The 72089-nt window shown below is 34.9% G+C and overlaps 3 protein-coding genes, 1 non-coding gene and 1 pseudogene across 4 annotated transcripts; 4 read left to right on the forward strand and 1 right to left on the reverse strand.

Moving 5' to 3' along the window:
* Nucleotides 1-12939: 12939 nt before the first annotated feature.
* Nucleotides 12940-17523, forward strand: LOC136234127 (ruBisCO large subunit-binding protein subunit beta, chloroplastic). Its single transcript, XM_066023899.1, has 15 exons — nucleotides 12940-13233; nucleotides 13349-13474; nucleotides 13566-13703; nucleotides 13849-13944; nucleotides 14037-14279; nucleotides 14363-14597; nucleotides 14850-15019; nucleotides 15244-15321; nucleotides 15419-15490; nucleotides 15572-15676; nucleotides 16049-16141; nucleotides 16250-16342; nucleotides 16608-16743; nucleotides 16840-16985; nucleotides 17068-17523. Exons 1-14 carry the CDS (start codon nucleotides 13063-13065, stop codon nucleotides 16902-16904), a joined length of 1821 nt encoding a protein of 606 aa, XP_065879971.1. The 5' UTR covers nucleotides 12940-13062; the 3' UTR covers nucleotides 16905-16985; nucleotides 17068-17523.
* A 682-nt stretch (nucleotides 17524-18205) lies between these two features.
* Nucleotides 18206-19378, forward strand: LOC136218220 (uncharacterized). The gene is given in 3 exon segments (XM_066004992.1): nucleotides 18206-18783; nucleotides 19182-19273; nucleotides 19364-19378. Coding segments are annotated over 3 exon segments (273 nt in total). The 5' UTR covers nucleotides 18206-18617.
* Nucleotides 19379-23710: 4332 nt separating this feature from the next.
* On the reverse strand, nucleotides 23711-24491 carry LOC136204701 (GCN5-related N-acetyltransferase 1, chloroplastic). The gene has a single exon (XM_065995542.1). It carries the CDS (start codon nucleotides 24420-24422, stop codon nucleotides 23874-23876), a length of 549 nt encoding a protein of 182 aa, XP_065851614.1. The 5' UTR covers nucleotides 24423-24491; the 3' UTR covers nucleotides 23711-23873.
* A 17147-nt stretch (nucleotides 24492-41638) lies between these two features.
* LOC136215968 (small nucleolar RNA R71) lies at nucleotides 41639-41745 on the forward strand. Its single transcript, XR_010682969.1, has one exon. It is a non-coding gene; the product is annotated as a small nucleolar RNA R71 (small nucleolar RNA).
* A 13337-nt stretch (nucleotides 41746-55082) lies between these two features.
* Nucleotides 55083-64709, forward strand: LOC136234133 (6-phosphogluconate dehydrogenase, decarboxylating 1-like; annotated as a pseudogene).
* The last annotated feature ends 7380 nt before the right edge of the window (nucleotides 64710-72089 follow it).

Consider the following 72089-nt stretch of genomic DNA (forward strand, 5'->3'; position numbering starts at 1 on the left):
ACCTCGAGTTCTGTAGAAATACATCTTGTTTATCCTTGATCTGATCAAGTGCGAGAATCTTTTCGAGGTTCCCAATCTTTGTAACTAAGCCGTACACGTCTAACATAAGGTGGTAAATTTAAAAATGTTAAAACCCAAAATTAACAACTTGTGAGACCATACTTACCAACCTGGAGCAAGAGGCGCGACATGTTAATGTATACAAACTCACCAATGACATAGTCAATCAACCCACTGCGTTCATTTACTTCATCAAAAGTAAGGAATTTGATCGTGTCATATGGAATTTCGGTAGCTACATCTTCATGTTTTTTAATATATATATATTGTAAGGAAATCGAAGACGAAAAGAGTGAGTTGAAACACGATAAGTAGGTTGCGTTGACGCTATTGTAAACCTAGATATATGATAGACACAACCTTCAACTAACTACTTCCTGAACTTATCAGCAATCTCATTTAGAATGGTTGCTTGAATTGTAGTGCCCTAAAAGACAGAGCATTGTCAAACACATATAATTTAAAATGCTAAAGTTAAGAACCTTACGTTTTTATCAATTAGGAGCAACTCAAAGCTGAATATTTGTCCAACTTTCCTTGGATTGATGAGATCTCAGCTTTTTGTTGTGCAAACTTGGATACAGATGTTCAAACTATCCCTATCGATGTCTTTCAATGGGGTAAACGTCATTGCCTTTGCTGGAAATAGAAAAGATAAAGTGAAACTATGAAATATATTATATATAGTAACCACTAGCCCAAGAACCAATTCAAGAAATGATTCAATTTGGAAGCAATTTATACAATAAACAAATAATAACAATCTGATCAATATCATTGTTAATGTTTCGCCTAATAAAGAACAGTAAAAAAACTACATATTCACTTAATAAAGGACAGTGAAAAGGGCTACCATTTACTTGGTTAGTTAGGGTAAGTGTACAATAAAGTTTATGATTAAAACAAAGATCTAAATATTTCATTGTATACTACATTTTTTTTGTTAAACATGATACATTTACATTGTCAATGTCTGGAGTACGTTCAATAGTTTGATACGACACATGATGAACAACCACTTTAACATTTTCACTATTGGTTACCCGAGATAGAGCAACATATAATTTCTCATTAGTGAATACGGGTTCATTTAAAAACAAACCTATACATTTTAAAGTTTGCCCTTGACTTTTATTAATTGTCATGCTATAACAAAGTTTTATTGGGAATTGTCTGTGTTGTAAAACAAAAGGGAATTTTTTTCCAGAGTGATTTAGTGTTATGCGCGGTATGTAAACTTTATTCCCAACAAAAGATCTTATCAAGATACTTGCCTCTATGACTCGATCACCTAGTTGTACAATAAATAATCTAGTTCCATTACAAAGACCAATTGTTGGATTGAGATTCCGCATTAGCATTATCGAAGTGTTTATTTTTAAAGAAAGTTAATGATTTGGGAAACCGTGAGGGTTGATTGAATTTAAAAATTCAATAGGGTATAAAGTCTCAAGTTCTTCTAAGGGTTCCTCTGGAGGTTCTGGATCAGCCAGTTGTGGTGTGGGTAGAGCATTAGCTTGCCAAGATTTATATTGGCATAACTCATGGTAGTTCATATCTACAATCGTCAAATTATTAACAGCAATAAGATGACGGATCAGATCCAATACAGCTAAGAGTTTTGCTGTTGCAGTGTTAGTTGAACCCATAGCAATGAACCTTCATACATCGCCATTCCCATTTGAGTCAAATGTAGTCAACGTTAGTGTGAGTGTGTAAATAAACTCATTTGCTACAGGATCAGAAGTTTCAGTGCACCGTGGAGGCGACAAGCCAAGCGGGAACAGAAACTTTGGAAGCAAGTCAGCAAAAGGTAGGGTAATCGTAAACATTTTCTTGCAAGACAAAAAAATCAGAAATTTTAATTTAAAACACCACCATGTATAATATAGGAAAAAAAGGTAACAAAAAAATCAAACATTAGTGAAACAAATTCATAAATAAAAAAGGACAACATCACAAAAAGAAAAGAAAATAAGTTTAAAAACCAATTGTTTGCCACAAAGATGCATAAACAAAATATTTTAAAATTTTCAGCATTTTGAAGAACATTGGTTATTAACTTAGAAAAAAAGAAAGCATTAAAAAATGTTTAAAAGATGACAGCCTTCAAGGAAAACAAGAACAATAAACTGGAAAAAAAGATAAAGAGTCTGACTAAAAGTAGAAGAAAGTGAAAAAAGACAGAACCATTTTGACAAATAAACTGAAAAAAAAGTGCAATCTAACCTTTTGGGGAGAACAAAGTGTAAAGTACCTTGTAAGTTATTGGAGTACAGTCTTTAAATGTAGCAGAGAAAAATAGGTTGTGAAAGGTAATTTGTATTTCTTTACAGGAAGAGTGGTGCAAAAGTAAAACCAATTAACATTTATAGGCAGTAAAAGGTGGCTAATAAAGTGACAGCATTAAATTCCTAGCAGACATTAAAGAGGGTATGTAAGTAAATGTTTACTGTTTCAGATAAGAGAGTTAAAAATTGGCTAAAAAAAGGCTTAGAAAGCCAAGTACTATGCAAATTTCATTAAAAGTGGAAGTTACATTTATTAAGGTAATGATAAAGACAGATTGGCTGATAAATAATTACTTCATGTGGCGGCTGTATAGACCTACAAAGAATAATGTGTCAGTACAGTAAATCTATTGTGTAGTCTCCAACTATATCAAAATACAATCTAACAAATGAATATCATTTATTCTATTAATGATGTAAATCCAAAAGAGATATTCTAATATTAAAATTTTCAAAACCTCCAAATCATTTGCTAACTCAAATTAAAATTGAGAATCTGGAAAAATAAACAAAAATTGGAAACCTCAAACCCTAAAAACTCCTAGCAGACATTAAAGAGGGTATGTAAGTAAATGTTTACTGTTTCAGATAAGAGAGTTAAAAATTGGCTAAAAAAAGGCTTAGAAAGCCAAGTACTATGCAAATTTCATTAAAAGTGGAAGTTGCATTTATTAAGGTAATGATAAAGACAGATTGGCTGATAAATAATTACTTCATGTGGCGGCTGTATAGACCTACAAAGAATAATGTGTCAGTACAGTAAATCTATTGTGTAGTCTCCAACTATATCAAAATACAATCTAACAAATGAATATCATTTATTCTATTAATGATGTAAATCCAAAAGAGATATTCTAATATTAAAATTTTCAAAACCTCCAAATCATTTGCTAACTCAAATTAAAATTGAGAATCTGGAAAAATAAACAAAAATTGGAAACCTCAAACCCTAAAAACTCATAAAAACCTAAAATGCATTAAAAAATCATTTGTTAACTCACATTAAAATTGAAAATCTGGAAAAATGAATAAAAGTTTAAAACCACAAACCATGGAAAACCATAAAAACCTGAAATGCATTAGAAAATGTAAATAAAACCTCTTAAATCCGCAATAAAGCTGATTTATTCAAACCATATGATACTTATGTCAAAAATAAAACCAATAGAGAATTTATTCACAAATTTGTTGAGCAAAAATACGAAAAAACAAATCTAAAACTACTTTAACAAAGAACCCATAAAAAATTTTAAAGTTAGAATAAAAACTTGCTAGGCTAAAAAAAACTTAAGACCATACAATAAGAAATTTGTTAATCCACACCTGATTAGTAGATATGCGTAGAACGACCTTCCATAGTAACTACCAGACATAGCAGCTACTAAACATGTTTCAAACTTTCTACCTTTCTCTCATATCCCACTATTTTCACACAGTGTGTTTTTTCAAGTACTTGTGCTACGCTTTCTTCTGATATCGTCTTGCCTATTAAAATCGCACGTTTCTGCATCAAACAATAATCAATTAGAAAAAAGTTACAAAGAACAAATTACTAAGAAAATAAATCTTAAATTAAGATATAAACACTTCTAATTCTTTCCAGAATTTTTAATATCAATGCTTGTGAATGCAAGTGCAACCATTAACAGTAAATATACAGATCAAAATGAGTATACCAATTTTCATAATTTAATATACGGACTTCAATAAACTCATTGGTCATCCAACCAACAGGAAATCTAAAAAAAATATGATAAAAAAGTTTTAGTTCTATGTTCATACCCTTTTGACATTAATGTTTAGGGTAAATAATTTATTAGTCCCATACTTTTTATTTAACACACTGTTTAGTCCCCCTATTTTGAAAAACATATTATAAGGTCCCTATCTTTTGCTAATATTAATCCTTTAGTCTTGTTGTCTGTTTTTTTAGACTTTTAATCGTTATATTTAGCATAAAAAGACAGATATAACATAATAGAGTAACATTTTCATTTTGTATTATACAATGGTTGTACTAAAAGTTAAGATATATTCACTTAAAAATCTAAAAAAATAAATAGACAAAAGGACCAAATGATTAATATTGGCAAAAGATAGAGACCTTATAATGTGTTTTTCAAAATAGGGGGACTAAACAGTGTGTTAGGTAAAAAGTAGAGGACTAATAAATTATTTACCCTAATGTTTATGTCAAAATGTTTATCTCCTACTCGAAAAACTTACAACAATCTTATATTTTAATACATTAAAAGTCTAAAGAAGCATAATGAAAAGATAAGGCTCATCCTATTTAGCAATCGTCTTATGGTTTTGATTATTTCATACAAAAAGACCATACAATACCAAACACAAACAAATGAGCAAGTACAAAAGGCATAGCTAATTAATTTGCAGCGATTTTGCCAACAAAAGAAATGAGCCTATTCATGTAAAAGTCAAATTAAGAAGCAATATGAAAAGATATATAAACACATTGAGTAAATTTGGAAGCCTCGATTTTATTCGGGTTGCTAATAACAAATTGGTCAATTAATGCAATCCATGGTATTTCAAATATTTTTGGAGGTCCCTGACTCCCTAGTTCACTTGAACAACAACTACATTTTTTGACTTTGTAGCTGCCTTATCGATTATTTTACTACTAACACCAGCCATTTTAGTACCTAAGATATATCAACACCTACATACAACTGGAAAAACATATAAAGAATGTAAAACTAATGAATTTTGAAGAGAATTATTTAAATCAAGAAAACCAAAATAAGAAAGTAAATATATCAACACCGTACATATAATTTTGGATAGTTCATTGCAAGGTTTTGAAAACTATTTAAATTAAGAAAAAATTAGAATACTATAAAACAATATTTTGTAACATATATGAACTGTTTTTTATAATAAAAGGCTCTTATAATAACTCCTGGCAATCAAATTACACGATATAGTGAAATTGATGTTTAATACAAAAGATTCACATACAATACATTTTATCCATCAACAAACATAAACAAAAACTGAAGAAGAAAAACTCTCCGGTCCGATACGAAAACAGAACTGACCTTGTTAATCGTTTGAAACTGGAGAGTCTACAGTGAATGAAAAATCAGTGACAGGCAAATCTAAGAGAAAATGAAGGTTCAAATTGAAAATTAATCAAAACTGAAGTACGAAAAAAGCTCCAACCTCTACCACAAAGAAGAAAACAGTATGGAAAAAAACTTACTGTGAAGAAGTTTGAAACCGGGGAGGTTATCGTGAATGAAAAATCAGTGACAAAGGCACATCTAAGAGAAAAGGAAAGGGTCAAATTGAAAACTAATCAGAACTGAATAAGAAAAAAGCTTCAACCTCTACTACAAAGAAGAAAATTGTATGAAGGAAAAAAAAACTTACTGTGAAGAAGTTTGAAACTCTAACGTTTTATTTTTCTTCATTTTTTTTCTTTTCATCTCTTGCTTTCTTTATTTTACTGGTCTTTGGGGTGGTTTATTTTCAGATGTGGTCATTTTCTTTCTGACCTTCATTTTGTGCAGTTCCACGAAGTACTTGGTAGGCGGATCCATAAAAAATAGCTGCAAATCTTCATATAAACATAGAAAACTTGTCAAATCCTACGAAATTAAAAAAAATTAAAAGCATTGTAAAACAAACAATATCATTGAAAGAGCAATGAAAGGAAATGAACCAAATTCTGTGTATTTTAAAATCAGAACCTCAGAAATGGAAAAGATAAAAGCATTAGAAAGAAAAAACAGTGAAACAGAAAAAGGAAACATGAGAACAAAAATCATGGAAATGGAAATGGAACCCATGTCATGGAACCGATTGATTTAATAGCTCGAGCTCATAGTTAAGGTCCAATCATATATCTTATATTAATCTGTGACAAACAGGAGAACAAAAATCATGGAAACCCAAGCCATCTGGGTGGAACTATTTTGTTCCATGCCAGAATAAGTCAAAACAAATAAATGAAAGACCTAAAGAAAGAAGAGGCTGGAAGTTGGTTAGAGAGAAACTAAAAATCTAAATTACGGAACAAAATCAAAACCCAGTAGAATGAAACAGCAAGAACACCACCAGTGGAAAATAAGAAGAAGGTTACACACACAAAAAATGATGCAAAATAAGAAAAAAAAAACAAATGAAATTTATAAAAGAATAGTGCATAAAAACTAAAAAATGAAGCGAAAGGGAAAAAAATAGATCGGAATCATACCACTTCTTATAGATATAGGAAGAACAGATCCATAAAAAAGAGTTGTCAATCTTCATATAAACATAGAAAAATTGCCAAATCCTACAAAATTAAAAAATAAATTAAAAGCATTATAAAACAAACAGTATCATTGAAAGAGCAATGAAAGGAAATGAAACAAATTCTGTGTATTTTAAAATCGGAACCTCAGAAATGGAAATGATAAAAGCATTAGAAAGAAAAAAATAGCGAAACAGAAAAAGAAAACAGGAGAACAAAAATCATGGAAATGGAACCCATGTCAACACTACACATGAGAACAAAAATCATGGAAACCCAAACCATCTGAATGGAACTATTTTATTCTATGCCAGAATAAATCAAAACAAACAAATGAAAGAAAGAAGAGGTTGGAAGTTGGTTAGGGGGAAACTAAAAATCTCAATTACGGAAGAGAATCAAAACCCAGTAAAATGAAACAACAAGAACACCACCAGGGGAAAATAAGAAGAAGGTTACACAAAAAGAATAATGCAAAATAAGAAAAAAAACCAAATTAAATTTATAAAAGAACAGTGCAAAGCTAAAAGGAAAAAAATAGATCGGAATCATACCATTTCTTATAGACATAGGAAGAGCGGATCCATAAAAAAGAGTTGACAATCTTCATATAAACATAAAAAACTTGTCAAATCCTACAAAATTAAAAACAAAACAAAAAAATTAAAAGCAGTATAAAATAAACAGTAACATTGAAAGAGCAATGAAAAGAAATGAACCAAATTTTGTGTATTTAAAAATCAGAACCTCAGAAATGGAAATGATAAAAGCATTAGAAAAACACAAAAAAGCACATAAAGGACCTATGAGAAACTGAATCTGGTACAATCAAGGTGTCACCACTGGCATAAAACAAGTCATCAAAAATGAAATACTGGAAAAACTTCAACCTCAACTACAAAGGAAAAACCCAAAAGAAGGTAAATAACTTACTACAAAGAAGTAATAGACCAATGCTAATCTGAAACTCAAACATTCAAGGTCTCACAATCGCCGGTTTTGCCGATCTTTTCTAGAAATTATCTCATAATTGGAGAGGTTTGACGACCCAAAGAGTGACAAATATATTCGAATCTGAAAGCTAAACCTTGAAGGTCGCACCATTGCCATCTGAAATGAAGAACATAACTCGTGTTCTGATCCTTTGCAGGTGTATGTTCCTAAACAAAGAGATTTATCGGGCAGAAAAAATTAATAAAAAATGAAATATAAAAAATTAGTGTACCTTTACTACAAAGAAGAAGAAGAAGATCGAACAAAAGAAAGAAGCTTACTGTGAAAAATTAAAATTAAGAATTGAATTGATACAGATCAAAAGAAAAAACGAAAATCATTATACAAATAGCTCTCCTTACCAATCAAATTCTATCTAAAAAGCAGGTTAAAAACTATGATATAAAGAATACAAAGTAAAAAAAATTCAAAAATCTGAATTATACAGTTACTCGAAGAAATGCGAAGAGTGGATCCTGTAAAAAAACGAACAAAGAAACTCACAAATATATGTTTTTCAACCATTAAAATGATTCGAGTTTTAAGGTAGATGAGGAAAACCTGCGAAATAGCATAAATAAAAAAGTTAAATTGTTGAACTACGCTTCGAACGATCAATCAAACCGTGAGTTTTAAGGTCAGATAAACTGACTGACTTAGGAATAGCTTCTTTCTTCCTCTGTCTCGAGAAATTTGCATCCCTAAAATTTTCCGTGCTGACCCGAGATCCTTCATCTCAAACCGTGTGTTTAGTTGTGCCTTTAACTGATTTATGGCTGCTTTGTTTTGACAAGCTATAAGCATGTCATCAACATATAACAAGAGATAAATCTTAGAGCCATCACTAAGGTCTCTACTATACACACACCAGTCATAACTAGACCTATGAAAGTCCTGACTTATCATAAACTCATCGAACTTCATGTACCACTGTCTAGGGGACTGTTTCAGACCATATAGAGACTTCTTAAGCAAACATACCCGCTGGTCTTTATCTCCTATTTCAAAACCCTCTGGTTGTTGCATATATATGACCTCATCCAGGTTTCCATGAAGAAAAGCTATTTTGACATCTAACCGTTCTAATTCTAGATCAAAACGAGCTACAAGAGAGAGAATAATCCTGATAGACCTATGTTTAACAACCGGTGAATAGATTTCATTAAAGTCTATACCTTCCTGCTGAGTAAACCCTTTGGCCACCAACCTAGCTTTAAACCTAGGTTCCTCTACACCAGGTATCCCTTCCTTTCTTTTAAACACCCACCTTGAACCGACCAACTTCTTATCAAAAGGTTTATCTACCAAAATCCAAGTTTCATTTTTATCAAGGGATTTTATCTAATCCTTCATAGCGTTAAGCCACTGTTCCTTGTCAACCGAATTCACAGCTTCCCTATAGGTTACAGGTTCAGACTCTTGTACTTCCTTAGCAACACTAAATGCATAAGCTACAAGGTCCTCAAAACCATATCTAACCGGGGCCCTAGGGACTCTTCTTTCACTGTCTCTAACAAGTCTATAGCTTTGACTGGACTCAGTATCATTACCATCACTGACTTCTTGCTCGGTTTTACGGGTGTTTTCACTATTTTCTTCAAGCTCCACCTCATTCTTAACACTCTCAAGGTTTTGAATGGACTTAGGACTACTCGGTTCTAACTGAGTTTTTTCTTGGTTTTTCCGATAAGGAAAATCCATCTCATTGAACACAACATTTCTGCTGACTATGGATTTCTTATAACCAGATTCTAGGCACCACAACTTATAGCCCTTGACTCCTATAGGGTAGCCTATAAAAACACATCTTAGAGCCCGAGGTTCTAATTTTCCCTGTCTAACGTGTGCAAAAGCTGAACAACCAAACACTCTAAGTTTTTCATAATCCTCTGGGTAATCAGACCACATTTGCATAGGTGTTTTAAAACCTATAGCAGATGATGGGCACCTATTGATTAGGTAACACGCAGTTTGCACTGCTTCAGCCCAGAAAGACTTAGGGAGACTGGATTGGATTAACATGCACCTAACTCTTTCTAGGATAGTCCTATTATACCTCTCTGCTAGGCCATTCTGCTGTGGAGTTCCAGGAACGGTATGATGTTTAGTTATACCTGACTTCTTGCACAAAGTGATAAAATCTTTGTCAAGAAACTCCAAACCATTGTCGGTTCTCAACCTTTTGATTTTCTTTCCTGTTTGGGTTTCCACTAACACTTTCCAATCCTTGAACGTTTGCAAAGCCTCATTCTTATGAGCTAGAATATAAACCCATACTCTTCTAGAGTAACCATCAATAAGAGTCATAAAATAGGTCCTCCCACCATGAGACTTAGTTCTTGTTGGCCCCCATAGGCCAGAGTGAATGTACTCAAGAATGTCCTGGGTTCTATGTATTGCTGACTTAGGAAACTTGACTTTACTAGACTTCCCTAAGACACAGTTCTCACAGAAATCTATCTTTCCTATGTGATCTTTACCAAGACAACCCTGCTTCCTAAGTTCATGCAAACCAACTTCACTCACGTGACCTAGTCTAAGGTGCCAAATATTGGTTCTATCAGTTTTATACTCGGTGAGATTTGCGGTAGAGACTAACACAGTACTACCTAGGAGTGTGTATAGGCCATTACTCATGGTACCTTTCATAACAACTAAAGGTCCTCTAGATATCCTTATGATACCCCCTTCGGCTCTATAATTGTATCCTTGTTTATCAAGCGTATCCAAAGAAATTAAATTTCTTTTCAGTTCTGGCACATACCTCACACCGGTCATAATCCTTTCTTGACCATCGAACATCTTCAGCCTAATGGAGCCTTGACCCAGTACCTTGCACAACTTGTTGTTGCCTAGAAGAACCCTCCCACCTTCCTCTTGAAAGTCTTCGAACCATGTCCTGTTGGGAGTCATATGGAACGTACATCCGCTGTCCAAGATCCAGTCAATGTTTGGATCTTTATCAGTGACAGCAAGGACCTCAGCGCTCTCATAACCTTCTTCTACCACAGCGGCTTCGCCTTGATCTTTAGGCTGACCTAGACTCTTGTTCCTCTCAGGACAGTTTTTCCTGAAATGTCCTTCCTTATGGCAGTGAAAACACTTGTAGACCTTGCCTTCTTTATTGCTTGAGGATGTAGTTTTGGACTTTTTCCCGTTCTTGTTCTTTGGCTTGTGAGAGTCCTTTTTCTCAGACCTTCCACGAACAAACAATCCTTCTGCAGCTTCAGTGTTGGTGTTGGCCTCAATCTGTTTTGACTTTAGCGCCATCAGAACTTCTTCCAGACTTAGTGTTTCTCTAGCGTACTTCATGGTTTCAACAAAATGACTGAAAGACTGGGGTAAAGAATTCAAGATCATTATGGCCTGATCTTCATCTTCAATCTTTACCTCTATGTTCTCTAGGTCAATTATGATCTTTGAGAAATCATCAAGATAGTCTTCAACTGGCTTGTCCTCGTTCATCTTGAAGCCGAAAAGCTTTCCCTTAAGATAAACCCGATTGGTAAGTGTCTTCGTCATGTACAACTGTTCAAGCTTGAGCCAAACCCCAGCAGCTGAGGTTTCCTTCGAAACTTCTCTTAGCACTTTATCGCCAAGATACAGGACGATCGTACTGTAATCCAATTCAAGAAGATCTTCTTTCTCCTCCTTCGTCATTGTCGTCGGAAATTCCTTATCGCCCTTCAGAGCCTTCGCAACCTTCATTTGAACCAAGATTGCCTTCATCCTCTGTCTCCATAGAGCAAAATCTCCCTTACCATTGAAACGCTCGATCTCGATCTTTGTAAAACCCATTGCTCTGTTCTTGATTAGCTCTGATACCAATTGTTGAACTACGCTTCGAACGATCAATCAACCACACAGAGAAACAAAGTACACAAAGATCACAGATTGGATCTTGAAACAACAATCAAAAGAATACACACAGAATTTACCCTGGTTCGGCTTAACTGCCTACATCCAGCAACTTCACTAATCAATGGAGATTACAACAAGATTGAAACAGTTTCTCCTTTTCCAGAAACTCTCGTGTTTTCCCAATCCCCAATTCAGATTATCACAGTGTACACTTATGACTTAGTCTAAGAATCTCTCTCGTGTAAAACTACTTCCCAACCCAGACCTTTTATAGCCTTTACAAGATTGTGAAAATACCCAAAATATCCTTACTCAAAATGTACTAACTCAGCAAGACCTACTGACCAGTGGTAACACAGCAAGACCATGTTGACCTGTATTATCACCTCAGTACCATGCTGACCACAGCCATGCTGACTTGATAACTCAGCATTCCGACTTCTTGATTTTACTCTTGCTGACGAGTTGACTTACAATTACGCTGACTTGTTGACTCAGCATCATCATCAGCAAGTGATAGAAAACAACGACTTACATAAATAAACAAATTTGAAAAAAAGAGCTAAAAGCAACGAAAAAACGAAATCTGCAGAAAATATATTTGAACCGTAGATTTGCGTTCTTTTGATAACATCCCACACTTTTATAGAGAACAAAACAACACGAAAGGGCTACAAATGTCAACAAAAAAGGTGAGAAGAAAGATGACTATTGAGATGTTGCGATGTTCTGATCGGAAGATGAAGCAATGACAACAGGTTACTAATCTGAGAATGGAGGATGAAAAACGGAGAAGAAGAGGATAATCTTGAGAGAAATGAATTCTTTTGGAGTGGGCGGCTGGGTAAGCGGGTGATTTTTTGATAGAAACCCTAATGTGGAAGGGAAAAGGCGGGAAGTTAACGGGAAAGGAAAAATCTAAATTGTCCAACTAATGCGGCGCCGCTTTGGTGCCAACTATAAGCAACCACAATGAATTTGAAGGAAATGACAGAAATAAAAAATGCCCTCAAAGATATAGTAAAAAGACATGATAGGACAATTGAATTTGAAAGAAATGAGAGAAGAGAGGGTTTTGATTGGAAATTTTTGGTAAAAATAGCAGATTTTACTGTTTGGACTCTTCAGTTTTAAAATGTTTAAATAGATTGTTATTATTTATAATTATATTTTAATTTATTTTTAAATATAAATATATTAGTTGAACGGATTGAACTGAACTTAAAAATTAGTTTTCTTAACCAAACCCAACCTAACCCGATATAAATATAATGCGGACTCGACTGGATTTTGACAAGATAATTTGATATCTAACCTAATTAGGCCGGCCCAGCCAATTAACATGTCTCTACTAAAATCTACTAAAATCTTATACCAGTAACACCCATAGTTTCACCTGGGTGCAATTCCCCACTTGTCCAAATCTAGGATACAATACAGTTAAGCACAGTTGTGGAGCAGCGCCAAAACCATCTCCTACTCTATCTAGAGATATTTTTTTGCAATGTGGGTATCTTTATCCTTATCCTCCAAATCACCCATTCCCTCTAAATTTAAACTATCTTCTTTTATCTATCTTTAACGCACTCATGAACAATGCTTTTTGCTTCTACAATGCCATGCTCATCACCAACTCCAATTGCTGCACTTTCTTTCCCTGGCCCAGCACTTCCCAAAAGAGTCTCCTCTCCTTCATTCTCTAGTCCTAAAGCCATGGCCAAAGATCTTTATTTTAACCATGACGGTTCAGCTACAAAGAAACTTCTGGTACTCTCCAATGCTCTCAATTTCTCTTCAAACAAAAGTTCATTAATTTGGGTTAGACTTTTCTTGAATTGTCCAATTTCACCTTTAGCTTTAGATATAATTTGGTGTTGTGCAGGCTGGGGTGGATATAGTGGCACAGCTAGTAGGAGTGACCTTAGGTCCTAAGGGTAGAAATGTGGTTCTTGGAAACAAGTATGGACCTCCTAAGATTGTTAACGATGGAGAAACTGTTCTCAAGCAGGTATTTTATCGGACCCTCTTATATTGTAGTTCCATTCACGTTTTCTGATTGAGAACTTTTTTCTAATGAATGTGATTTTGTTGATAATTAGATTGAGTTGGAAGATCCTCTAGAGAATGTTGGAGTGAAATTGGTTAGACAAGCTGGTGCAAAAACAAATGACCTTGCAGGTGATGGCTCTACTACATCTATAGTTCTAGCTCACGGATTAATTACTGAAGGTCTCAAGGTTAGAAAACTCTTGAATTTTTTCTTTTAACAAAGTAATGTATGGCATTGATTCAAGTTTCTATCTCATTTAATTTAAGGGCATATCTACTTCAAAATTCTCACTATCTATTAACTTTTTATATTAAAGATGATACAATTTCTAGGTGACTGCCGCTGGCACTAATCCTATTCAAGTCGCCCGTGGGATCGATAAAACATCAGTAGCTCTTGTTTCTGAACTCAAATTGATGTCTAGAGAGGTTTAAATGAGTTCATTTTTCTCCTTCTCCTTGCTTAACAAAAATTCAGATCCAGGAAAAGCAGAAAGCATTCAAGTAAGATATTTCTTCAGGTTGAGGATGATGAGCTTGTAGATGTTGCTGCTGTCAGTGCGGGGAATGATTATACAGTGGGAAACATGATATCTGAAGCCCTGCGAGAAGTAGGAAAGAAGGGTGTAGTCACAATTGAAAAAGGAAAAGGCATGGAGAACAATCTACAAATTGTAAAAGGGATGCAATTTGATCGTGGATATTTGTCTCCTTACTTCGTCACTGATCGACGGAAGATGACAGTGGAGTTTCTTGACTGCAAGGTATGAACCATAAGCCTTAACATCTCCTGCTGTGTTTTTTTTTTCTATGAAATGAATGGAGAATGATAATAGTTTGGTTGCAGTTACTTTTGGTTGACAAAAAGATCACAAATCCGAAGGAGCTGATCCGAATACTGGACAATGCAGTAAAAGAGAAGTACCCAATAGTGATAGTTGCAGAGGGCATTGAGCGGGAAGCCCTAGCTCCAGTTATTAGGAACAAACTCAGGGGTGTTCTGAAGGTAGCTGCTATTAAAGCTCCTGCCTTTGGCGAACGCAAGAGCCACTATTTAGATGATATTGCTATCTTGACTGGAGGTAAGGGATTATTTACTCAATAATGTCAAATGTTTTTTTGAGGATTGAATGGACTCGATGGATTGAAAGAAAGATGGACCCTTTGGTAAAAGAAAATTCAATTAATCGGGAAGTCCGTGAGATAGTACAATCTGTAGTCGCAGAACATTGCTTTGATTTTTGGGGGTTAGAAAGTCACAAGTCCAGCATTGATTTTAATTTCTTCAGTTTCTTTTCCTCACCTTATTATTCTTCCTTTTCACATGGATGTAGGCACCGTAATCAGAGATGAGATGGGGTTCACCCTAGAAAAGGCTAGCAAGGAGGTTTTAGGCTCTGCTACAAAAGTTACTATAACAAAAGATTCTACACTTATAGTAACTGATGGAAGCACACAAGCAGCTGTGCAGAAGAGGGTTTCTCAGCTTCGTAATCTTGTCGAGGTGGATCTGCCTATTATAAACCATTATAGTTTGATATCCCAAGTTTCATGTTGCAAGATTAAAATGACAATTTTATGTATCAACACAAACTATCCAGTACTTCAAGTTGGATGGTTTTGACCTTATAAATGGAATGATATGTATCTATTGAAAAAGTTTATCCACACCAACTTATAATTAGTTTGTTCTTCCTGAGAAGACCAATACTCTCTCTCATTTTGCAGAATAGTGAAGAAAATTTCCAAAAGAAAATAATAAATGAAAGAATAGCAAGGTTATCAGGAGGAATTGCCATCCTCCAGGTATCAAGTGCTTCTGGTAATCAATAGTTTGTCCTAAATGTGAAGATGCCAAGACTCTGACTTTGTTATGAATTCTTTATTTATCATTAAATCGTAGGTTGGAGCACAAACACAAGTTGAGTTGAAGGATAAACAACTGAGAGTAGAAGACGCTTTAAATGCGACCAAGGTAGCTGGTTGTTCTTCTTGATATTCCATTTCTTTTGTTTATAAATCATAAATAATAAGCTTCTGGCTTAGTGTATCGCAGGCAGCAATTGAGGAAGGTGTAGTAGTTGGTGGAGGATGTAGCCTTCTTAGGCTGTCTACTAAGGTGGATGGTATTAAAGAGATTTTGGATAATGAAGAACAGAAGGTACCTTATTTGCTCCATCTTCTGTTTTTATTTTACTTTTTCACACTTAAATGTATTGATAGCATGACAAGAGTTGAAAATTTCTGATTGATTAATCTGAAGCGAATCGTCTGTAAATATCACTTATCAACAATTCTAGACTTCCCTTTTTCATTTTTGCTTAGCATGGTCCACAACCAGAGCACCCAGGGGATCTTTAGCTTGTTAGAACAATGCAACTTAAACTGATAATTTTAGTCTGAAGGAGAAAAGGCACACTTCACTATTTATTGCTTCCTACTTTGAACGACAAAACATTCTATTATTGATATTGACTTGCCAACCAGTTCAGTTTATACTGTTGTGATCTTAATATACAAATGGTTCATGCAGATTGGAGCTGAGATCTTCAAAAAAGCTTTGAGTTATCCTACAAGATTAATAGCCAAGAATGCTGGCGTGAATAGCAGTGTCGTCATAAACCAGGTTTTTCTTTTCTTTTGAACTTATTTCTTTATCATATGCATCATTACTGAATTTGTTTCTACAATTTGAACAGAAAGTTGATACAAAAACTTGTTGAATGATATGTAGATTCTGTCAAAGGACGGTCCAAGGTATGGATACAATGCTGCAAGAGACAGATACGAGGATTTGATGGCTGCAGGAATCATAGACCCAACAAAGGTATGATCATTTGTAGTCATTCAGAAGACGAGCTCGAGTTTAGGTATTAGAGACATTTAGGATTATGATCATAGATAACTACATTGCAATATTGCATAGCTCCATATCAATTTGGCAATGTATATAAATAAATTAATTCAGCTAATCCATTCATCTTGAAGAAACAAAAGTTCAACATTTGCAAGAAAAACCGTTTTGAACTTCTCAATTAATGTAAATATGAACGTATAAAATGCTCATGATGCTCAATGAATCTACGAAGCAGGTAGTTCGATGTTGTATAGAGAATGCTGCATCGGTAGCCAAAATATTTTTGACTTCTGATGCTGTTGTAGTGGATTCTAAGGAACCACGGCCTCTACCAATGAGAAGACCAATGCCTGAAATGCCGAAAATACCAGGTAAGTCTATCTACACTATGTACCTGAGTACCTAGGATAAGCAAATGCATCTGCATTTTCCAGATTTTATATTTATCTGCCTACCAAACAATTCAGGTATTGCACCTCCTATGAGCCCTATGAGCCCTATGAGCCTACAGTTGGGGAGGCAGAGGAGATAATACTGCTTCACTTAAGCTGTGTTAACTCTGGTCCATCTATTTACTCGAAACGGTGCGAGGGATTTGAAGGCAATGAACAATGTAAGTAAACAGACCACTCCAGCATAAGTACTATTTTTCCTGGTTGAGTCGTGCTGATGATTAATCAAGTACTTGCTGATAGGTATACATGATTTGCTCATGTCATATTAAGGGGGTTAATTTCCTTTAAGAAAATGAAGAATTTATCATGAAATTTGCATCCCGAAACGAAGAGTAATTGAGCAAGATAATTTGGTGGAACGATTTGACGGACTTACAGAGGAATTTGATGTCAGAACAACTTGCTCTTGATAGAGTAAATGTTACATATCAAGATACAACTAATACTGTTTTGAAATGTGTAAGCATTATAAACAGGCTATATCTGCTCCTGTTGTAAATAGCCTTATTTATGGTTTATGTGCTATTCAGACTAAGATAAGTATTAAGTAACGTTGTCTTCACTTTGGTAGGTCTGAAAATTGATTCATAATCAGCAAATGAGTTTTATAAAAGGAAAAGAGTGATATTTTACAAGTCAATTCTGCTGGTTGTAATAACATATTTCCCTATGCATAGAGTTCAAATTTTGAGTTCACATAGAAACATATACTCAACTATTTTATGTATATCTATATAACGGGAAATGATACTTCTACTGTTCTACAACAGCAAGCAAATCAATAAGCATGAGGAGAGGATTTTTAATTTTTTTTTCTCAAGAGAAAAAAAAATAAGTTAAAGCTCGACTAAACATTTGGACGACTCGTTCTTTCTTTTCTAGAAAAAAACAAACAGATTAAAGTGCTATTCACTTTCTTCAAATTTGTTGGTTTTTATCTCTAATTATTATTTGGTAATATTTTTTTCTTTGAACTATCCAAAATGTTATGCAAAATGTTATTTTTAATTGTAGATTTATTATTTTGTAATATTTACCTCATGATCTATTAAAATTTGTAAAATCTAATAAATTACTGTCCATATTAATTAAGCTTTCACTAATTTTAATAATTTCAGAGTAAATATTATCGAAATAATAGATGGAGAAAGGATAAGTATTTTTTAATAGATAACTGAGGAAAATGGCACTAGAGAAAAAAAAAACTAAAGGTTTTGGGAAGACAGAAAATTTCTAAAGAAGACTAGAAGAGTAACATTTTTTTGCCAATGAGAGTTGGTCTGAGTGGTAAGACGTTGAACCTCTGCTTGATAGATTTGAGGTTCGATTCTCCACTCGGTGATCTGTAAATTCCATTGGAAACCCTCATCGAGGTCTCAGTTTCTCCCAGAAGGGTAACATTTTTTATGAAAAGAGTGGGGAAAGAAAGGATAATGTCCATCACCGGATAAACCTCTGTAGGATTTTTATTGGTTTGATCGCCTTGCCTCCATATGATATCTAGTATTCAATAATGGCACTAGGCCCAATTACATCGATATCAGCCCACAAGGACCGATCGAACTTGCCTTTTATCTATATCTTTCTACAATTTTGTCATCTATCGTACCAAAAGTCTCAAACAGGTAAACCCCATAAGTGTTCTTCAACTCAACTCTTCTTCATTTGCTATGCCTTTAAAATAATAGTGAGAATGAGTAGAGATCTCGATTTCCTTGTATCAAGCAGAAATTAGAAAGAAGCCGTTTCCAAATTAGAGTTTCTGTAAAAGAGGGAAAAGGAGAAGAAAGATGGTATTGTCGATGGGATTGAGTGTGCAGTGCTTATTGGATTTGATAGTGGCTGGGTTTTCGTTGATGATCGGTTTAGGCATCTTTGCTTTCATTGCTTCTATTCTTTGCTCCGCTGCTTTTTTTTACAACGCCAAGGCTGTCTCCTGAATTTCTCTATCCCAAGGTAATATTTCCCTATCCTTTCTCTGCGTTTGTTCATCTGTAGAAAAGATTAGTTCAACTTGAAATTAACAGGGAATTTCTTGATCTAATAATTCAATTTTTGAACTAAAACATCTTGTTTAGCATATGAGTCACTTTATAGTTTTAATTTATAAGTTGGCTGGTAGTTGTTTGATGATCCTTTTGTTCCTATTGAAAGGTTTTTACTTCATTTTCCTGTTTGAAAAAGTTGCAATTTTAGCAATTATTAGGTTAAGGATTCAGTGTTTATGTCTTGGACAAAAATAAGGATGTGAAGAATTGCTTTAATCTCTCATAAAATGCACAATTGTTTAAGGTGAGATGAGGATAATGATGGATAAGTATTGAGTTGTTGGAAATTATTTAGTGTTGTTTCAGGTGAAAAGTTGAAGAATAGTTTAGTGAATAGAATTACAAGCTGGTTGTTTGGAAAAGCAGCGGGGTACTTGACTGTTCTGAAGAGAAATGATGTAACCTCCTTTTGATAATGAAATGGCTTCTTTTTTTAATTGTCATCATGTCTTGTTGTTGATGTATTAATTTGCTTTTTCTCTTTGCAGCCTTTGATGTATTAAACGGTATAAGGATATTCATTTGTTATAGAATTGTCATCATGTCCTTGTATTTCAAGATTGAAAAATACCTTGGAACTTTGAAATCATTGTTAGCATGTTCAGACCCAAACTAGAAATGCCTTGGCACCAGCTCTTTTGTTTTGGCTCCTGCTCTGACTGCAGGGTTTTTCTTTTGGTTGAAACTGACCTGATATTTTAAACACATTGGTTACACGACTTCAAAGTTCAATTTTATTTTATTGCTGTTACTTTAAAGAAGACACTTTTATGAACTAGAACAAGAAGTTGGGTAAAAATGCCAAACGCATGAGAAGGAGCAAATAGGTCGCCACGGAAACTGGAAACAAAGCAATTAATTTAGCTAACAAATGATTTGCTTTATTAGCCGATCTTTGAATTAAACTTACTACAATGAAGCAAGTAAAATCTTTTTAAAGTACCGAGAAATCCTAAGAATTATCATTGATAGAGTTAGAAACAAGCTGGCAATTTGAAAGAATGTTTAAGTGCTGAAAGTTTGGGAAACGAGTTTATTGAAGAAAGAATGTCCCAGTGTTGAAAGTTTTGGAAACTAGTCCATTGAAGAGCATGGCGAATCACAAGAGCTTCTACAATACTTGGATAGAAGCAATGAACAAAACCAAAGGAATCATTGTGACCCTCCACAATGAAACTAGCATCAACATAATAGCAATGGCAAGCGAGTTCAATAGAGTTCTGAGGAAAACATCCAAGTCTCGACGGTTTCTGGGCAACCTGCTACTGATACATAAGAGAGCTAGAGCATTGAATAACTTATACATGAATAATAGAAAGCTGAAACAAAAGAAGTTGATTTCCGGTTACCGTATACCCTAAAGCAAGGAGGCTGCAATAATACAATGAGAATCAAAAGTCAAACACAAAAAAAAGTTAGACCATCAATCTCAAAAGAAATTGCAGAAGTCCAATTGAATCTAATAGGCGAGCTAGACCATATATAGACTTTGCAAAAACACAATGAAGTGATGAAACACTAAAAGAGTCCGTTTGGTACGTTGTAATGCAATGTAATGTAATCAACGTTGTAATGTAATCAAATGTGTAATGTAATGTAATGGAATCATGATTATATTACCATGTTTGGTTGACAAATTTTAATAAAATCCATAAAATACAATTATCATTACAATACGTATATTTATATTAGTTAAATACAATTTTCATGTTTTTTTTTTTTTCAGATTTTCATGTTTTCTTCAATTTCTTTTTTCATTTTTCGTTGTTTTTCTCATTTTTGTTTTTTTCCGTTTTTTCATTTCACATTTTTTCGTGCTTTTTCTCGTTTTCATGTTTTTCGTTTTTTGCATTTTTTCTCGTTTTCGGTTTTTTCACATTTTCGCATTTTTTGGTTTTTATGTTTTCATGTTTTTTTTCGTATTTCACCGTTAGTAATAAAAATACAAGGCTAATTGTAATGATGATTCATGACTATTTTGTTTGTAATGCTCATTATATAAATTTGTGAAGAAAAATTGAATGATGTAATTGTGATTCCATTACGATAAAAATTATATTACTAACAAACATGGTAATGAACCTCCATTGTAATGGTCATTCCATTACGACGTCCATTACAGTGTACCAAACAGGGTCTAAGGACTTGATTGGATGGAGGGTTTAGAGGGGTTAATAAGAGAATGGTTAGTAAGGGTTGATAGAAACCCTTGTTTGGGAGGGGGAAGGGTTAGTAAAGGTTTCTACAAACCCATGTTTGGAACACAAAAAAAATTAGAAGGGTAAGGGTTTGGAGGGGTTTTGAAGGGTTTCTTTTTAAGAAATTCTATCCAATTTTCAACCCTCCAATTTGGTGGGTTTGGAAGGGTTATAAATTACCATTCCTTCCCCTTCCCTTTCCTTACCTTTCCCTACCATTCTCTACCATTCCTTTATTAACTCTTCCCTACCCTTCATCCAGAAGGGCAGAAAGCTGGAATATTAACCTTCCTATTGATACTGGGCAAAATAAGGAAGAAGAAGAGAACTGAAAGGAAGAAGCAGAGTAGAGAAAACTAGAGGAGAGAAGAGATTAATTTCATATTTTCATTGATAAGATCTGCAGTACGCTACTAGAGGTTACATATAGCCGTTTCATGAGTTTGCACGCAACGCGTGTCAATACGTGTCAATCCTTTCCTCTCTCTTTAACTAACTTAACAACTGCAAATATAAACAGACAAAAGTTGCAAAACGCAGCCTATAAGGAAATAAACGCAAATAACAGAATAAAAATCAAATTGCAGAATTCAACGCATATCACCTATTTAGCAAATTAAACACCGTTGGCATTGAATCGCTTCAAAAACTGAATATAGAATGCTTGAATTTTGGAGGAACGGCATAGATCTGATAGAATTTCATACGATGTCGGCATGAGCTATATAGGACTAGAGGACTCAAAATTGACTTGAGAATTCCAATTTGACAACATTGATTAAAAACATAATATTCATTTGTATTTCCAAACTAAGGTTCGAAAGTCAATTAAAATCTTAAACTATAAAAAATCAGATTTAGTTAAATCAGATTTAGTTAAATCAGATTTCTAAACTAAGTGAACTGAGTCTTCATCCTAAGCAAAATAGACTCATCCTAAGCAAAATCATTAATTGAGATCTCATTGAATCTGATTGATGATTTTGATATTTTAAAATCCTAATTAACTTTGAATTTTTAGTTTGAGGAGTAAATAAATGTATGTCTTGATTAAATAAGTTTAATATGTAAAAAGAAAATTACAAGTTATTTTATTAATTATACCGATATCCACTCTAGTTATTAGATAATAAATATTATTTCTAAGGATTAAGATTATAACAGTTTAATTATATATTTTTTCTATGCAACTACCATTTTAGATTAACATTTTCATCATTTTTTCTCTTCTAATAAAAAAATATCAAGTGTCATCAAAATCTAATAGTTAAGCAATTAAAGTTGTATATAGACATCAAGTGCCCCCTTGAACTTGGTTTAAAAAATTGATTGGCTCGTGAACTTACAATGTCTTATTAGCCTCTCAAAATAATTAATTTGTCACTTTAATTGTATAGTGACTTATTAACCATCTAAACTTGAATCAAGTGAAACTCTTTAAACCAAATTTTTTTGGTATAGTACTCAAAGCACTAGAGTGATCCAGTAGCCGGAAAGGGGTCTAGAAGTGCCTACTACTATACCAACCCACTACACTTGGCTCTATCCATTTACAGAACAAATACAGGAAAAAATCATATTGAAAACGTTACTAACTCAACCCCTTCTTTCGTAGAGTTGTGTATTGTATGTGATCCGAACCTGTTCGGAGCGAGCCTCCTATAGAGGCAAGTGAAGTTGGTGAGCCGTATGATGGGCAACTATCTCTTGCGGTTCGGAGAGGACTCGGCTCTTAGGTAGTACTCCCTCGGTTTCGGGGTGGACTCTTTCACTCTATTTTATTATATACGTTTAGTGAAAAGAATGTTTTTTGATACACCTAGGACATGGATTCTATATGAACTAATGGATCGTAACAAGTCCTTGCTACTAGCAATGACTTCCTCTTTCATTACTTCATCCTTTCTATATCCCTCTCCCTTGTTCTCAGTTATTCAGCAAATGACACTGACTTTCTATCTTTAAGTTCGATCATTGACAAGGTTCAAAAAAGGGTGGGTATTCACAAATTTTATCAGCTAATGACCCTTCACGATTACATAAAAGAAAAAAAAAGAAAATGAGACGGGTCTTTCTTGAACTATATCATAAAACACAGATCTTCCCCTCCACACCAATCACAAGTTTTTCTTCATTCCTCTCGTATATGGTCGTAACTCCCTTGATGCTAGCTTTTGAAAAAGACTTTTCATATCATTCCCATTTAAGTCTGATTCGGATCTCTCCGTTGTTTCCTTTTTCTGCCGCACCTTTTCCTTGAAATGAAAAAAAGATGGTACGCTCGAATTGTATTATTTAAGTGCTTATTACTTGCCAAAGATCCTACTTTTACAATTAGTAGGTTACCGGATTATTCAAATAAGTTGTGTTTTCCGTGGTTTTTCCATGTTACAACTTCCTTCCGTGCCAATTCGGTCGATCCGGAATGGATTGGTTAAACATTCCATTAAGAATTATTGTATTCAGAACAATGTAAACCCAATTAAAGTTTAAATATCCCATCTCCTTCTTGTGCAGATTTTTTTTATCTAGAATTCCTTATTTTCGACGGAGCAAAATTGCGACGGTGTTACAAAATTTTGGCGCCTTTTACAACCCTAATCAAACTGTAATGGAAACGTAGAGAAGTTCTGAACGTAACAGAATCAAAACCATATTGCAGTAGCGTAATTATCAATTTCCGAAATAGAGTTCCCATGGGAATGCTATTATCTCATAATCATCTACAATTTTTTCCAATTTTTCCGTAAAATATCAATTTAAGAACAAAAAGATAAATAAATAAATAGCGATGTAGTAATTATTTCTTGTTTTTCTGTTTTCTAGAGTACAGCATACCTCGGATTCCATCCGGATCCGCCACAAAACCCAAAGGCCGATAAAAGCCGAGAACTCGGGGCTCCGAATACAAAGCAATATTTACAATCCCTTTCTCTAACAGCTCCTCTACCAGTCTCTCCATCACCACTTTCCCTAACCCGAGTCCTTGATAGGAAGGATCCACCACCACATCCCATATTATGGCATTGAATACATTATCTCCGGTGGCTCTAGCAAATGCAACCGGCTTCTGTGTCTTCTTGTGTTCAATCCATAAAAGTGAGCTTGTGTTCTCTAAGGCCACTTTGATCTTCTCCGGGTCTCGCTTTGGAAATCCAACCGCTACGAAAACCGAATTGAGTTGGTCCAGATTGAGGTCGGAGAATGTACGGCGGAGAAGGAACCCTCGGGAGTTGAGAGAGTCATCGGAGATGGAGTATTTGTTAGTGACTGATAGGGCGGAGTAATGGTGATTGGATTTGAGGTGGAAAGAAGGGAGAGGATTGGAGATTATGCCACGTACAACCATTGTCTTGTAGCTAAGGCTATGGTGATCTCTTCTTCTTCTGCTTATAGGGTTTGAGTGATTTTGGTTGGGAAGGTGGAACTTGTGGCTCTTGTTTTACCGTTATCTACTCACTTGTGCGGGATATTGTGGGCCCTACGGGTGTTGAAAAACCGCACCGGATCGAAATAACCGACCGAACTAATGAATTTTGATTTTTCAGTTCGGTTTTTCGGTCTATTAGGTTCGATTTCGGTTTTACTTTTTTTAATATTTCGATAATTTTGGTTGGTTTAGTTTTTGAATCAAAATTACCGAACCGAAATAAATTAATTTTAGTTAAAAAAAAGTACATATCATTACATACAATACAAAATTGGTTTTCAGCAAAAAAAAAAAGAGGAATTAAGAAATGTAAACAATTAAAATTCAATAAATGGAAATAGTACTGTCCCATTTCATGCAATACAACGAACGAAGATTTTTTTTTTTTTTTTTGGTAGTATAGAGAAGGCTAAAGTTCGGGGAAAACAGAAAAAGAAACTACACTCGAATTAGACGACTCAGACTCGAGCCACAACTATCCTCAAATAAGATGTCTTGGAGTCCTGCAGGAGGCACATCACACTCATGATGACCCAGTGAAACCGAACCTGCGAAATTCATCATCCAGTCAGCATCGCGATTGTCTTCCCTATAAAAGAGTGTTTGGTTAAAAGACACTATGGAATGGAAATGGGAAAGAGATAATCTCATTCCTAATGTTTGCTTTACTAATTTTAATCATGGAATGGGAATATGATTCCAATAAATCATGGAATGGTCATTCCCCCTCTTACCCATAGGTATCAAATTGATTCCTCCATATTTTCCTCTCTTACCCACTTTCTACGACTCCACGTTTTCCACTATGTTTGTTGATAGTTTTTTTTTTATGCTTTTTAACCAATTTTTTATATATAAAATATAATATAACCAATTTTATTATACTACTCTTCTTATTCGTTTACTTTGTTTTTATTTTTTGAATTTCCTATATGTTAATGTAAGTTAATATTAGCAATTTTTTTTTTATTTGCAGAAATTAGTAATATATTTTTATACACTGGTTCTACATATATAATATATTGGTTTTATTTCAAAAAAATAAATAAAATACATTGGTTATTATAGTATATTTATTTATATTTTAATTTAATTTATGAATATTTTTATAATTAATTTTGCGATTAGGTTATGAGTAATGGTTTTTATATTTTATTTATCTATTAAATTTTTGATTTCGTGAAAATTATGATTCCAATTCCGGAATTTGAACCAAACACTCTTAAAAGTGATCAGATTCCGATTTCGGATTAAACCAAACAAAATAAATAAATAGTCATTCCGATTCTGATTCCGTAACATTCTGATTCCGAAGTTTGAACCAAACGCCCCCTAAGTATGATGAAAGATGAGTTCCCAAGACTTATCGTGATAGGCCCTACACCCATTAATGAGCCAAGCTGAAGGGTGCGCGGGACTCGCATTATCCTTCATGAAGTTAAGAGTAGTCATCGAGTCCATTTCCACCATCACTTTACGATAACCCTTCTCCCAAGCTAACCGGAGACCAAAGAACAGACCCTATAATTCTGTCATAAGAGCATAACAAATACCAATATTAGCAAGGAAACCACCACACCACACTCCATTGGCATCCCTGAGAATGCCACTCGCATTAGATAACCCAAAATTACCTTTAGAAGCACCATCTGTATTAATCTTCACCTAGTCATCATCAGGCGGCTTCCAAGAGACCCAAATTGCACAATAACTCTGCCCCTGTTCAGGTAGAGGGCGATGAGCATTCAAGTTATCCCGAGCTTGAGAGATGACAAAGGAAACTTTATTATTGTTATAGGACTTGTCATTGAAAACCAAGTCGTTCCTCCATCTCCAGATCCACCAAATGCAAACAGAAAATAAAACCGGCCAACAGATATTATCAAACATATAATCCACTTGTACATTAGGGATGATCCAATCTCTAAGGGAAAGAGAGAAGAAAACAGCTCTGTGCGGGGCATGGACCATCCAATTCCACAGAGCGGTAGCCGCGAGACAGTTGCGGAGAACATGGAGGACAGTTTCCTCCTTGCTGCAGACGTTACATAAACCAGAAGTTGCAAGGTGACGACGAAGCCTAACCGCGTTACACATGATTCCCTCATGAGCCACTAACCAAATGAAACATCTGATTCGATCTTGAGTTTGTAGATGCCAAATCAATTTCCGAATCGTAGCTGGCCAAAAGGACGAGCCTGGTCCAATGTCAACAAGCCCCCAATATCCCGAGGAGACCGTGTAATCCCCACTGGCGGATTCCAGCCAGAACCAACAATCATCCTCCATCGTTTCTGAGAAAATAACTATTGAAGCCAAGAGAAAGAGAGAGGAAGTCGGGAGATAATGGGATAACAAGTTCCAATTCCAGCCACCACTGGGCAGCCAAAGGCTACGGACTGAACCTGCCATGAGATTAGTAGGGATGTCGGCTGTAGCTTTATCGAGAAGAGTGTCAGAACCAACCCATCTGTCATGCCAAAACCGCGTGTTACGCCCGTTATTGACAATCCGACCAGTTCGAGCAATAATAATAGCAGTCCCTCGAACTAAGCTTCTCTAAGTATGTGAGCATGGGTACCGAATCTCAAACATAGCTAAACCATTTCGAGCATAACAATACTTCGACTTGATCAGACGGACCCATAGAGGGTGAGGGGACTTCAACATCGCCTAGCTGAGCTTAGCTAGGTTGCCAAGATTGAAAGAGTGAGTATCACGAATTCCAAGCCCGCCTTTATGTCTCAGGCGGCTCACAATTGACCAATTCACAAGGGAGATTCAGTGAGTGTTGTATGTACCATCCTAAAGGAAGCGACGATTGCTGACATCGAGCTTATTACAAATGCCTTTTGGTAAAAGAGTCGTTTGCATCGAGTAACTAAAAATAGCACTAGTAACAGATTTTATCAAGGTGAGTCTTCAAGCAAGAGAAAGGTTACGGGCTTTCCAACCTGACAACCATTGATTAACTTTAACGAGGATATGTTTATAGGTTTCCTTTGTAACACGAGTGTGAATGAGGGGCATTCCCAAATACATCCCCAAATTATCAGTTTTCTTAAACCCGAGAACATTGCAGACGTCTCGTTTGACACTGGTGGGAACATTTTTGGAGAATAAAATTCTGGACTTAGCTTCACTGACTTTCTTCCCAGAACTAGCACAAAAAGTGTTAAGGATGGATTTGATAACTTGAGCTTGGGTGACACTAGCTTCAGCAAAGAGGACAATGTCATCTACAAAACAAATGTGCGAAAACATAGGGCCTTGTTCCGAGAGATAAAAAGGATGCCAACTTCCACCGCGGATGGCATCTTCAATTAAGTGGCTCAGTCTCTCGAGACACAGCACGAACAGATAAAGAGACAGCAGGTCGCCTTGTCGAAGGCCACGAGAAGGGGTAAACGGAGGAAGCTTTTGACCATTCCAGAGAACTGCCATAGAAGAAGCTGAAACGCAACTCATAATCAAATTGACCATGTGCGACCCCAAACCAAGCAACATTAGAGTATCCTTCAGAAATGTCCAACTGATACGGTCATAGGCCTTTTCAAGGTCTAATTTAAGAGCCATAAAACCCTTCGAACCAGTTTTCCTCCTAAACGAGTGGATAGCTTCTTGCATGATGATAATGTTATCAGTGATCTGTCTCCCAGGGATGAAACTGCTCTGAGATGGACTCACAAGCTGTCCTAGGAAAGGCTTAAGACGGTTGACGATGCACTTCGTTACCATGTTGTAAACAACATTACAGAGACTAATAGGGCGAAACTGGATAATTGACTCCGGGTTAGGAATCTTCGGAATCAAGGTTATAAGTGTGTCATTCCAAGCTGGATCGAGAACGCCCATATTTAGCACCATCAACACAGAAGAGCACACCTGAGATTTTAACGTACCCCAGAGCTTCTAGTAAAAACAGGCTTGAAAACCGTCAGGGCCAGGGGCTTTTATAGGGGTTCATGGAGAAGAGGGCAGCATGCACTTCATTGACATCAAATTGCTGAGAAACAAACTCGAGGTTTGTGGGATCCTAAGGTGGAAAAACAACACCAGTAACCAGATTAGGTCGAGCTGAGCTCTCCTCCGAGTACAAGTTGCCAAAGAAATTAAGAGCCATATCTTTTAGAAGGTTATGATCCCATACCCAGATACCATTAGTGACAATCATCCCTTCCACCTTATTTCTCCTTCAACGAATGACACTAGATGCATGGAAAAAGGTAGAGTTTCTATCACCAAACTGAAGCCAATTAATTCAAGATTTTTGAAACCAGAGAATTTCTTATTGATAAAGAGTATTATTAAGTTCAGCCACAAGCTTTCTTTCAAGCCTGAGGAGACCACTCGTAACACGAGTACTTAGATATTGCTGAACGCCTCCCAGTCTGATGTATAGACTCTTCTTTCGCTGAAAAATGTTACCAAATATGTTCTTGTTTCCAATCAGAAATAGCTTAGGTAAAGTTGAGCATAGAGTCCCGGATATTAGAATTGACATCCCAATTATTGCAAAAGAACGAGTAGAAAGCCAAGCTGTCTGAAACTGAAACGGGGCTCGGGGGACTAAGGTGGGGCCTTTTAGGTGAAGGATAATCGGGCAATGGTCAGAATGGTTTCTCGATAAGTGTTTGACCATAGCCTCTGGGAAGCAAGTGCGCCAATCAAGACTACAAAGAGCTATATCCAACCTGCATGCAACTCTAGTAAGGGGAGTGGAGCCCCGAAACCAAGTAGAATAGGGGCCCTGAAGTTTAGATCAACCAAGTTCATGAGATTAATCCAATCCGCAAAGAAGCTACACCTCTCCAAAATATGCATCGAACCGCTTTGCTTTTCAGGGGGAGATTTAATGCAATTAAAATCCCCAATAATTAAGAGAGGGTTAACCACATTAGTACGGGCAACAATCTTGTCTTCCATAAACTGGCGCTTAAAAGTCATCTGGGGTCGAACATAGACAAAACAAGCATAAAAAATAGGATCATGGATAGAACCGCCAATGCTAGAGATCCGGGCATGGAGAAATTGTCTGTTATACGATTGAACGATAAGCTGAACTCTTGAAGCATTCCAGAAGACCCAAATCCCACCACTAAATCCATGTCTGTTAAAGAACCGTAGTTTACGGTAAATATCAATAGTGCGTGAGCCAGGAAGTCGAGCTTCAAGAATCACAAAAATATCAGGATCAAAGGAAGCAATCAAATGCCTAGACGTACGAAAGAAACTAGTGCTACCAGTCCCAAAACTATTCTATGAAACAATCTTCATAAAGAAATAAAAGGAGAAAAGCAAGCCAACATGCAAATAAATTAGGGAGGGGAGTCCCATTCATATTAGAGGCACCAAAGGTGCTCACATCCATAGCTTCTTGCAAGTTAATACTCTGACCAAAAGGACCAGAGACTTCATTAGAGATCAAATTCTTATTAGGGGTAGAAGCAATACCTTTGTCCTTATGGCCATTGGTCTGAACAGAGTTTTTGGAGGGTGGAATTTCAGTCCGACTTCTCTTCCCACGACTGGAGGTGTTCTCGAGGTTCCAAGCTACTTGTTTCGAGCTAGAGCCACCAGCATCAACATTCTAGTCAGGTACATCAACTGGCAGGGAACCAAAAATATTGTTGTTGGTGATATCGTGAGTGCTCGGGAGTTGGGTCGGCCCTATCCTCTTCCTCATCTGCTTCCACACCCACGGGACATAGAATAATCAAAATAGCTTTTGCCAGCTCCATTTTTTTGAATACCCTCAGTAGATGGAATAGTTGCTGTCATCAAAGCATCTCCCCATTCAAAGGACCAGTAGCAGGTGAATGGCTAGTGTTGAGCGATTTCCGCAAGTGCATGGTATACGCTTATAGTAATAAAAGATATCGATCCCACAGGGAACGTTTTTTAAACAAAACTTATTTATAATCGGTTAAATTTACTTTTAGGTTTATAATATGGAAAAATTGTTTAATCGGTTTTGGTTTTGAAATTGCTAGAATGAGAATTAGATAGAGTATGAAAACGTTAGAAAATATTCTGATTTAAGAATGAATTTGCAAGATAGGAACGTTTAGTACTTTTTAGAAAAGTAAACAGATGTATTTGTTTGCATTAAGCAAAGAAAACAACTTTAAACTTTGTACGAATTATAAAGATGAAATAAATGACGGAACCTCTAATTAATTGGCTTTGAACATGACAAAACCCTTTTGGGATAGTTGCCCTTAATCAAATTAAAACTCTTTCGAGATAATAATTTGCCTAAGTGTTCAACAAAGTTTCCTTGTAAAGATTTTGGATTAAATACGTTTTAATTAAAACACCAGCAGTCACTTTAGTGGATTGGTTACCATAAGTGTTGCATAAAAATCTATCGAATAGAACGGACTTTATTAGATGAAATATAAATTGATACAAGTTTACAGAGAACATGGAGCATGGAAACATTCGACGACTTGCAAGTGAACGGGTTGTCAATCCTTTCCTTGGGTTTCGTTAGAGTTTGTCAGGCTCAGGGGCGGATCCTCTACTCAATCTTCTCCCTGAATCTTCGTAATAGAGACTGGGTCGGTCTACTATCAAAACGAAAACTAAACTGGAACAATGTCTAAACGCTACTAAACTTGTTATTATTGAATAAACAATGTGTGTACAGCATATTGCTTTTTACAGAATCGAAATCTAACTTCTGAATCACTTGACTCGGAATTTCTGCATAAATTCTATACTAATCTCTTTTTTCTACATATCTTCAACTCTCCATCAACTCTTTATTTATAGATGTTGAAGAGTCTTGATTAAAGTGTCGTGTCCGTTGTGAAGGATCGTGTCCGTTGCGAAAGGACGTCTTTATCCACCCGAACGATCGCGTTTCGTCGAAAACGAAAGTGTGTAACTAGGCTTCTGAAAACTCCTGCTCGTACCGAGAATGGGGGAGCATCAATTGGTCTTCAAACGAAGGAAGGAAAAGCTGGGGAACGCGTGTCGCGACCGTGAATTTGGGGGCCGCGGTCGCGGCACGGAACGTTTTTCAGTTCTTCTGCTTTCGTTCGCGTCCTCGATTTGGCGTTATTAATTTCTGTCGTCTTCGACTCCTTTTGTAGGGTTTTTCTTCTGTTTTCGAGCTCTTTTCGTTCCTATTTGGATTTTACCAAATATTTATGTACCTTACAAGATAGAAACATATTCGAGAGTAAAAGCTTCCTAAACAGTTATAAATAGCATAAATTCGTAGCAATATTGATGTAATTATTGATGATATTTTAGGTATATTTTGGGCTTAACAAATCTCCACACTTAATCTTTTGCTAGTCCCGAGCAAAATTTCACTAAATTTTTTCTCTAACTAATATCTTTATGAAAATAAAACATATATCTCTGTATTACCTTTTAAATTAGTTAAGCCGAAAAGACTTACTTCTCATGGCAAATTTATACGCAAAATATCAAACTAACTTAGTATAAATACGATATATCATTCATCTTGTATTTCCAATTTTGAATTGAAGCATTCGGGACGATATAAGCACGCATGTTATTGAGTCTTTTGTCTCAAGGCATTTCAAAGCACAAAATTTCTTTCCCAAACCTAAACTAATATATGAGATATATTATTTTAAATAAGTACTTGGGTTAATTATTTGCTTAGTTACGCCCGAGATAAGGGTGGTCTTGATCGTAACTTTATACGTATTTTATTGCTTTGTGTTTGCTTAAGAGGTACCGACCATGCCATGGGTGGACGCAATCGTTACTTTAAACTTATACACGCTTATAATTTTTTGCTTTAAACGTTCCTTCCATACCTCGATTGTGATAAGGGTGGTCGCAATCGTGGCCAAAAGTAAACGGTACTTAATTATTCTTCCCTTTCATACCTCGATTGTGATAAGGTTGGTCTCAATCGTGTTCGTGGCCAAAAGTTAAGAATTCAACTAATTGATTAATTAATATGAATTATAAAATTTTAATTTGGGAAAAAGAAAGATAGCACATTCATCCTATATTGACTTAAAATTCAACATGTATTATGGCTAAAATTTCCTTAAAAACTTCAATTGGTGTTAATGTAAGACGAAATCAAACCGAGCTAAAAATTGTTAGTTCAATTTAATGCCTATAAAACTAATTGAAAACTTAAAATAAGATTTATTGTATCATGAATTGCATGATATAAAATAGAGATTGAAATAAAGAATTTTTGAAACTAAAATACATTCACTCAAGACAATTTTACTTAAAATCGTATCGGAGATTTGTGAAAATTTTTGAAAAATATTACCCGTATAGAAATATTATTTCTAACAATAATGATAACCTAAACAAATAATCATATTAACTTATGGTTAATTTATGAATATATGAAAATGTGTTGCAATATATTAGTGTTGAAAAATAAAATGTGTTGCATTTATTCGTTTTGCAAAATAGTATTTTCGTAGCATTTATTCGTATACGTATGGAAATTGATATATGTATATCTCCTCCCACACTTAAATTGGACCATGTCCTCATTGGTGCAAAAATAACGGAGAAAACATAAAAAATAAATACGAAATAAAGCATACGAAACAAAGATTGAAATTGTAGCAAATGAAACATTCAACATTAAAGTAAAAATAGAAAATGTACCAAACATATGAAAAATAAAATTGTACCAAATTATAACAAGATAAAAATAAAAGGAAATGAAACAACATATGCTCAAGGCGGGGAATCCGGAGGTGTAGGTGAAGTCTCCACATTTCGGCGTCGGAAAAAGGAAAGCATCCGATGCCGAGTCGATCTATGCTCACGCCTCAAAAGGTTGAGGTTGTCATTCATCACCATATTATTTTCTACCAAATCATCAATTCTTAAGTTCATTTGACGATTGTTGGAATTGATTTGGTCCAAAATCCTCCGCAAATCCACCGGATCATCCGCTTGAGGTGCTTGGGGTTGTGGTTGAGCTTGGGGTTCATCTTCCTCTCCTTCCGCCTCTCCGCCGCCTTCGGTACCTACAAATTGAGAACTTGAAGCGCCACCACCCATAGTGCCACGAAGGTGGGCAATACGGGAGGCATACGAAATAAAGACGGGGGGACATTGTGGTAGCAATAAATGAGCCAGCTCAAGAGCCGAGATGTCTAAAAGTGGAACATACCCATGGTAGGTGGACATATCAAAATCAGCCAATTCACCCCGAGCTCCCAACACAATAGCGGTGATAAAATTACAAAGAGGGATTTGAATGGTAGCAGCCCTCGAAGCACGGAACAAATTATCAAACAACATGCCAATGCTATCAATCCTCAAACCTTTAAACAAGCTATCCAAAACATATAAATCCCGAACCTGAACCTTTGAACTCTCCACACGACCAAACAAGGAGAAACTCAAAAATTTGTGAAAGAAGAACACACAATTGTCCTTAATCAGCTTGCTTGAAGTGTTTTTGGAATTAAAATAGTCTTGGTCCGAAAGAGTTTGCCAAACAACATCATTATCAAAATCTTTAGGCTTATCATAAAAATCAGAAGTAGGGAAACCAAACATGTTTCCCATTGCATCATAATCAATGGTGTATGTGATACCATTATTACGAAAAGAGATTGAGGTTTTCTTCTTGTTCATTTTCAAGGTGACCAAAAATTCCACCACATATTCATTAATACGCGGAAAACGCATATTAACGAATTCTTGCCAACCTAATGCCTCAATAAAAGCATCAATTCGAGTTGAGAAATTCAATGTTCGTACCGAATGGAAGTCTAAGAAGTGCATATCCACAAATTGGCGGTCGGCTTGTGAAAAATGTTTGAAACGAACGACTTCCTCCTCCGAAGCGATGTCGAAATAAGCTCCACATTGAACCCGAAGACGATTAGCTTCCGTAACAGCGGGCTTGTTACCAACACGCTTAGTCCTAACCATGGTGATGGTATTTAGTGTGTTTAGGGTTTGAGAAGAAGAAGAAGAAGAAAAAGGAATTGAGAGAAAGAGTAAAGCTTGAAGATGAGTTTGGGGGTTTGAATTGGAAGTGATTGAAATAGAAAAGAGGAAAGAAATTGGAGTGAATAAATTGGGAAGAGTAAAAGTAGGTTTTTGGGGAAGAGTTTGGAGTAAGGGATTGGGTAAAAATAGAGGTGATGTGAGGTTTGTGTAAGAGGTAGGGTTATATAGGGTGATTAGGTGAATGTATAGGTAGAATAGGAATAGGAATAGGCAAAAATATTGGCAAAATCGGAATCAAAAGGGCATATATCACGCGTGTCGCGACCGCGAATAGCAAAGCCGCGGCACGCGATTTTTAGGGATTTTGCCCCTGAAATTCGTCCATTGTTGCTGCTCATACCGAGAATTATTAATTCTCGGTAGAGAATTGGTCAAAATGGACTATTTGGGTGCCTATTGACATGGTTTGTGCAATTTTGTTGATGATTGGGTTCCTGAACTTAATATAAAGTGTCCATGCACTTAAAAACTAAAATAAATGACATTAATTGCAAGGAAAACCAAAGGTTTACCCTTAATAAATTGAATTAAAGTGTAATAAATTGGTTTATGAATAATTAATGAAACTTAAATTGTCATTGATGCATATAAGTTAAGAGAATCATATTAAGTGCATAATTAGTGCATATAAATATATATTAATAATATGAATTTAATCAATTGAATGAATTAATGTTTTAAACTAAATGAATGAAGTTTGTGAAAATTGGATTTAGTGTGGCTATATGTTTTAATTAAGAAAACCATGATTGTTCAATATTATAGATTTAACCATGATTATATAGAAAATGGAAAACATAATCTAACCTTTGTAAAATTAATAAATGAACTAAAAGGAAATAGAACTTTATTGAATAAAATAAAATTATAAAAACAAAGAATGAAACCAAATAATACAAAAACACACAAATATTTACAAAAAGAAAAATAACTATAAACCTAAACTATTCTATATACTCATCCCTATCAAGCGGGATATTTCTGGTCTTAATACGATCAATTTGAAACTGCACGAAAGTTTCACGTTCCGGTGCAGACAGAAAGTGAGGCCCTGCTCGAAAGACACGTTTTACAAGTCCTTCGTGCTCGAGAAATTCATAGTCAATTGTCGGGAAGAATTCATCATCACTCCAGGGAACATCAATGGTACCCTTTGTACCAAGAATTATTCCACAGATTATATTGCCGAACCCAATCTTCTTATCCTTGGATCGAGAAGCGGCGATAAGTCCCTCCATCAGAATCTTTGAAGAATCTACTGTATTTCCCTGGAATATATCTCCAAGGACATAAAGATCTGTGTCACGGACCACACTATTGAAAGTGCGCCCGAATAAACTGTGACACAGGAATTTGTGCAAATACAGCATGGAGTTGGAGCGAAAAGAGTGATTATAGGCGAGTTTTGAATTGAATCGCCAGAAACCAGTGAGCATTCTCCAAATGTCCGAGGATGTCATGTCTCGTCCAGGATGACGTTTGATTGTATCCCTCGGGGGAAAACCAAACCAAACATGCAACTCGGGATAGTCGAAAGTAAAGATTTCGCCTTCTCGACGAAAACTGAGACGTACCCGTCGTTTATTAGTGAAACGCACGGTATAGAAGAATTCGAGTATCCAGTTGCCTATTATTGGAAATCGCATTTGGGCGAATTTTGTCCACCCTAGGCGTTCCATATAGCGGCTCATGTCATCAGTAATGCCTAATTGGCTGTTAAGAAATTCATCCATATACAACATTCCGGTGAAGAATTTGTAACGGAGATTCCAATAACGCCTACCTTCATCGTGATTGAAGATAGGAAAGGGCGCCCCATATCGCTTGGATAAGTTTGGGCGTTTATTGCTTGAGGCAGCATTGTGCCTTGAAGGTTTGTATTTGGTAGGTATGGTGTTGGTTTGAAGGAAACAAAGTTTCTGTTACTAAATAAAAAATGGTGCTTTGAAGAAATCAGAGGTCTGATAAAGATGAAAAAAAAATTGTAACAGAACTTGAATCCTCTATGACTAATTTATAAGAGTTTTAGATGAAAGGAGGTGTTGTTTTAATCATGAAAAGGTATAAAATGACACCTTTCGGGAACGAAGAAACTTAAGGTTTCAGTTGTTAAGAGGTTTGTCGAAAGGGTTAGGATGTATCAGACTTTAAATGTGCAGGAATTACGCGTGTCGCGACCCGCTGATTTCCTTGCGGAAATCAGGCGTCGTAAGCTATGTCCTGATTCACGGTAGAGAATTTATGATTCTCGGTAAGTTCAGAGAAAATCTAACCTATTTGGACAAGTCTGAAAAATAGAATTCTCGGCAGAGAATTGCCTGAAACTTCAATTTCATTCTAATTTCCTTAAATTAAATCTAAAATCATGAAATAAACATATTTTATGCATAGAAATCATAACATAAAGTTATCTAATCACAAAAATTGGCATTTGAAAAATAAAATAAAATAAAATGAACAAAAATATAAAAAGAAATAAAACAAAATAAACTGTGATCGAAAAACTGAGTGATTTATACGTCAGAAAATCTTGTTACGAACGGAATTTCTATTTGTGAAATATTTTCGTAATAGATTTTACATCGATTACCATTAACTTTGAAACAAATTCCGTTAGGACCTTCCAGTTCTAAAGAACCATAATCGAATGTTTTGACGACTAAATATGGTCCTATCCATCTGGACTTAAGTTTTCCTGGAAATAAACGAAGTCGTGAATTAAATAACAGCACTTTATCCCCAACATTAAAGTGTTTGACTTTAATTTTGGCATCGTGCCATTTTTTCACTTTTTCTTTATAAATCTATGCATTTTCGTAAGATAGATGGCGTAACTCATCTAACTCATTTAAGTCGAGCAAACGTTTCTTACCTGCTTGTCGTAAATCAAAGTTAAGTTCCCTAATAGCCTAAAAGGCTTTATGTTCTAATTCGACTGGCAAATGACATGCCTTCCCATACACTAATCGGTATGGAGTCATTCCTATTGGTGTTTTAAATGCAGTACGGTATGCCCATAATGCATTATTTAGTTTACAAGACCAATCTTTTCTTGAGGATGAAACTGTTTTCTCTAGAATCCATTTGAGTTCTCTATTTGATATCTCCGCCTGACCATTTGACTGAGGATGGTATGGCGTAGACACGCGGTGGCGTACTCCGTATTTTTTCATAAGTGTTTCAAAACTTCGGTTTATAAAATGAGCACCACCATCACTAACGATGACTCTCGGAAAACCAAATCTACAAAATATATCGTCAAGAAAATTAATGACAACTTTAGAATCGCTCGTCGGGGTTGCAATTGCTTCAACCCACTTTGAAACATAATCAACGGCAACTAATATGTAAGTTTTACCAAAAGAAGGGGGAAAAGGTCCCATGAAATCTATTCCCCACATATCGAAGACTTCAACTTCTAATATGGTAGTGAGGGGCATCTCATCTTTCCTTCCTAGATTTCCTGTTCTTTGGCACTTATCACAACGAGTAATAAATGAACGGACGTCTTTAAACATCGTAGGCCAAAAGAAACCACATTCAAATATTCTAGCTGCTGTCTTGTTAGCTCCATTATGTCCTCCATAAGAGCTAGAATGACATTCCGACATTATGGATTCATATTCATTTTCACCAACGCATCTCCTAATTATCCCGTCACCACAAGTTTTGAACAAGAAAGGATCTTCCCAAAAATACTGTTTAATGTCGAAGAAAAATTTCTTCTTTTGGTGGAAATTTAATCCTTCCGGAACAATATTGGCTGCAAGATAATTAGCAATATCTTCATACCATGGTGACATGACGGTTTTCATTTGATAGAGATGTTCATCAGGGAATTCATCTCGTATACCGTTAGTTTCACCTATAGGACCGTTCTCATCTTCAAGTCTTGATAGATGATCGGCGACAAGGTTTTCTACTCCCTTTTTGTCTTTTATTTCTATATCAAATTCTTGTAACAATAAAACCCATCTAATTAGACGCGGTTTTGCATCCTTTTTAGCAAATAAATATCTTAATGCTGCATGATCAGTGTAAATAATAACTTTTGAACCTAGCAAGTATAACCTAAACTTATCACATGCAAAAACTACAGCTAACATTTCTTTCTCAGTTGTGGTGTAGTTTAATTGTGCACCGGAAAGTGTGTGACTGGCATAATAAATGACATGAAGTTTCTTATCATTCCTTTGTCCTAAAACACATCCGACAGCTAAGTCACTTGCATCACACATAATTTCAAATGGTAAATCCCAATCGGGTTTAGCAATAATAGGTGCACTGACTAAAGCTGTTTTTAATGTTTCGAAAGCTTTAACGCAATCTTCATTAAAATCAAAGGTGGAATCTTTCATTAGTAGATTAGTGAGTGGTTTGAAAATTACAGAAAAATTCTTAATAAATCTTCTGTAAAAACCGGCATGTCCTAAAAATGATCTTACTCCCTTAACAGTAGTTGGAGGGGGTAATTTTTCTATTACTGAAGTTTTTGCTCTGTCCACTTCTAACCCTTTTTCAGATATTTTGTGACCTAAAACAATTCCGTCAACCATGAAATGACATTTTTCCCAGTTTAATACTAAATTTGTTTCTTCACACCTAGACAAAACTTTATCCAAGTTTTCTAGGCACGAATCAAAAGAATCTCCATAAACTGAAAAATCGTCCATAAAAACTTCCATGATATCTTCAATGAAATCATTAAAAATCGCAGTCATACAACGTTGAAATGTTGCAGGTGCGTTACATAGACCAAAGGGCATTCTCCTATATGCAAATGTTCCGTAAGGACATGTGAAGGTTGTTTTATCTTGGTCATTCGGGTAAATGTATATTTGAAAGAATCCGGAGTAACCATCTAGAAAGCATGACCAGCTATCCTTTCGATCATTTGATCAATGAAAGGAAGAGGAAAATGATCTTTCCTAGTTGCTTTATTTAAATTTCTATAATCTATACAAACCCTCCAACCAGTGGTGGTTCGTGTAGGTATTAATTCACCTTCTTCATTCCTTACAACTGTTATGCCTCCCTTTTTAGGTACACAATGGATTGGACTAACCCATTCACTATCCGAAATAGGGTAGATGATTCCATTGTCCAGAAGTTTAGTAATCTCATTTTTTACTACTTCTTTCATATTCGGATTTAGGCGTCTTTGCCTATCCGCTTTAGGTGGCTTATCTTCTTCTAAGTGAATTCTGTGCATTACAATGCTCGGATTAATACCTTTTAAGTCTGAAATTTGCCAACCCATACTTCCTATCCTATTTCTAACAACTTCTTTCAATTTCTCTTCTTGGACTTGTGTTAATTTGTTAGAGATAATTATAGGTAGAGAATCGCCTTCGCCTAAGAAAGCGTACCTCAAATGACTTGGTAATTCTTTAAGTTCTAATTTAGGTGGAACTATAATTGAAGGCGGAACTGGTCCATCTTCTCGAATCAAAGGTTCTGGGTCCTTATCTTCTAGTTCCTCACTCATTATAGGTTCTATTATTTCTTCTTTTTGAACAATGTCATTTACACATTCTTCAATTAAATCAAGCTTCATACAAGCGAAATCCTCCATAGGATACTTCATCGCTTGATTCATATCAAACTCGATCTTATCATCGCCTATTCTTAAAACTACTTTCCCTTCCGACACATCAACTAGAGCACGTCCCGTGTTCATAAACGGTCTACCAAAGATTAGCGGACAATTTACGTCATAAGCAAAATCTAAAATAACGAAATCGGTAGGAAAAATAAATTTGTCAACTTTAACTAAAACATCCTCAATTATACCGTATGGTCTTTTAGTGGTTTGATCCGCTAATTGCAAAACCATATTGGTACGTTTGATGTCTTCTTCTAAGCCTAACTTATTAAAAATGGATAATGGCATCAAGTTAATGCTTGCTCCTAAATCACATAGACAACTGAGAAATTCAATATCTCCCAATTTACACGGAATGGTAAAACATCCGGGATCCTTGAGTTTTGTGGGCAAATTGCTTGACACAATCGAACTGCAATCTTCAGTTAGTGAAATGGATGAAATTCCTTCCCAACTGATTTTCTTTGAAATTAAATCTTTGAGGAATTTACCATAATTGGGAATTTGCGTAATCGCATCCATAAACGTTAAATTAATATGCAAATTCTTAAGTTTGTCTAAAAATGTTAAAAGTTGTTTGTCATAGTCCTTATTGCGGACTTTGTGTGGAAAAGGTGGTTTGGGTACAAAAGTTTTTGTACTAGAGTCAATTGGTGTATCTTTTTGTTTTAATGTATCTTCTTTGGGCTTCGGTAAATCAGTTCCAGGTAAGGTCGAATTTCCGGGCATTTCCGGGCCTAAGTAATTTTTCCCTGAACGAAGAGTAATAGCCTTAACATGCTCTTTCGGATTTTCTTCCGTATGGCTTGGAAGACTTCCCTCTTTGCGGGATGGAATTGATTTAGCGAGTTGTCCAATTTGAATCTCCAAATTATGGATGCTAGATGATTGGTTTTTAATAAGCTGATCGAATTTATTCTCGATCCGTTTAAAACCATCGTCGTGATTACTTATTTTTCCGCTCATAGCATCAATAAATTTGTCGATTTTAGAAGATAAAGTGCTAATTGTATCTCTTGATTGATTTTGATAATTAGTAGTACGATTTTGATTAGCATTAGCATTATTATTATTATCTCTCCAGTTAAAGTTAGGATGATTTCTCCATCCAGGATTATATGTATTGGAATAAGGGTTATTATTTTGGTTTTGCCCTTGAACAAAATTTACCTATTCAATTTCACTCATACCTTCGTAATCCACATCCGTTTGGATTGAGTTACCATTAGGATCACACGGTGCCATAAACCTATCAATTTTGTGCGATAAGGCAGAAAATTGGGCTTGCAACATCGCTACTGGATCAAGATTCACTATACCTTTAACTGATGATGTTGTTGAGGATGATGGTTTCGCTAATGGTACGTGTCCACGTTCCGCGGGCCACATACTGCTGTTGATTGTCATTTCCTCCAAAAGTTCCCTTGCTTGGGCAGATGTTTTCTTCATAAATAACCCTCCAGACATAGCGTCCAATGAACCTCTAGTTGTAGGATTTAGTCCATTATAAAATGTTTGCATTAAAAGTTCAGCGGGCAATTGGTGGTGTGGGCATAAACGTTGAAGTTCTTTAAAACGTTCCCAAGCCTCATAAAGAGTTTCATTATCATTTTGAGAAAAAGATGTTAACTCTTTAATGACTCTTGCGGTTTTTGCTAAAGGAAATTTTTTTGATAAAAATGCTTGGGCTAATTGCTCCCAAGTCTCAATTGATGCGGCTGGCATAGAAGTTAACCATTCTTTGGCTCGATCCTTCAAAGTAAAAGGAAAAAGGCGAAGTTTGATTGCTTCTGCTGTTACATCAGTAATTTTAAAAGTGTCACAAATTTCTAAGAAATTTGTCAAATGGGTATTAGGATTTTCGTTAGGTAACCCGTAAAACGTTACATTATTTTGCAACATATTAAGCAACGCAGGCTTAATTTCAAAATGATGTGCATTAATTTGGGGTCTAACTATACTGTTTGTTACACCGGCCACTCCTGGCCTAGCGTAATCCATAAGTGTGGCCATAACTTCTGGCTCGGTAATTTTAGTTTTTATTGGGGTTTTATTTTTGTTTTTCTTTTCTTTCTTGTTCTTTTTAAGAGTTCTTTCAATTTCTGGGTCAATAGGATCTGGTGACGTGCCTGAACTTCGAGAACTGCGCATGAACTTGAAATTTCGCACGAACCGAAACTACCTACAAAACAGAATTTGAAAAATAAATATGTTAGTAATTGAAAATAAATAAAATATAAAAGTTTGAATAAGTATGAATAAACCTAGATTCGTAATAAAACACGAAAAATTTAAAATTTTGTCAAAAATTTTGGCGTTCCCTTGCAACGGCGCCAAAAACTTGTTGAGCGATTTCCGCAAGTGCATGGTATACGCTTGTAGTAATAAAAGATATCGATCCCACAGGGAACGTTTTTTAAACAAAACTTATTTATAATCGGTTAAATTTACTTTTAGGTTTATAATATGGAAAAATCGTTTAATCGGTTTTGGTTTTGAAATTGCTAGAATGAGAATTAGATAGAGTATGAAAACGTTAGAAAATATTCTGATTTAAGAATGAATTTGCAAGATAGGAACGCTTAGTACTTTTTAGAAAAGTAAACAGATGTATGTTTGCATTAAGCAAAGAAAACAACTTTAAACTTTGTACGAATTATAAAGATGAAATAAATGACGGAACCTCTAATTAATTGGCTTTGAACATGACAAAACCCTTTCGGGATAGTTGCCCTTAATCAAATTAAAACTCTTTCGAGATAATAATTTGCCTAAGTGTTCAACAAAGTTTCCTTGTAAAGATTTTGGATTAAATACGTTTTAATGAAAACACCAGCAGTCACTTTAGTGGATTGGTTACCATAAGTGCTGCATAAAAATCTATCGAATAGAACAGACTTTATTAGATGAAATATAAATTGATACAAGTTTACAGAGAACATGGAGCATGGAAACATTCGACGACTTGCAAGTGAACGGGTTGTCAATCCTTTCCTTGGGTTTCGTTAGAGTTTGTCAGGCTCAGGGGCGGATCCTCTACTCAATCTTCTCGCTGAATCTTCGTAATAGAGACTGGGTCGGTCTACTACCAAAACGAAAACTAAACTGGAACAATGTCTAAACGCTACTAAACTTGTTATTATTGAATAAACAATGTGTGTACATCATATTGCTCTTTACAGAATCGAAATCTAACTTCTGAATCACTTGACTCGGAATTTCTGCATAAATTCTATACTAATCTCTTTTTTCTACATATCTTCAACTCTCCATCAACTCTTTATTTATAGATGTTGAAGAGTCTTGATTGAAGTGTCGTGTCCGTTGTGAAGGATCGTGTCCGTTGCGAAAGGACGTCTTTATCCACCCGAACGATCGCGTTTCGTCGAAAATGAAAGTGTGTAACTAGGCTTCTGAAAACTCCTGCTCGTATCGAGAATATTAAATTCTCTACCGAGAATGGGGGAGCATCAATTGGTCTTCAAACGAAGGAAGGAAAAGCTGGGGAACGCGTGTCGCGACCGTGAATTTGGGGGCCGCGGTCGCGGCACAGAACCTTTTTCAGTTCTTCTGCTTTCGTTCGCGTCCTCGATTTGGCGTTATTAATTTCTGTCGTCTTCGACTCCTTTTGTAGGGTTTTTCTTTTGTTTTCGAGCTCTTTTCGTTCCTATTTGGATTTTACCAAATATTTATGTACCTTACAAGAAAGAAACATATTCGAGAGTAAAAGCTTCCTAAACAGTTATAAATAGCATAAATTCGTAGCAATACTGATGTAATTATTGATGATATTTTAGGTATATTTTGGGCTTAACAGCTAGTCACAGGTTTAACATTTTCATTAGTCACCTCAATAATAGGTTTATTTCTAGGCTTGTAAACTCTTTTAGGAACTAACCATGGTCCAATCTCAAAAGAAGAGGCTCCAGAATTGGACTTAGTTTGGGTACTAACACTTTCAGCAAAATTTATGGTTGTAGTCACTGACGCTTCTTCCTGAATGCTCAGAAGAGTACATCCATCTTTGTTATGCCAGTATCTCCCACACCGGGAACAAGCAATATATAGACCTTCATATTCAACTTTGAAAGGCTCATTATTAATCCAAATTTGGCCAACAAGTGGGCGAGAGAGGTTAATTTCCACACAAACTCTCGCAAATCTGGCTCTCGAGGCTTCAATAGTGTTCTTATCCACTTTAACAGGTTTCCCAACCATGGGAGCTATTGCTAAAAGAAGATCTTCGTCATAATATTGCAAAGGAAGAGCTGGGAAACGTACCTAGGCCATAGTTGAATTCACAATCGCATCAGATGCAATAAATACAGGCGACCAGGTTCTGACTGTTAAATAGTGCCTTTGGACCATCCATGGACCTCCCCGAACGACTCGTTCCCGATCAGAGTCCTTGTCAAAAGTTACCAGGTGGAACCTAAAGCCTAGGTCCATCATCTCCCACTCGCCCAGAGGTTTCCAAAGAGCCGTAACTCGATTTTTGAGAGCGACATACCCCTCGTTACGCCCTAACAATTTCAAAATTAGCACCTTCTTCCATGGCTTTTGGAGTCTTTCAGTCAATTCAGGGGCAATATTGATCCTTGGCTTCAGTTCATTGTTATCCACAAAATCAAAGGAAACTAACCCAATAGCGTGGAGATCTTCCGGGGTGCGAGCATCAACGATCTTGATATCTTCTTCAACAACCTTGATATAGAGTTTAGGGGAGATAGGGGTTGATGGCGACGCTTTAGCATTTAGATCTGGAGGGTCTGGTGGTTGGAAAGGCGGTGGAATTGGAGGCGGTGAGATCTTGTCCATGGGGTTGGAGGTGGCGATAAGTTCTGTATATTTTCCCGAGCGAAGATTCTTTGATAAATAATAAACGGAAAACAACTTATTAATGATTATTGATAATAATAATTTTATTCATTAATTTTTTTTAAATGAACTTTATTCATTAATTAGATATTAGATAAATGGATTTATAATTTTTGAAATTCTCCTCTTCTATGTCTAATTCTTCTTATTCTCTGTTCCATTACCATTAAAAAAACTTACTCACATTTGTATAGCTAAAACCTCACTCACATCAGTATAAATCATTAATGAGATATACTTTAATAACCTATATTTTTCTTAAGTAATGGTCAATTAGAATCTAGCTTAGCTAACAACATATCATATTAAATTGAGGGCTAATTATTAATCTAGCCCATTTGAAGGGGTCCATTAATATATTTGACCCACTTTGCTTCCATCTCATCAAATTAGACACTTTCATCCACTTTGGACAAGAATACCCTTATTTCAATTCACTTTCTTCCTCAGACTCTCAACGTCTTCTTCGCCATCCCAAACCGACGAGAGCGGCATTACTACCAAATCTTGAGAGAGAGAAAGCGGTGGTTTATAGAGAGAGAGAAGAGATTATGTTTGTAGAGAGAAAAAGACGGTGGTTTATAGAAAGAAGAGATTATGTTTCGTTCAACTTTTGAAGAAATAGTGTCTGCGGAAGAGGATTAGGATGGAAAGCTCAAAAAATGAGAAAGAAAAAAATCTAACAATTGAACTGCTGCGATGTCGCATTTGTGACGAACTCGTCACAAATGCGACAATAGTAGTCACATCTACGACAAGAGTTGTCGTATTTGTGACGAAATGCGACAACTATTATCGCATTTGTGACCAAATGCAACAGCGCAGATGCGACAACTGTTATTGCATTTATGACGAAATGACACAATTCCGTCACAGATGCGACAACAATGGAGGAAAATGGAGGAAATTAAAACGGTACCATTACAAATGAAGAAAGCGGCAAGACTAGCGAGAAAAGCAGATGTATAAGCTAAAAACATACTATTTCTATGGGAAAGTTTCATTTATTTTGTGTTTCCTTTCCAAAATTTAGAATACTTCAATAATCTCAAAAATCGCTAACGATTGGTATCATAAATTGAAGAAGATGAACCGAAGAAGAAGAAGAGGAAGCAGAAGCAGGAGCAGAAGCAAAAGTCGAATGGAACTATGAGTATATTTGTCCAAAATGGATGAAAGTGTCTAATTTGGTGAGATGGAAACAAAGTGACTCAAATATGTTAATGAACCCCTTCAGTTGGGCTAGATTTGTAATTTGCCCTTAAATTCATGAAAGAGTGAGTAACACTTGATTGTTTCACTCCAATAGAAATAGTGAAGACTAATTCTCGATGAACTAATAATCTTAGTTTTCTAGCTAGAATTGGATTTCAACCCAAAACAAATCCAAATAAAAAATATAGAAATAGTTTGAAAACTGAATAACCGAATCGAACCGACTGAATTATTCAGTTCGGTTCGGTTATTTATTGTTATTCAATTAAGTTCGATTTTTATTTTTGGGAATATATGGTTTTCGGTTATTTCGATTATCAAACCGAACCGATCAACCCCATGCTTATCTAATAACTATCAAAACAGTAACTTTGGAAAATGGAGGAGTAAATTATTATGGTAACTAACTTTTATTTATAAATCAAATTCAAAATGCAATCAAACTTTTTAATATAAAAGTCATTTTGATAATCACATCTCTATAATACCTTAATTTTCACTATCCTTATTTTACCTCTGCTATAATACACCAGTTATCCTTTCAATTTGTCTAAAAAACTTGATAACCTTTCTGAACTTTTAGAATGTTTAAGTAGATCCTTGAGCTTGCTAATAGTGCAACCAACATGTTATTTCTATCCCTCAAGACGAGTGGCCTTCCAAGTGGAGTACATAAACCACCCGCTAGATAGATAATCTTCAAAAAGGTTCTCACAGTCAAAGTTAGGCATAGAGGGACCGTGTTTAGCCAATGCACTAGCTCCACTTCATTCTCAGTCAACTCCCTTACACCCAACCAAGTACTAGGACAGGTCGGGTCCGTATTCCAATTCACTTGAAAAGGAAAGGCAATGTTAGTAGTTTTCTGTAACATCCCTAAAACCCTAACATAAAGTCTCTATACATTCATATATGTTTTCATGATTGAATACATAAATTTATATTCATCTCAATTTCATTAGAAGTTTCATATGCATAATGCGATTAACGTGTGATTAGTAGGTGATTAGCGAGTCGTTAAGATGTAATGCTTGGTTAGTGCAAGTTAATTGAGTTAGAACCTACATGAATGAAAAAACACGATCTTAATTGATTAGATTAGACTTATAGAGGCTAGAATTTATCTTTGATAAATAAGCACCTCACTAAGCATGAGGTGTCAATCAAATAGGACAAATTATGCCTTTTTTATTCAAAAAGAAGTACAGACCTGATTCTTATCCTTAAAAGGCCCAAAGTTTTGAGTTCCTTGGCTGTAAACCTTCTCATTTCATACCTTAACATCCTACAAAGAAAACTCTTCCATTTTCTACCATTTTCAAGCCAAACAAGTGAAGTTAGGAAGCATATTAGGTGGAAGACACCAATTGAAGGTTAGTATGATGTTTTAACATCTTTTTCTATGGGTTTGGGATTATGAAATACCCAAGTATAATGATAGGATTTGTTATGGATGAGTTATGATTGAGTTTTTTGAGTTTTGGTGTTGTTTAAATTGGTTATAGATTGTCTAAATGAAAGATATGCATCAATTTTCCTAAACATAAGTATAGGGTACTGTTTTTCATCTTGATATTGTTCGAATTTACAAAGACATAAAAATAAAATATTTTCATATAATATAGATACACACACACACACATTAACAAATGCTCTGTAAAATATGAGACTTTAATTCAATATATAGATGAAGCTGACTTGGATAGAGCATGTCTGCCTCGAAATTGAATGTCATATGAGACATCCATGTGGATGTAGAATTTTGAGGACCTTAGAGTCAGAATTTGAGAAAGTTTATCTATAAAAATTATTTCTAATACTTGAAGTTTATGTCTGTAGAGGGATTTGGCAATCCGTCATTTTTATTATGAGCTAGGTTGAGTGTATTATGATAGATGCAAAGCTGGATAGTCTGTTTCCTGGCTGGAAACAGGAATAATCATTTTGCATGCCCTAAATTGTGTAGAGTTGATATGAATATGAAATTTGGATATAATATCCATATATTTCTAGTTTCATTAGGTTCAAGAAATAAGGCATTTAGATTAGTATAGAGAGAGTTAAGGTAGAATGTGTGCAAGTAGGTCATGTGAGGATCTAAGACAAAATGATTAGATTGCATAAACATTGTGGAGTTAGTGTCTTGTAAATATCATATATTATGCATTAGTTTACATTTTCACTAAGTTTGCATTAAGAATAATTTTATAAATGTTATATGACATTAGGAGGACAAGGTGCAATTGAGCACATACTCGATCGTGTAGAATAGATCAAATCGAATGCAATAGTAAGCATATTGCTTATATATATATATATATATATATATATATATATATATATATATATATATATATATATATGTGTGTGTGTGTACGCGCGTGCGTGTATGAATGTATTGTGGCTTGTGACTTGTTGAGTGTGAGATGTGGTTGAATCTAATGTGAATGATGTGAATAATGTTTGAGTGTTTATGATATGATGTGATAGATACGAAAGTTATATGATCGAGTAAGTTGCAATGTTATGAATACAAATGTGGCATGTTGAGCCTTGTACACATACTTGAACTGAATAATGGTTGGATAAGAAAAGAATATGAGCTTACTTAGATGGATATGTGAAATGGTCCTAGTTGAGAGTGATATCCGAATATTGTGAGCCGGAAGCACATGTGTTGAGTTATATCCATAGTGGATTACGTGAGTTGAGTTCAACTCCTTTGTAGCACAGATGATTGTATTCCGAATTTAGTGAGTCCGGATACAGATTCGGCTCGAGGACCATTTTACATATATTATCTAAGTATAGTAGGGCATATAATTACTAAAATAAGCATTACTTTAATAAGTGAAACAAGTGATTATCTTTCTACTGAATATGTTAACTTGATAATGATGATATATTTTAATCTGTGTTCTATACATTACTTTTTCTGCACATATATGCGTAATATGTTTATTGAGTATGCACCTCATCCCTTGCCAATATATTTTTACAGGATATGTGGAGTTCTTCTTATTTAAGGCCGCATTGGCAGTGTCAATCCATTCTCATCTATGCATTTTGGAGTATTTTGTTTTTTAAATCCTCCATGTGGGATAATGATTTAAACATGTATTGTAAATTGTAAACTCTTTTTCCTATGTATAATATGTTAAGGATAACATATATTTAGTGAGTAAATGCTTATATGAGATTGAAGTTGACATAGAACGAGATTAACTTAAGAGTAAAATGGAAACTAAAGGATATAGTTTTATGAATGAATATGATTAAGACTTGTAAGCATGTGTGTAACTGATATTATATGAGATATCATGTGATCCTAGTGAGGGGTTACATTTTCACCTTAAAATAACAGTGACGCCACTCAAGAACCTTCAACCTTAGTCCACCCACAGCCTTGAAATGAGGATGCTAGAAGCTCACATGCTGCGACAACCGAGCCTAAGATGACACAAATAAACATCGAAACACTGCACCTATTAGCCGATATCTAGCCTTTCGGCATAAGGAGTGCATCACCACCATCGTCCTCCATCTATTTCCCATAATCTGGGCTGGAGCCAAGTTGAAATCATGAAGAACTTCTACAAAGAAAGCCGAGAGAGGCAGCCTCATCCCCGAATCTAACTGGTCTTCATAAACCATCATCTCATTGGGAGCACAATGATCATTTGCTCTCTCTTATAGAGATGACACCAATAAACTTAGGAGCACCCCAGATGATAAACCAACATCATGGCCCCAAAATCCATAACTCTAACACCCCTAAAGCAACCAAACCCAATGATAACTTTCTCTCTCTCTAATTTCTCTCTTTATCTCTATACACTATATTGATATTAACTTGATCATCGGGGTGTCTCTAGGGGACCAATCCCGACACAAGTGGAACTTCCGACAAACCCCAATATTGATTCCTTATCACTAAGTAATGACATGTAAATATACCATGACAATTAATAACCATCTTTGTTTCTTAATGGTTCTTTTCTATGAATAAAAATGGCATAACACTTGAAGCATAATAGGAATAGGTACTAGTAAGGTAAATTCTCATGGTCTCATGCAAACATGTGGTAACGCTTCTTACTTTTGTTTATCTGTGTATCGGCTTAGTTTGAGCGGTTACAACTTGTTTACATATTTAATATTAATAATAATATTCTCTTTATTTTTTCCGATTTTTTAAGAATTTTCTTGTGGACATGTATTTATTTATTAAGCTTCCTTCAATCCAAATATCATTTTTAGTTTTGTATATTTGCAAAAATAAGGTTGAAAATCTCCTATGACATTCTTTAGGAGGTAAAATGTACGTGATTTTCTGACTACATTTTGTAAGTAATTTCATGTAGGAGATTTCACACTTTTTTTAAGTGATGTTTTGTCGCAGAATCTCTTACAATAATATGTAGGTTACTTTTTGTAGGGGAGTTCTATAATAGAACATAATTTCTATCAGAGACCATGTTATATAATACATTTAACAATATATTTGTGTTTATAGAAGATTTGTACCGATCGTCGTCATCTGCTATAGAATTTCGACATTCTACTAGGTAATTTTTCGTAATAGATCAATGTTTTTCTTGTAATGATTATTTCTATTAGTTTTCTTGCAGTGTCACACAATTATTAACACTCATCGATTTAGTAAAACTCAATTTCTCCCTCGTTCTCTATTTTTTTTGTTATATACAACCATAGAAAAAACTTCTCCAACTCAATTGTTCTTGAGACCAAAACTACATACTTTTAACTTTAAAATGAAAAGAACATAAAAAAAATTGCAAAGATCCATATCAAACTATATGATGACCAAACTCACTTCATATATATAGAAACTCAAAAATATCAATTTAAGCACCAACTAAGAGCGGTTATTATTACACAAAATTGGGACCTTTTGACCACAGATTTGAGCATCCAAAGATAAAAGCAAGCACGATAGTCGTAAAAAAACTTCAAGTATAATCACTCACACGAGAAAGCTTCTTTATTTTCTAGAAAGGAGAGCTTGGAAAAGAGATAACAAGAGATGAGAGATAGAGATGTAGAGAAAAAAATATGAAAGAAAAGTAGAGAATGCGATTCTATTTTGGAAGACTATAGAAAGGAAACAAACCCGTTTTAAACTTCTTGGACCTTTGTGTTAAATTTTTATGAGCCCTTAATATTTAATAAAATCTTATATTAAGAAAATATAAATAGAAACGATTAGATTAGAAGGGTGTGAATTTTAAATTTTTGAATATCTAATGCCAGAGAAAAAGTGGAAAATGAATCTTATTATATTATATGTTTTTTCCAATTTAGGTTAATATCTATATTTTCTTTCAAAAAAAAAAAGTTAATATCTATATTTAATTAAGCACATTTTAAATTATAGACCTTATAATTTTGGAGTTCTGTGCGGAAAGACTTTTTACACACTCCTATTTATGCTTTGAAAGGAAAAGGAGACCGTTAAAATTAAACGTGAATATAGATAGTTAAAATGAATGGATAGAAGAAAATTATTAATGATTAAAAAATCAAATGTTATAATTGTTGGTCAATGATTACATTAATTTTTATGTAAAAAAAAGAAAATGTAAAATTCAATTACGTTTAAGTGCATTGTTAATCTTTAATAATTTTACAACAATAGAGATAATTGATTTTATAATACATTTATAGGGAAGGGAATCAAGCGGCGGATCGTCTTGCTAATTATGGGAAATCTGCTTCTTCTTCTTGCTGGTGGCACTCGGCTCCACACTTCTGCCAGGCTTTTGTGTTTGATGACATATGTAATGTAGCTCATATTCGTACTTTGTAATTTCCTGTTTTCTTCCTTTTTCTTGTTTTTTCTTTTCCTTTACCCCTCTGTATTTTTTCATTCTTTTTAATAATACTCGGGTTGTTGGCTGTACCGGGGGTGCCAGCCTAGCTGGGATGTCCGGTCTGCCTTCGCGTCCCAACTTTCATTCAAAAAAATTGATTTTATAATACATTAATAGTTTTTAGGCTTAAAGCACTTTTTGGCTTTTGACTTATTCAAAATTTATACATTTGGCCTCTGATCTATTATTTGGTAATATTTGATCCATGACCTATCTAATTAAGTGACATTTCACCCGTATTGGATGGAAAGTTAACTATGTTTGAAACCGTTAATGACATGGCAACAGTCACCAATAAAGAAACGGCACATGGCACACAATATTAATTCTAATTTCCACATCAACAATAAGTTTTTAACTCAGTAATTAATGATTAAAAACCTAAAAGCTTGCGGCAAATTGAAATCCAAAATTCTATGAATAACTATTTCTTTCGACTTCCTTCGACTTACTGTAGATTGAAACCCAACATTCTATGGATAACAATTTCCTTCGACATTAAAGGATTCCTAAACTTGCTGCAGATTGAACCCCAAGATTTCCAAACTTTAATCGATTTCCTTCTACTTCCTTAACTTCAAATGAAGGAAATCGTCCTTGCAGCTTTGTGTTACTTACCTCTTGTGTTTCAAAGGATTTCCTTCGAATTCCTTCTTACAATTCCAAGATTTTTTTTACTGTCAATGAATATAGCATTTGGCTCAAGTTCTTTCATAGCAACCTTACAAATAATTTTGGAAAAACAAGAAGTTCATACCATTTATATTCCTGCCAATTGCAAAGCAACATGAGTTTCATGTCATTTATAGTCCTGCCAGGTGCAACCTTATAAATTAAGCACAAACCAATCTACATGAAGTTAAGGAGTCGAAGGAAACCGTTCAAATTTTGGGAATCGATGGAATTTTGGGTTTCAATCTACAGAAAGTTTAGGAATCGTTGGAAGTTTGGGTTTCAATCTGCAGCAATTTCCTCCTCCCACGTTTCCATTTTCTTCCTTTCAATACCAACAAGTTTTGGGTTTCAATCTATGTCAAACTTGCAACAGTCATTAATAGTGTGCCATGTGTCGTTTCTTTATTGGTGACGGTTGCCATGTCATTAACGGTTTTAAACACAATTAACTTTCCATCAAATATGGGTGAAATATCACTTAATTAGATAGGTCACGGACCAAATGTAACCAAATAATAAGTCAGGGGCTAAATGTACAAATTTTGGATAGATCATGAATCAAAAAGTGCTTTAAGCCTAGTTTTTTTTTTTTTTTTGAATAAAAAGCCTAGTTTTTATATATATAATCTCAAGGATTGTATATAAACATTAAATATATAAAATATTTTTACCAATTTTTAATATTATTATTTATGAATAATGATAATATTTCTTCCAACAAATATAAATTTATATTATATTTAGTGTTTCAATATATATTTGGTGTTAGGTTAAATATGACTCAAAATAAATAGACATTCAAAATTAGTAAAAATATTAATACAATTAACATAAGACAAACATTAGCTATATATAAAAAAAGGTAAATAATTATAAGGTCCTTATGTTTTTACATAATACATTAGTAAGTCCATCATATTATTATAAGGTTCTTAAGTTTTATCTTAATCAATTATTTAGTCTTTCCATTTGTTTTTATAAATGAAAGTCCAAAATTACCTCTAGTTATATACATAAAAAAAATTTATCTTTTAGTTTTAAATTTAATCTAATTAGTTTTAATGAAGTTTTTGAACTACATATATACCGAAATTAATATATTTGAAAAAATGTATTATTAATTTTCTTAAATTGTAATTATTTTTTTCTTTATTTTTTTTTTGGTAGGAACAGGAAATAAAAGCAAACAACAAAAAAACCTAACCCGGGATTAGCCTAGAGAAGCTAATCCCCATCACATCCTCCAAAAAGAACGAAGAAATAAACGAAGGAGGAGAAGAGTAGGTTGTGATCTCTCCCAACTAACATTAAATATTAATATAATATCTTTAAACTAACATTAAATATTATTATAATTTTTTAAAAATATTATATTTTTTTCTTCATTAGTAAAATTTATTAGAATTGTAAAAACTTTTTACAATGATAGTTTTACTCCTATTTTAATAATTTTTAAAATATTTTTCATTCATTTTTTTAGTCAATAAATTTTACATTATTAAATTAAAATTCTATAATTGTATAAAAATTAATAAATTAATTATTTTATATTGAAGTATATTAAAGAGATTGTGATTATATAGGAAAAAGAAAAAAAATATAAAATAGGAAAAATATATGTTTTATTATTAAAACATAAAGTAAAGGGTAATTTTGTTATTTTAAAATTTATTTAGTATAGTTTGACTATTGATCTAAGTATAAGGATTAAGGAGTTAACAAAAACAAAAATTGAAAGACTATATAATCATTTCTAAAAATGTAAGGACTAAGTAGTGCATTAGGTAAAAACCATAGGAACTTTATAATTATTTACCCTAAAAAAACACACATTAGCTGGCCACGTATGGCGGTAGATAGATGGCGGTAAAATTAACTATTGTGGGCACAATTATTAATAATAAACAGAAAAAAGTGCGGCCGTTAGCAGAATTGACTGTGCCACGAGCCGATCAACCAACCTAAGCCCTTGTTTGGGAGGAGGTTAATAGGAGTAAATGAGAGTAATGGAAGGTTAAGTATTAAGTTAACCTTGTTTGGGAGTTATTTTTTGAGAGTAAATGTAGGTTAATGGGGTTAAATGTTTACTTCCTCTAACCTCCAAACTCTAACCTCCAAATTGGGGGTTAATGGGAGTAACGTAAATTTTTTTAAAATTTCTTGTCTCTGCAGAGTAAATTTAACATTCCTTCCCCTCCATATTTAAACTCCCAAACAAACAAGGTTAAATATTTAACCTTATTTACATCCTATAAACTCTCAAACAAGGTTAATTGTTAACTTTCCATTCCATCACTTCCCTTTCCTTGACATTATCTCTTTTAACTCTCCCTTCCATTATCCTTCAAACTCCCAAACAAAGGCTAATTCCCACGCACCAAAATTGGGCGAGGAGTTGCACTGAATTTGGTCTCTTCATGCGTTTAGAGAGCCGGAATCTTCAATTTATCCGGGATCATCTCATTTTCCTGCTTTACACTCGTAATTTTAACAGGTAATCATCAATCAATTTTGAGAATTAACTGGGATCAATGAACTCCATTATCTGATTAGTTCTGATATATGAAATATTGTTGCACAAATTTTGTTCCTTTTTGTTTCTTTGGGTGATAAATGTGATTGTAATTAGAGTATTGTAATGACTACATTCCTCCATACTGATACAGTTGATATCGACGCGGATCAGAAATTGGAAGCTATTATGTATGATGACTGCGATTGTACGTGCGTGTCTGAGCCTCCTGCTTTCTCTTTAGTTCTTTCAAAAAAAATTCCTGACGTTAATATACAAGTCTTTGAAAGTTTTAAGGATGAAAATTGTCTCATGGCTAATTTGGGCGTGATAGCCTGTCTTTTACAGCCGCAGAATCCCGGCTCCCCCATTTCCATTTTCTTTCTTTTTTCGTTTTTAATTTAACTTTTCTTTTAAGAAGATGGGTTTAATAGATTACTTATTGATCTCCTTATGGGTGGTTTAGCTTTTAAAGTTCTGTTTCTTAATCTTCCAAATGAGTGATGGTGTTGGACCCTGAATAACCAGTTTATTGATTAAGCTTGATGAGCAAGAGATATCAATTAGGACTTGAGAGGGACTGTAGGAGGCTTCATGAGAAAATGTCTCTTCAAGAGATATGAATAGATAATATGCAAAAAGCAGAGGAAATCAGAGGTAAGGGACAGAAATTGGAGGTAAAACAAGGGTTTTTTTTGGGGAGAACCGGGTCCTTGGAGGACCCCCTAATAAAATGCTACACATGTCGGGGTCCTCCAAAGGACCCGGTCCCCCCCCCCCCCCCCCCTAACATTTTCCGTAAACAAGAGATGAGAGAAGAATTGTTAAACATGAAGTGGAAACTTAGTGGTGCTGAGGTGTCAAAAGTCAAAGGTGAATGGAATGCTACATCATGAGCATATGCGAGGGGGAGTTCACATTCTCTGATGGGAAGGGTTTTGAGAGTTTGCTTATTGTTTTCAATTTTATTGGCATTGTTTTCTGTGATGGACGTACTTGGTTCCAATTGTGCATGTGTATAAGCTAGTGGCTTGCGACTTTCATATCTTTATTCGTATTCATGTGCTATACATGCAATTGTCTTGTTTAAAGTTGGAATTACTTTTTACATATGTTAATTTACATGACATGACTGCAATTCTTTTACTTCTGAACAGGCATACTGCAAGAATGCAATCAGGCAGTTTAGATCTGATACCATGCCTTTTGGGTAAGTTAATTGGCTCCTGCTTCTACGTGGTGAACTTAATTGTCTTGTTTTATAGCTGGCTGGTGATTGGTTTAATATTCTGTATATATGTATTTAATAAAACTGCACCTCTTTTTCAACATTGCATATTTTAAAAACTTCTGATCAATGTCTTGTCTGATAGCATAAGCATAGGAGAGTTGACACTGCAAAGTCCTGGATGATTTTTGCAGATTATTCCTTTGAACATATAGAAAACAAGTGAAGACATATTAAGGGGCTGTGGCATTCTTCATACATTGCACAACATGCTTAAGATTCAGGGCGCTTCTATAAGCCCCTTCAGGATGATGAGCGAGGCTCTAGGGAGGGTGTTAGGAAGGTTCTCAGGAGGTTTGTGTCATCCAATGTATCTGGTGAGCCAAATCTGGAACCAGATGGTACTTTTGCATCAAGTGTGTATGGTGGTTCTGGTGGGATATTGGCCCAGTTATTGGACCTAAAGGCTTGGTTTGAGGATCAAACCATCTACCATTTCAATTCTTGTTCAGTTCTGATGTTCTATGAAAAGGTCACACTTCTAGCAAGAGGATGTTCAGGAGCCAAAGTTAAACTTATCGAATTTGCACACGTTGGGGAAGCCAATTGTGTTATTGATCATAACTTCTTGGACGGACTTTGCTCTTTGATAAAGTTTTTCTCCGAGATGCTTACCGGTCCAGATGAGTGTGCAATCAAAATCTGTTTGCAAGACTCAGAAGAGCAAGAGCTATATTGATACTGTAGACAACAGCAGAGAGTGAACATAGAAATTGCAGTTTTAGGAGTAAATTATCTTTACTATTTGGGATCCTAATTTATACATTGAAACATACTTGGGAAAAGCTTCTCAATTGCTATTCTTGTATATTTGGCCAAGGAAAAAAGAGAAAACACTGTACTGTAAACCCCATTTGGCTTTATTGTTCTTAGTCAATAATCTGAAATTCCAATTCGTGCTCTCTAATCAGAGAGTTTGTTTTAATTGCCTTGATATAGTGTGAAAGTAAGGCTGTGTTATATTACGTTTGCAGTAAGATCTGAACAACCTTTCTCCTGCAGGGATAGATCTAGGGGGTTGAGAGGGGACTTGTGCATTAATTAGTCGCCGGAAATCTCCGTTGAACCAGTGTATGGAGCTTTAATTTTTTAAGGTAAAGGCACTAAAAAGAATCAATTAAACACCCAACCCGTTGGAGCGCACTCCCTTTTAGTAAATCCTAGATCTGTCACTGGCCATTGGGTTAAAGTTCAAACAATAGTCTCAAGTTTAGATTATCTATTGCTATGTGTTTTTAGAAAGCTCGACATGTGCTTATTTATACATCAAAATCAATAATTATCAGCTTCTACATTATTATCTCTGCAAATGTTCTAATATTTTAAGCACGACAAAAGGAAAAAAAATGTAATCCTGTCTGTTGTAGAAATTGTTGCATGCGTTCAACATACTCCTTCGTTTTTGAGCTATTTTCTGAATTAGTTGGCTTTTTGGAAGCCTCAAAGCAGATTGTCTGTCGTGTTATTCCAGTTCTAAATTATGATGATGGGGTAGCGTCCTATTCTATAATGATTTTTATTTGATCTGTAAATTTTGTGAAAAAAGGAAGAAGGCTTATTATTATTGATTTCCATCTCTAAACCATTTGGGCAATTTTTGTGCAATTTCCATGTATTGAATTGAGATATTATATTTTAATCAGGAAAGTTTAGCTATGGCTCCCTTGTCAAGACTTGCTGGCCTTGCTGTCATGGGCCAAATCTTGCCCTTAACATCGCTGAGAAAGGATTCCTTATTTCTGCATCATTCATGGTGTGGTCATGAGAACACTGAGAGGAGAGAGAAAGCCATGGCTGAATTAGGTTTGCTTTATTTGGGAATGGGTGTATCAGGTGGTGAAGAGGTTTCTCCACATGTACCATCTTTAATAATGCCTGGAGGTTCCTTATGGTTGCTGCTCAAGTTGCTGATAGTGGTCCATGTCTCACTTATATTTATTGGCAAAGGAGGATCCAGAAATTTCATCAAGATGGTCCATAATGGGATTGAATACGGTGAAATGCAGCTGATTGCAGAAGCTTATGATGTGATGAAATCAGTTGGGAAGCTCACTAATGTGGAGTTACACCGAGGGGACCTTCTTAGTTTCTTGATTGAGATGACTGCTGTGCTGATATATTTGGAATCAAAATGACAAGGGAGAAGGATATTTGTTTGACAAGGTTTTTGGATAAAAGTGGCATGAAAATTACTGGTAAATGGACAGTTCAACGAGCTGCAGAGTTGTCAGTAGCTGCTCCTCCTGTAGCATCATCATTGGATTTGGATGGAAGAGTCCTCAGCAGTGTGAAAGGAGAAAGGATTGAAGTGGCTTAAGTTTTCAAGTCAAGTATTGTTGGACACATTTTAGCTAATCAAGTTGCTGAGAAGGAAAAGTTGATTCATGATGCGAGGCAAGCACTTTATGCTTCCAAAATATTCAGCTATGCCCAGGGTATGAACTTGATACGTGCAAAGAACTCTGAGATGGGATGGGACTTGAAGCTGGGAGAGCTGGCAAGGATTTGGAAAGGTGGATGCATCATTCATCGCAGTGTTCTTGTACAGTATCAAGAAGGCCTGTGATGGGAACCTAAATTTGCCTAATCTTCTTCTCCTAGAATTGAGTGGCAATCTGCTTGGCATAGGATTGTCTGCGTTGCTATTAACTCAGGTATTAGCACCCCTGGTATGTCTGCTAGCCTTCCTTATTTTGACACATTCAAAAGGAAACAGCTGCCTACTAATTTAGTCTGACCTCAACAAGATTACTTTGGAGGTCTTAAGCATGAGAGAATTGATATACCTTTCTGCCTAAAAAATCATGTAGTTCATTGCTGTTCTCGTATGATTAAATGTATTCGTTCTATTCTCATACGATAAAATATACAAGTTCTGAGAGGTAGGGCATGTTCAATATGTTAAGTTATTTGGGCATATTGTTGCCAAATGTCTGCTTTGGGGATTAAAACTCTATAAGCTTATCTGGCTTATTTGCTTTTTCAATTTGAAGGATCGCTTCTTTAATTTACATGTGAGTGAGCCATTTGGAGGGGTAAAAATATGTAGAACTGGGATCCTCAAACTTACCTCTTTTCTTCGTTGCTTTGGAAATTCAACATTTTTCATATGTTTTTTCATCGTGCTGTTGCAATTCCTTTTCAGATGACTTTTCTTTGAACAATTTCCATGCTTTCACAACCTGCTTCTTTTAGATAAATTTTAGATGAGTTGAGTAACTATGAAATACTGGAGAGGTCAAGAAAATTCGTGTAAATTCAAATTTCACGAGAAACATGGATATACATATATATATGGAATATGACGAGGGCATCAAGCTGACCGAATGTGTGAAAACGGGTAGTTGGGAGAAGTCAGGTCAAAGGGGCGACACGTCGAGCGGGAGAGATGACAAACCGTGTGGAAAACAAAGTTCACATTGTGTGTGGAGTTACCAACACGCGTGTGAGGAGCCCACGTGGCGTGTCAAGAATCCAACATTGTGTGGCTCTTAATAGGAACTTCCTGTTTCTAAAAATTACCCTACACGCTGTGTGGCTATTCCCACACGTGTGGACTTTCAAAGTCGCCAGAGCCAAAACCTTATTCCCACACGACGTGTGGGCTTTCAAAGTAAGCATGCCACCTTCTCTCCAGCTGCCTCCTAATTACAACTATACAACTACTTATTTACAACTCATGCCATCAACTGATTTACAAGTTTGCCATCCATTTATCCTTGTTCCATTTTAGTCATTTAACCTTTTATTTAGATAGTTATGTTATTAGGCTTTTATGTAATTTAATCCTTAAGGATATAAATTCATCTCTTTCATGTAATCAAAGGAATCTTTTTATCAATCAATATACAATTCTCTTTGAGAGTTTAAAGTTGATCCCTTTATCAAATGGGGATTTCTAATTCCTACAAGTTTTAGCTTGTGAATTTTGGGGGTTTCACAACTTCTATAAGCTTAGCTTGGGAATATCTTTGTTAGTTTACGATTAAAACTATCATTACAAACCCGATCCGCATCAGACTAACTATTTTTTTGTTATAAATATTTTTCTAGTAATGCATATACTTGTTCCCTTTTGGACAGAAGTCTTCTGTGTTCAAAGGGGGATTTTTTTTCCCTTATTATCTAGGAAGGTGTAGGGTGGATAGAATGTTTAACATACAGGATATGATGAATAATATTACACATGAACATGTGTTGTGTTTTAAACAAGGTTTTGCTATGATAGCTTGGAAATTGGGACTAGTTGTTTTTATGATTGGTAATACATGTAGACTCGATTTTGGACATCATATGATGTGTATAGGCAAAGTATTTGGTGTGGACACTCCTCTCTCTAATTTGTCCAAGCATTATAAAGTGATGTTATATATATTAGGATGAAAATCATGTACACATGAGCACCCTATAGTATATTGTATGGTTTGTTGTTATTGGCTTATTGCAGATAAACTAATTCTGAAGGTCTCAACTTTATAGGTACTGGGACCTCCTAAGATAAGGCATCATAAGTCTACACGTCAGTTGCATAGTAGTGAGTACCATCTTTTATCATATCTTCTGTCGGTTTCCCTCTCAAATTTGTAAATCAAGTGTCATTAGTTATTTAACTATACTCCTTTTTTTTTTTTTTTTTTTTTTTTGAGAAACCTCTTGTCTGGAGTTGAGGCAACAGCAATCTTGAAAGAGCATATATTCTGCATTCAGTTAACATTTGATTTCCTATGTTATTGACATTAAAATAGGTGGACGTTATGAAGCTTAACTAGTAAAATCTACAACTACTGGAAAAGAAAAAGAAAAGAAGATCTTGACATCTGTGGTTTTACAATATAAATCGAGTTGGGTGCTCACCCAAGACCCCAAGTCTATATAAGCATTTCTACTCAGTAATCTGATACTTTTGAGTTTTGATCTTTCTTGAAGCTACCATTATTATGTTAGCATCATTGATTCTGTGTATGCAGGAATTTGAGTATTAATACAGATGTCATGCTTCATGGTGATGCAATTATTCTGGTAGATAGAATAAGAAAATAACAAAGAGGCACATGCTCCTACAATTTACCCTTTCTAGTAAACAAATACCAATTAAATTTCAAAACACTAGCTTCACATTTAACTTCTGCAACCCTAAAACAAAAGCATATTTAGTTCGGTCTACAATCACTTGAAGAACATGAACAAAATAAAAAAAGGATAGAACTTTACAACTAGAATGATTACAAGCACCTTTTGCTTACTTAGCTTTCCTTACCTTGGTTCCACAACTAACATGACTGGTAGCACTGTTTGCTTGGAATGCTTTGGATACCTCTTTTTCTACTTTGGTCCTTGGCCTTACAACCTCTATTTGCTTAATTTGTTTCTGAACTTTTTTTCTTGATGAATATTCAGTTCTTGGATGCTTGAAAGGACACATGGTGACATTTCTTTCATTGCTTCTACATGAAAATTCTTGGCGAGTTGGACCGGAAGAGGCATCTGAGGTCATTGAATCATCACTCTCAATATCATCACAATTGCAATTACTATAGTTGCCCATTTTGTAATTTTTCCACTTAAGAAAGCTGTGATCATCATCTTCATCAAAGCTGTGCTGACTATTTTGTTGGATGGGGGAACAAATGTAGGTCGTCCATCCAGACTCATTGCCGCTAGTACCACTCCATTCCTCTGTACAACCTAGGATTGAAGAAGACTCCATTACTGTAACTAGATTAGTTAGCAGAACATAAATATGATAGGCAGAAAAAAATAAAGAGAACAAAGTCTTAAAGGAACTAGATAGCTTTTGTTAGAGTGTCCAATCTCACATTTTGAAAGTTACTAATTATACTATCCTTTTTTTCTCTGTGAACATTAACCATAGGCATCTTTCCATACTTGGGTTTTAAAGAGACACCTAAATTGCTGCACATAAAACCTTCATTATTGAGATTTGGGATCAAATTTCACCACTTGTCACTCCCAGGACCATTATTTCTGTAGTTGAATCAGTAGATGACAAACTAGGATGATAAAGAAGGGATACTTGTCGGCTAAAATAGGACAAAAATCCAAAGTTCATGGGTATAATGAACTGGGGTAGTTTATATTAGGGTCATTTAGACTTGTCAGTTTCACCTGAGATGAGAAATACCGTCTTTACTTCTCTGAGTATTTCATAAATCAAGAGCAGCCTTAAAAGTGGTAGTACAGGTGAGGTCCACTCTCCAGAAGCAGAACATGAGACCCATTTACTTAATTAGGCTAAAGAAGTGGCATTTACTATTTGAATTCACACCTTCAATTCTCTGTATTGTCATCAAAACAGGGGCTGACTTATGCCTGTGAACAACCCAGCTGGAGCTTTGGCATTTTGCAAAAAGCGTGGAGGTAATGGTTATTTTGCTGTCATTATATTGTAGTTTCTAGTTTTGTATAGAAAGTAGGTTCACGTCTATCTGTCCCAAATGAGGATACATTAGAATGGAAATATGAGACAGTAAATTTTTCAAAAAGAAGTTATTCTTTAGCAAATAGGATTATTGCAGTGTATTAATTGTGAAGTATTTGAGTGTGTTGCTAAATTGGTTTTTGTTTTTACATGGACGGAGTGGTGTCATTTATGTTGCTGAATGTGTAATTGAATGCAATGTCAGTAAGTTGCATACGAAGGAAGGGTTAAGCATGGTTTTGTTTTGAGTAGTAGGCCATTGCGTGGCAGAGAGACCCTTCCTTGCTTTTATTTCATTGACAAATGATTCTTCTTTCTTACAAAAATTACAATCAACAAGTTGGCTTGGCTTGGGCCTTGCCACTTGTTCCTTTCTAACTGGCGTCACACCTTTTCTTCTTATCCTGTTTATTGCTAAGGGAGGACTCACCTTCCCTTCCCTTGTGAATTTTCAATTTCAGCACTATTCATTGCTTTGGAACTTTTTGCGATTTGACTCTCCATTTCTTATCGGATTTGCTCCCAACTTCTCTTCTCAACCATCATTACATTCATTCATTTTTTGGTTTATATTTCAGACCCAGTGTTTCTTTGCTAACTGTTTTATTAACATGTGTTGTCAACTCTCAACATTACCTTAACATGTAATCATGACTCATTTGGTTCATTTTCATCCTTTTTTTGCATTGTTTTGGTTTTATTGTGAAAATTTTGTTTCTCTTCTTTGTTGTACACTGTGCGCAGTTATTTCTTAAATTTACCCGTTCCAATTTTTATTCTTGATGAGACATTCTTTTTGTTATTTTATTATATCCATTTTTAAAGGGATAAGGTACAAAATAACATGAAGGTTTTTAGGGAAGTACCGATTTAGCCGCAAATAACACCATTGTAGGCCCAATGTTTAAGCATAGCCTTTACCCTAAACTTGTGCTAAATTGGTACCATTTAACAAACGTTGAAGCTAAATATACTACTTCCTCCGTTCCATAATATTTGTCTTTCTAGAGAAATTTTTTTGTTCCATAATGTTTGACGCTTTATACAATCAATGTACATTAATTAATGTTTTACCAAATATACCCCTATTTAAGTTGCCTTTTTACTTTAGGAATAGATGAAAATTAATTAATGGATGCAATTAATATAAAGATAACAAAGTCTTTTAGTTAATATTAATTACATTTCTTAATTCGTGTGCTTTAACCTTAAAAGATAAATATTATGAAACGGATGGAGTATTTTATAGGTTGGAGTTAAATTGTCAATTCTACAAAAACTTTGAGATGATTTTGGTAGCTTATTTTCATTTTTAAACTTCAATTAAATTTTCACAGATTGAACCAAGTTCCATTATTGGCGATGATTGTATGGGGGAAGATGACAAAGTAAATTAATTTGTCCTAGCGGAAAGGGCTCCCCTATTTTGGAGTTTATGGATTCTTTTCATACAAAAAGATGTATCCAATTGTAATTAGGATTCCTAGCTATTGAATATAGAGAGCTTTAAGTATCCGAGGTATGCAAATCATAATGTGTATTATTCCTAGATCGAGATAAAAATTTGGTTTCGAATGTTTTCGAATGTTTCATAGCTTTCTTATAGAAAATTTGTGCGGGTTTGGAAAATTAGGTATGTATAGAGAACGGTAATATTACTCGAGGAAAAAAATATTGAGCACTCCAAAAACACCTAACAAACCTGTAAGCTTTCTACTCAACATTTGCAAGTACAGTTTTGTGCATTATTGAATTCTTTTAAATTTATGTTGTTCATGTTATACGTGTGAATTGATATTATAAGAAAAAATCAATTTTACCGATCCTTAGCATTCAGTTAAAAGGACATGGAAAACGGTAAAAATAACGTGCAAAGCCTCAAAAACAATAACGACATAAAAAAATGAAATTAATGACATTTACATATACATCCTGGTGTTTTTTCGAGTCTTCATTAAGTGCTTCAAGTTTTTAAGGTCACCAAATCAATTGGATACATTTACAACAAATTATATTAGACAAAAATAGTTAGAATAAGTTAATAAAAATAAGAATAAATTACATATAGGTGTCATGTGGTATTATCGATTTGCAGATTAGTATATGTGGTATTTTTTTTTTACAAATGTAACTCTGTAATTTGCGTCGTTACCAAAATCAAAGCAAACAGGTGGAATCTGTTATGTGTGTGACATGGCAGAGAGGTATTTTGGAAAAAAAATTGACCTTTGACTTTTCTTCTTTTTCTTGGATTTCCAGCGTTTAAGAACGCTGGAATTTCCTAGCGTTCGAACGTTGGAATTCTGGAAATTCCAGAATCCAATTCCAGCAGAAAAATTCTAGGAAAAAAAAAGGAAGAACAAAAGATGAGGAGAAAAAAAGAGAGAGAAGTAAAAAAAGGAAGAAAAGTAAAAAGAAAATCAAAATTTCGAAATTACCCCCTCTAATTTAACAAAGTTAAGGTAACGGCACAAACCACAAGGTTGCGTTTGTAAAAAAGAATACCATAGGTACCCATTTACAAATCGGCAATACCACATAGCACCTATATGTAATCAACCTTAAAAATAAAACAAGGCTTAAAGCACTTTTTTTGGCCCCTGACCTATCCAAAATTTGTGCATTTGGCCCCTGACCTATTATTTGGTCATATTTGGCCCCTAACCTATCAAATTAGATAAAATCCAACCCATATTGAATGAAAAATTAACTCTTTTGGAAAATTAACGGCAGTAACCAATACAAAAATGACACATGACACATAAATAAAATTAATTTTCACTCTATCGGAACACTAGAAAAGGTTTTTAAGATTTTTTTACTGTGTAAAATAGTTACTGTTGCCATCTCCAGTTGAAAATTAATTTTATTTATGTGTCATGTGTCGTTTTTGTATTGGTGAATGCTGTTAATTTTCCAACAAAGTTAATTTTCCATTTAATATGGATTGAATTTTATCTAATTTGATAGGTCAGGGGCCAAATATGACCAAATAATAGGCCAGGGGCCAAATGCACAAATTTTGGATAGATCAGGGGCCAAAAAGTGCTTTAAGCCAATAAAACAAACAAAAGATGTAATGCGAGTTTTGAGACAACGTATACACTGTCATGTTGGTTTTTTGGGCTACAACAGTCTATTTTTGGGTTGCGGTGTCTTTAGGCGTTAACATGTCATTTCTGAGCGGAAGCGCCTCAGAGCGTTAACAAGGAGGGTCTGGATGGTAACAACCTACCTGTGGACAATCACAAAGTATTTTGGATAGTTATGACAAACGACACAGTCATGATAGCCTCTGTGTGATACCAGACGACCTTGTGGTCTAGATAGGATAGTATAAGGATGACCTCTAGGCGATCTGAAAGGGGTTGGATGGTTACAAGAATTTCTGGGTAGTCACAACTCATTCGAGGTGGTACTAGATGGCCTCTACGAGATGACCTTGTGGTCTGGACAAGATAGTATAAGGATAACCTCTAGGCGATCTGAAAGGGGTTGGGTGGTCACTATAGCTTCTAGGCATTCACAACTCATTCGAGGTGGTACCATATAGCCTCTATAAGAAATAATTGAAAATAAAATAGAAATAAAACAAAACACAAAATTTTATATGGTTCCATCAATTCGTACTTATGTCCACGGGAGAAAAAAATCTTTATTATAAAAAAAACCAACTTACAAGAGAACTTCTTAAACCCTACAAGTAAAGTTAATAGGATAAATTACATACGAGGTGTACAATTTAGTGTACAACCTTTAATTTTGCACACTAAAATGTACAAACTTCAAGTGACCTCCCACTAAAGTGTACAGCCGGTTTTTATGATCGGTCAACGCATGTCAATGTTGCCACGTCATCACTCAAACTAAAAAGACATTTATACCCTTTCTTATTTCCATCAATTTTTTTTAGGGATAAGTACAAAAAAAAAATATCTGTGGTATACGCGTTTTGCGAACTCGAACCTGTGGTATTTTTTTTTTTTTTTGCAAATAGAGGTACGTGTTACAGGCCGCTAGCAAACAGAGGCTAAATTGACTAACAGTGTTAAAATTCAAAGAGAAAAGAGTTAATTTGGTCCTTATATTTATTTTTTTATAAATTAACCCCCCTAATTATCTATTTGGTCCGTATACCACAGGTATTTTTTTTTTGTACTTATCCCTTTTTTTTATAAAATCTGTGAACTCTCTCTTCTCTCGTCTATTTCATCTAACATTGCAGGCAGCATGGAATTAAGAATAGGCTTCAGCCCTGGTTTCCCTAAGAGGAAGATGCAATGTCAGATGAAATAGGAGAGAGTAGAGAGAGTTCACAGGTTTTATAATTTTTTTGATGGAAATAAGAAAATGGTATAAATATCTTTTTAGTTTGAGTGGGCCACATTTTTTAAATGCTAAAAGGGTAAAATGATGACGTGGCAACGTTGACATGCGTTGACTGGTCATAAAAACCGGTTGTACACTTTAATGGGAGGTCACCTGAAGTTTGTATATTTTAGTGTGCAAAATTAAAGGTTGTACACCAAAATGTGATAACAGATAAATATTACACACCACATATATAATTTACCCAAAATTATATACACAAGTGCAAGCAATTATATCAACTAGTGATATTTTTCTCTTTAACACCAACCAATTCCAACACCAAGACAATTAGAAGAAGTGAAAATTGACGAAACCAGAATATGGAGGACACAATTCCTTAGAATGCTATGTTTCGCGGATACGAATTTCTATTTTTAAAATACAACCTTCATAAAATATATAGTTTTTTTTTTTTTTTTAAAGACATGGATACGAGAAGGATACAGATACAAATACGATACACAAAAAAAACTGTTAAAGAGGAGTGTAACAGAACCTTCTCTTGGTTGAAGAAATGGTAGCACCTTCCACAAAATCATCATAAATGCTATCCTATATGGATGGGACCAAAATATCCCAAAACATAAATTGCTGAAATTAAATGAACTACCCTAAGCAATTAATTCCAAAAAAGAGGCATCTCAAAATATATTTTCTGGTTATTATTTTTCAACAGTTTTGTGATATTAGTTTCTTTCTGTTTATTTTGTATATCTTGGCTTTAAAATAAATTTATACAAAATTTAAATTATGATTATGACAATTTGAAGAAAAGAGAACACAACACTGAATTTGGTTCTTAAAAAATGAATCTTATCATTGAACATATTAATTAATTTATCAAAATGACAGCTCAGAAGAACTCATGGTTTATTTTTTATGATGAAACTCCACCATGCAATGCATTATCAATTTCCTTACAGAATAATTCAATCTATTCTTTTTTCAAAAAATAAAAAGAGAATGTTATATTAATGTATTACATTTCTAAAACGGAGCCGTTTTGCAAGTTGTAGAGATAAATGGTAATAGGCCCTCCTCATTAAAAGAAGCTAATCACTGTCTGTCACACAACTCACATCACATGCTCAATCCATCTTCATATTCCGATCCCTTTCATAATTCTAAATGCAAAAAAAGAAAAAAGAAAAAATATTACTTTTCTCTTTCAACTGCCATTATAATTGGCACAAGGCTTATATTGGCCCTTAAACTAAACTATAGTTTAATTCAATTAGATCCCTAAATTACTAAAATCACCAATTAAGTCTTTAACTTATTTAGAAATCAATAATTCACACCCTCTATGTTCATCTTAAGAAATAATAGCAATCTAATTTTAATCCAACAATTAAATGTATAATTAACACATGTTTTTTTACAATTTCTACCTTTTCACTTCATCTTGGATTTTACTTCTTATTTTCCATTAGCAAAAGTCGGAGATCTTTCCATTCTTAATAAAGTTTCTAACTTCATTTCCTTTTTCAAACTCTTTTTGATCTTAGGTTTTTTTTTTTTGGAACTTGAGATGAATATATTTCATATCCTATACAATATTAATTATGTGTTAATTGTTATATTAGAATTATATTACTATTAATTCTTAACATCATTAGATAAGAGGGTGATAATGTTTGTTGATTTTTATATAGATTAGGGGTTTGATTGACGATTTTAGTAGTTTAAGGAGCTAATTGATTTTCAAAGTATAGTTTAAGGGCTAATATGAGCTATATACCACTATAATTTTTTCAATATTATTATTAAGGCATTACATCCATTTGGGTCCCTAAACTAAAACTTCAAAATCAATTAGGATCCTAAACTATCAAAATCATCAATCAGATCCCTGAACTAAGCAAAAATCATCAATCGAGTCCTTATCTTATCCTAAAATCAGAAACTATGACTGTTTGATATATATGGTAATAATCTATGTATTAGTTCAACATGAGTTTGTGGAAGAGAGTCTGAAACTGTTTAACTGAATAATTTTCGATGAAGCTTCAATTGATGATTTTTGTTTAGAATGGGGATTCAATTGATGATTTTTTATTAGTTTAGGGACACTACGCCAAAACCCCCTTCAGACGACGATTAAAAACCGTCGTCCCGCGAGATATAAATCTGTCACAGGGCTCGTTGTCGTCTGTTACACCTTCAGACGATGGTTAGGTTCTGTCATTTGAAGATATTATACATGACATCAGCCTAGTTGCGTACTGTCATATGAATCTTGTTACGATGCATCTTTTTTATTATTAACGTCACCTTTAATGTCATCACATGACATACTAATAATTAAAAATGTCAAGTAGCTATATGGGAAATTGGCATATTGGTATTCACGGTGACAGTTTTTATAATAATTTCTGTCGTAGTAACTTGTATCAGATGACATAGGTCTTAATCAATCATGTCAATAGATTTATTTTAGATGACAGATTCTTTTATTTTAATGTCTTTTTATTGTCTGATATTTTTTTTAAACGTAAATGTCACTGTTTGCCTTCTTCGAATGAATCTGGTAATGAACAATAATCAAATGAACAAGAATTTATGTATATCAATGATTTTAAATTTATTAGAGACTAATGCTCATAATCTGTTTACATTTGAACTAGACAAATTTCTGAATTTAATAAGGTAAAAACAATAAGCAATGTACATCTCCAAATCTGTCAATATGTCAATCTTTCAAGAGGCGTGGTGGTGTTGATTGGAAGATAAATCCAACTTGATCTCCATGCATATCTAAGTCATTATTGCCTAGAATCCCCAAGTCTTGATATCTACAAAACCAAATGATGCTCATTAATTACGTACCGTATATAAATAGACCTAATTAATCTCGTTTTACCCTTTCTCCCTTCTGAGACCCTTCACTTACCCACCCATATTATAAATATGAAGCGTTTAACAATTCTCAAGAGTCCACAACCCAACACTATACTTACTCTAGTTATATCGAGCATGGATAGACGTATAAAGAACCTCTATCGTTGTGTTGAGTTGCAGATTTCCCTACTCCGGTCTGAGGCACCTAGGTGGCTTGTCAATATATATGCAGGTCCTGACCGTCGGCAATGGACTGCCGTGATGAAGGGCCCTCCAAACACCCCTTATGAAGGAGGTGTATTCATAGTCCACATGGACTTCTCTGTCGATTTCCCCTCCACACCTCTAGTTGTAAGAACATGCATGAACTTATTAACACACAAAAATCAGTTCATATATATGCAAATACACTCGTGACATTACTATTGTTCGCAGGTCATATTTAGTACCAAAATTTATCATCCTAATATCGGTCCCTTGGGGCATGTATCTATGCCCCAGCTACTTGATCGCCCTTCCCATAGTATTGCCACGGTAAGATGATGCTATAAATCTATGCATTTGCCTATGTTTGGGGTCTAATTTATATATTCATGTTTGGAGTCTAATTTAATTTATCTATGCATTTTATAGCTGCTGTGGAATATTTATGGACTGCTAATAGAGCCCTTCATTGAGGGGCCATTTCCTGGCCGAGAGCGAATTGCTGAACGATACATCAGCAACAGGGCAGGTTATGTAGCAACTGCCAAGAGATGGACTGAAGAGCATGCAGGGGAATGATGATATGCAAATAAATAGCAAGCAAATGGGGCATTATGATGTGACGTGTGAATAGCGTATAAGGGGGGCGTGGTGTGCGAATAGCAAGGAGATTTGGATGTTGGACAAACATTGAGTTGGATGGTGTGGACTACTGAATGGGCATAGAGCCAATCTTGAAGAACATAATGATTACTAATTACATATCTACTTGGTAATCAATCTGATCTTCAATGTTGGCTCCATGCCCCTCCAATATTTTACCATCTAACTCTAAAGGTTTTCCCTCATCCAGATATCCTTGGTTACCATCTGCACATCATAAGCATGCAAGGGGGGCGTGATATGCGAATAGAAAAGGAGAATTGGATGCCAAAGAAACACTGAGCTGGATGGTGTGAACTACTGGATGGGCATAGAGCCATTCTTGAAGAACAGAATGATTACTGATTACAAATCTACTTGGTAATCAATCTGATCTTCAATGTTGGCTCCATGCCCCTCCAGTATTCCACTCCATCCATCCAGCTCCAGTGTTTCTTTAGCATCCAAATCTCCTTTTGTTGCTATTCGCGCATCACGCCCCCCTTATACGCTATTCGCACGTCACATCATAATGCCCCTCTTGCACGCTATCCTTTTTTGATAGGCAATACAAAGTAGATAACTTATTCAAGTAGAAATATGTATATTCAAGTGACACATAACATGCTATAACAAGTAGTCAACTTATTCGTTTATGTCTATTCCTAAATTGATATAAAACATATGTATATTCAAGTGACACATAATATGCTACATGCCCAATGAACATTCATACACAAACTGAATCAGTTCTACTTCCTAAACAGAACATAAAACAAGCCAACATGCTTCATACATAGACACATACACATATAGTATAGCTCTTAGGTATAAGAGTATTCCCATATCACAATGGACATTCATATCTACATGCCAAAATGAACATTCATAGCAATGCACATAAATAACCCTTTACAATATACTTGCCGCTTGGATTGTACTCGTTGAAAAGTGAGCACGGTGATGAAGTCTGCGATGCTCTAGCCACAAGTTCATAACTTATGCTGATAACATCGAAAACTCATCACC

The sequence above is a fragment of the Euphorbia lathyris genome, chromosome 1 (genome assembly GCF_963576675.1).
Source record: "Euphorbia lathyris chromosome 1, ddEupLath1.1, whole genome shotgun sequence".
Lineage (NCBI taxonomy): Eukaryota > Viridiplantae > Streptophyta > Magnoliopsida > Malpighiales > Euphorbiaceae > Euphorbia > Euphorbia lathyris.

What these genes read in the sequence shown, in the direction of transcription:
- LOC136234127 (XM_066023899.1), top strand. Translation starts at nt 13,063, where the DNA reads ATGCTTTTTGCTTCTACAATGCCATGCTCATCACCAACTCCAATTGCT. An exon ending in CAGCTACAAAGAAACTTCTG is followed by an intron (nt 13,234 to 13,348) that starts GTACTCTCCAAT and finishes GGTGTTGTGCAG; the next exon opens with GCTGGGGTGGATATAGTGGC. An exon ending in GAGGAATTGCCATCCTCCAG is followed by an intron (nt 15,322 to 15,418) that starts GTATCAAGTGCT and finishes ATTAAATCGTAG; the next exon opens with GTTGGAGCACAAACACAAGT.
- LOC136204701 (XM_065995542.1), bottom strand. Translation starts at nt 24,422, where the DNA reads ATGGTTGTACGTGGCATAATCTCCAATCCTCTCCCTTCTTTCCACCTC.